Source organism: Ambystoma mexicanum, chromosome 2p, assembly GCF_040938575.1.
Source record: "Ambystoma mexicanum isolate Mex_15411 chromosome 2p, UKY_AmexF1_1, whole genome shotgun sequence".
Lineage (NCBI taxonomy): Eukaryota > Metazoa > Chordata > Amphibia > Caudata > Ambystomatidae > Ambystoma > Ambystoma mexicanum.
In genome coordinates this window covers 194,588,071-194,660,159 of record NC_090923.1, presented here as the reverse complement: position 1 = coordinate 194,660,159, position 72,089 = coordinate 194,588,071, and positions in this window count along the sequence as shown.

Genomic DNA, 72,089 nt, shown 5'->3' with positions numbered 1-72,089 from the left:
GAGGCCCTGTAAGAGGCCGGGACTACCGCACCCTTGGAGATGAGATCCCTTACTTTCACATCTATGAGGGATTGTTTGACCCTGTCGAACACCAAAGGAAGGGGATAAGACAACTGGCAAAGAGGGGTGTAAAATTCTATCTGATGACCTTGAACAGTTTGTAACACCCAAGGATCCGAAGTGAGGGCTTCCCACTGCCGAAGAAACCTGGCTAGTCTGCCCCCTAGACTTTTGTGGGAAAAAACTTTTAACACCTGAGAAAGTACCTGATGCCCCTCTTGATCTTCCGGCGCCTTTTCCGGCACGTCCTCTCCAACTCAACCTTTGTTGAGGGTAAAACTGGTTGTGTGCTCCTCGAGCAGAGGAGGGATTATATGCGCTACGAGGCGCAAACTGGCAGGGATGGGAGGAGCCCTGGGCAAACCGGCCAGAGGAGCGGGCCCTACCTCATCCAGCCTTGTTAAAAATCTTCTGGGCAAATACCTTTTTTACATTAGTTTGCGCTTTGCCCAGCGCCGTAAAAGTATGGACATATGCTGATAGATTCTTGAGGAAAGTATCCCCAAACAAATGACCTTGAGCCGAAGGGCCCCCTTCTCTTTCTGACATGTCCGCCAGTTTTGAATCCAACCTCATTAATAATGATTTTTTCCTTTCCTTAGATATGGAGGCATTAGCGTTGCCAAGCAAGCAAACCGTGCATTGGATCCACCCCCTTAATGCGTTAACATCCACCGGGGTATTAGCGGACGCCGCCTCTTCTGCCATTTCAAAACTCTGTGTGACTGGACCTAGGATGTCCAGCAGTCTAGCTTGATAACTACGCCACGCTTTGTCAACCCCCTTCTTGGGGTCTTTCCCCTTCTGGGAAAGAAAAGCTGCCATTGACTCGTCTATTTCTGGCGTTAAAGCCACCTTGTCGTTGAGCATCGGCCTGGGACATTCCGACCTTAACTTATTACGCTCCTCTCTGGGCATAGGGCACCTGATCCAGAACTTGAGGAAAGAGGAAACCTCTTCAGAGGGCTGCCACTCAGCTGACCTGGGGTGTTGTATCAGGGCAGGATCAAAGAATGGAACCCCACTAACATCAAGAAGGGGACCCTCCTGAGGGGCAACTGGGGTCACCTTCCTTTTCCGCCTCTTAGGGGGAGAATCAGAATCATCTGAACTCTCAGAGGATGTGACAGCAATAGGGGGCTCCACCGCAGAGAAAGGCACGGGGGCTGGCCACGGGGTGGAAGAGATAGGTTGACGGTGCTCTTCCCACCCGCGCTTTAGGTTTCTCCTATGGGAAGACACATGTGATATGGCAAGGGGAGGACTGAGTTGTCCCTGGATATGTTTAGTTTTGGTCGTGCACTTTTTTAGGGGCCTGGACTGAAACAGATGGGCCAGCATCTTGGGAGGGATGAAAGTCTGCAATGCGAGTGATTAATCTGTCAAACGCTGAAGCCAAGGTGTTATTTAAACATGTTAAGGCTGTGTCCAAAGAGGACTGAATAGCTTGCGCCACTGAAGGCTGGGAATGACAGGATTGATCCCCCATATTGTCTCCCAACTTATCACTTTTTTTGGCAGTGCGTACTTGAGTGCTGGCATCTGCAGAGGAGGGAAGCACCCCCTTATCCATGACAGCACTTAAACAATATTCCAATACTTGTTAAAATGTATATATTTTTAATATATTAATAATCAGCAGGTTCAGTTGCTGTACCTACTCAAAGCCGAGTAGGCTGAAACCCTTCAATACAAACAGGGTGTAAAAGCTTCAGGGAAGGGCCACCTAGGCAATACACAGGCAATGCCTGTAGTCTAGCAGACAAAATCATGCGAGCAGCGTGTGAGGACATAAAATATCAAAACATTCTTAGAAACATATAATACGAATGTAATTATTTTTTCACATTTGAATTGACAAGGAGGATAGCAAGCTCGAACCGCTAACCTTGTACAGAGAAAGCAGCACACCTACTGCGTGTGCCAGAGAGGCTCTGTATCAACACGTGCGCAGCCAGTCAGAAGGTAAACTTCCTGACACAGGCCAGCGCGCACAACAACAAAGGTGAACACTGCAGTCCTGATCAGGGACGCAAGTCTGAGAGGAACGCTCAAAGCGTTCGCAACAATATAACAAAGAAAACTTCAATGGAAACAAAAACACAACGCCCTCAGGCGGCACGCTCAACAAATCACAGAAGCAAATCGGGCCTAAATTAACCAACGCCACGCTCACTTGAGGTAATAAATTATGCAAAACCAAAGCAAAACATGAGGAAAACACGCTCTCAAGCGAACGCTGCTACCATTATAATAAAATATATCACCAAATGATCCAATGTAACAGTGTACACAATACAAGCTAAGTAAACCTGGAGGTGTGACTTAGCTGTGTGACAGCAGCAAAGAAAGAGGAGGTGGTACTAGAGGGATGGACCTATATGGGGCTGGCTCGCAGCCCATTGGCTACCTCCAGGGCATGACCTGCCCACCATGTTGGACTGGGATGTTTCCCTTTGCATTGTTTCAGATAACGTTTGTGTTTATTTTACAAAAAAATTCGTTTTACAAAGTTTAGACTTCTTTGCTGCTGTGGTTCAGAGTAAAGATTGTGAATGCATAGTATGAGCCTCCTGTCTTGCCATAGAATCACAGTTAGCGCACGCAGCCCACCCAGCCAGAACCATTCACAGCACAGATTATACAGAGCTCATCAGTCCTGCGCTGCGACAGGCAGGTGTTTGTTGGCTCCAACAATCAGCCCTTTGCCACTCCGACATTGGTGCCACTGCCCTGACTCTTGATTCAGAATCTGGTAGGGACCGAGCCTCACCTCTCTGCGGTGTCATTTGTTACTACTGCCACTGCTCTATTCCGGTATCCTTGTGCGTTTCCCCAATAGCTGGAGCTTCCTCTCTGCCTCTCTCCCTCGCTGTTTCATCTTTTTTCCTCTCTCGTCTCTCCTGATTGCTTCATTAACATTGTTGTCCCGTCTTGTGCAGGTAGTATCATCACTCCTGGGAGACGGGTCCATCACAATCAACGAGTCATACTTTCAACCCCTCCCTATTCCCTACCTGTAATCCTTGCACGGTTGCTTTACTCCTTCTCATTCACTGGAATACTTTTACCCCTCCTCTGGCCCCCAGATGCGGCCAGCTCTCTCTATTTTCATGTCTGTTTGGTCTTTAATAGTTGGTGTGTATTTATTACCATCTGGACATTTAGTAAAGTGCTTTATAACTGTATACGTAACCTTAGTTAAAGTGAGTATCACAAAGCACCCATTTGAAGACTATATGAAAAAATAAAGTCGCTTTAAGTCAATAATGAAATGTTTTCAACATCATGATTAATAACCAGCCACAGGTGTGTTGCAAAGAATCTGCATATTGATGTGTGTTTGTTAAACAACTTCTTCTATTACATGTCTACTGAAAGTACAGTGGGCGTAAATAGATTTTTCAGGTTGACAGTATCTTGCATTCTAGTATCGATAGTTTACCATTCGGGATGTACAAAGTACAGCCACAATGATATTCTTTTGGCTTAACATGTTTCTATAAGGATTTACATGTTGTCATGAGGCTTTAATGCCCCCCAGAGTAGGTGGCAGTCATTTGTTATCTCAAAATTACGGGAGAGAGAAAAAACGCTTGCCCATCTTCTTGTAATGGCCCTGAAGCCAGAAAAGTATGACGAGGAAGAGGTGTGCATCCCCTCATTATACTTTTTTGACTACTGGCCATCAGAGGGGTGACTGGGGCAAGTGGTTCTCCATCCCATAATTTAAGTTAGCAAATGGCATTAACTACACTGTGTGTCCCAGCATAGGTTATGTGGGGTTAGGGGTTACCAGCAGGGCTGTGCAGAGGCCTGGATTGTCTGTGCAGCAGGAACCAGCTCCAGCATATGAAATCATATTGTTTTCAATGGGGACTGTGCAACATCCATGTATTAGGCTCTTTTCTCTTTTGCTTGTCCTAGTGTGGGCAATGTGTCACCTCCCAATCTCCTGAGAAGTTCTAGAGACATATTACCCCCCTCCAGCAGTTGAATTTAATATTAAGCATAAGCGGTATCATGCCAATGGGTTGCACTTTTCATTGTCTTAGTTCCTTTGCCCCCCTTTAGGTTTGCAGTGAGGGATTTCACCAGAGGTCATGGTGGTGGCAGTCAGATTCTGAGAGTCTCAGGCTGCTGTGTGGTACGCACCCTCATCCACGAGAACAAGATAAGACATTATCAAGCATAAGTGGAGTGTAACTGCTTTACTTACTCAAGGAAAGTGGGTGTTTTTTTTAAAATATAGACGAGCATGGAAATAACTTTAGACTGAGAATCCTTCTGCCGGTCCCAAACCTCACCTGGGTGCAGGGTGAGCCTAGGTAACTACTTTTAACATTGTCCACTTCTGGTTAACTACAATGTTAAAAGCAGTTAACACTCTTCCCCCACGTCTGAATCCACACGTGATTATACTTCATCTAGAACATCTGATGTCTGTGTCAATGGAGAGGTTCACAGAAAGTGTTTCCTCACTTTCCCCCAGAAGCTCAATGTCACTAGAATTCTGCTTCTCTCTAGGCTAGACTACTGCAATAGCCCTTTCCTTAATCTACCCTCTTCTTCTCTACATCCCTTCCAGCTAATCCAGAATAGGGCTGCACGACTTATCCTTGGCCTCAAGCCCAGGGACTGCATCTTTCCAGCCCTGAAATCTCTCTACTAGCTTCCGGCTGCTGCAAGGATCAAATCCAAATCCCTCTGCATCATCGATAAGGTTGTCTGCATTCGGGAACAATGATATCCACAATGTGTTCTCACTAAATACTCTCCCTCCAGATCATTACCTTCGTCTGACACCAATTCTTTGTGTCTCAAGCGTTTTACTAAACAGCAATCGCCTTCAGCCTCCGCCGCTCCCAGCACTTGCCTTGGCACCCACTGGTCTATGCCACCACAGGCCTTCCCTTCCTCCCTCCTCTGCTTAACCCCACAGTTGTTGAGATTGGTGTCCAGGGTCCTTATTTGTCCTCCTGGTTCCTTGCCTCCCACACCCAATCGCCATTCAGCCTCTGCCCTCTCCATGCAATTGCCTTGGAACCCACTGGCCTATGGCACTTACTTATTTATTGACAGATGACCACTCTCACCTAGTCACTTAACATCTGCTCGCTCCCTAGCACTTCTCTCTTTTGTACACCTAGCCCTTACCCCCCAATCCCTCATCCCTTCTCTCTCTCTGCACTTGCACGTTCTGAATACTCACAAGGCCTAGTATGGCCACCTCTAGCTTTCATTGTTATATTTGATTTTCATTCCTAAATTCCCTCCCTGTTGCCCTGTGGGCACTTGGAAAAACAATTTACTTGTTGTATAAGCGCCTTAAAATTGCACAACAACCAAATAAATTAAATCAATAAAATTACATCCCTACCTATTTGTGTACCTGGTGACCTAGAGGTAACATCTTAGCAAATGTCATTTGCACAATGCTATAAATGGATTGAGGATAAACTAAACTAATGCAACGTAAAGTCAAGAACCTCAAAGAGATATATAAGAAAATGTCTTGCTTTTCGAGATTCTTTTTTCATGAATTACAGCATCCAATTTTCTTTCTTGCAGTTATATGCCAGTCAAACGTTTTCTGAGACAGTATACCTAGCAGCGACCTCTTCGCCCATGTCCCCTGGAGAATACGCATCTGAAACCTCAAAGCCATGATGGAGAGGTTTATTACAATAACCCCTGCTAAACAAAATCAGATGTCCCATGTGTCTGATAAAGCAGTTGCAGTGATTTGGAGCTCCACAGTTGCATCAAACTGGCAGTCACAATGTGTGCAAAATATACCAGATGCACCTACAGCACGTATTCATGGAATCGAATAGGGAGAAACAGCGCACGGGCAAAGACGTGCACAGGCCTAAACACGTCCGCCACACAAAGGCAGGCGGTAGCGTCCCTGCGCATGAAAAAACTGCGCACCAAAATGTGCGCTAACACAAAGCACGTATATACAGCTCTGATGAATGTCCCATATTGTGGGCCTCTAGGACAAATGACGTGCAAAGGGGTATGCGACAAACACCGACACCCGCTGTGTCAAAAATAGCGTGTGCATGTATTTTGGGGTGCGCGGGAAGTTTCACACGCGATTGGCCTTGGGCGAGTTGGGTACGTGTAAATCTGGGGTTCGCAGGAAGTTTCACACGCGATAGGCCCTGTGCGAGTGGGGTGCGTGTATTTCTGGGGTTCGCGTGAAGTTTCACACGCATTGGCCTGGGTACGTGTAAATCTGGGGTTCGCGGGAAGTTTCACACGCGATAGGCCCTGTGCAAGTGGGGTGCGTGTATTCCTGGGGTTTGCGTGAAGTTTCACACGCGATTGGCCTGGGTAAGTGTAAATCTGGGGTTCGCGGGAAGTCTCACACGTGATTTCAGCAGGGTACGTGTATTTCGGGGGTGCCGTGGAGTCCTACACGTCAATTGGCAGTGTGGCTCCTCGCAGGTGTTCGCTCTACACCCTCAATGGCCCCTGCAGGCAGCCCACACCACAGGGGACTACCCTGCACCCCTGGTCATATACCGCAGGCAGCCCATCCACCATGGGCATGCCCCCCAGGAAAGCCACATGTCAGCTTGCACTACTGATCACCAACGAATGACCCCCTCCACCCCCACCCCCCAGCAGTGATGGGCACCTGCCAGCAGGCCCCCACTAATGTTCCCCAGCATCCCCACCCCCCAGCAGTGCAGGGCACCTGCCAGCAGGCCCCCACTCATGTCCCACTCATGTCCCCTTGCACCTGCCAGCAGGCCCCCACTCATGTCCCACTCATGTCCCCCAGCACCCCCACCCCCCCAGCAGTGCAGGGCACCTGCCAGCAGGCCCCCGCTCATGTCCCCCAGCACCCCCACCCCCAGCACTGAGGGGCACCTGCCAACAGGCCCCCACTCATGTCCCCCAGCACCCCCACCCCCCAGCAGTGCAGGGCACCTGCCAGCAGGCCCCCACCCATGTCCCACTCATGTCCCCTTGCACCCCCACCCCCCAGCACTGAGGGGCACCTGCCAGCAGGACCCCACTCATGTCCCCCAGCACCCCCACCCCGCAGCAGTGCAGGGCACCTGCCAGCAGGCCCCCACTCATGTCCCCCAGCACCCCCACCCCCAGCAGTGAGGGGCACCTGCCAGCAGGTCCAAACTCATGTCCCCCAGCACCCCCAGCCCCCAGCAGTGCAGGGACCCGCCAGCAGGCCCCCACACATGTCCCCCACCACCCCCACCCCCCAGCACTGAGGGACAACTGCCAGCAGGCCCCCACTCATGTCCCACTCATGTCCCCCAGCACCCCAATCCCCCAGCAGTGCAGGGTACCTGCCAGCAGGCCCCCACGCATGTCCCCCAGCACCCCCACCCCCCAGCACTGAGGGGCACCTGCCAGCAGGCCCCCACTCATGTCCCCAGGCACCCCAACCCCCCAGCAGTGCAGGGCACCTGCCAGCAGGCCCCCACTTATGTCCCCCAGCACCCCCACCCCCCAGCAGTGCAGGGCACCTGCCAGCAGACCCCCACTCATGTCCCCCAGCACCCCCACCCGCCAGCACTGAGGGGCACCTGCCAGCAGGCCCCTACTCATGTCCCACTCATGTCCCCCAGCACCCCCACCCCCCAGAAGTGCAGGGCACCTGCCAGCAGGCCCCCACTCATATCCCCCAGCACCCCCACCCCCCAGCACTGAGGTGCACCTGCCAGCAGGCCCCCACTCATGTCCCCCAGCACGCCCACCCCCTAGCAGTGCAGGGCACATGCCAGCAGGCCCCCACTCATGTCCCCCAGCACCCCCACCCCCCAGCACTGAGAGGCACCTGCCAGCAGGTCCCCACTCATGTCCCCCAGCACCCCCACCCCCCAGCACTGAGGGGCACCTGCCAGCAGGCCCCCACTCATGTCCCCCAGCACCCCCACCCCCCAGCAGTGCAGGGCACCTGCCAGCAGGCCCCCACTCATGTCCCACTCATGTCCCCTTGCACCCCCACCCCCCAGCACTGAGGGGCACCTGCCAGCAGACCCCCACTCATGTCCCCCAGCACCCCCACCCCCCAGCAGTGCAGGGCACCTGCCAGCAGGCCCCCAATCATGTCCCACAAATGTCCCCTTGCACCCCCACCCCCAGCCCCCAGCACTGAGGGGCACCTGCCAGCAGGCCCCCACTCATGTCCCACTCATGTCCCCCAGCACCCCCACCCCCCAGCAGTGCAGGGCACCTGCCAACAGGCCCCCACTCATGTCCCCCAGCACCCCCAACCCCCAGCACTGAGGGGCACCTGCCAGCAGGCCCCCACTCATGTCCCACTCATGTCCCCCAGCACCCCCACCCCCAGCAGTGCAGAGCACCTGCCAGCAGGCCCCCACTCATGTCCCCCAGCACCCCCACCCCCCAGCAGAGCAGGGCACCTGCCAGCAGGCCCCCACTCCTGTCTCCCAGCACCCCCACTCCCCAGCACCCCCACCCCCCAGCAGTCAGGGGCACCTGCCTGCAGGCCCCCACTCATGTCCCACACATGTCCCCCAGCACCCCCACCCCCCAGCAGTGCAGGCACCTGCCAGTAGGCCCCCACTCATGTCCCCCAGCACCCCCACCCCCCAGCAGTCAGGGGCACCTGCCAGCAGGCCCCTACTCATGTCCCACACATGTCCCCCAGCACCCCCACCCCCCAGCAGTGCAGGGCACCTGCCAGCAGGCCCCCACTCATGTCCCACACATGTCCCCTAGCACCCCCACCCCCCAGCAATGCAGGGCACCTGCCAGCAGGCCCCCACTCATGTCCCCCAGCACCCCCACCCCCCAGCAGTCAGGGGCACCTGCCAGCAGGCCCCCACTCATGTCCCACACATGTCCCCCATCACCCCCACCCCCCAGCAGTGCAGGGCACCTGCCAGCAGGCCCCCACTCATGTCCCCCAGCACCCCCACCCCCCAGCAGTGCAGGGCACCTGCCAGCAGGCCCCCACTCATGTCCCCCAGCACCCCCACCCCCAGCAGTCAGGGGCACCTGCCAGCAGGGCCCCCACTCATGTTACACTCATGTCCCCTTGCACCCCCACCCCCCAGCAGTGAAATGGCGATCTCATGACACAAACCAAAAGTCAACTATGTACATCAACACATGTCTGCCACACAAAGGCAGACGGTAGCGTCCCTGCGCATTAAAAAAAATGTGCGCTAACAAAAAGCATGTATATACAGCTCTGATGAATGTCCCATACTGTGGCCCTCTAGGACAAATGACGTGCAAAGGGGTACGCGACAAACACGGACACCCGCTGTGTCAAAAATAGCTTGTATTTCAGGGTTGCGCAGGAAGTTTCACACGCGATTGGGCCTGGGCGAGCGAGGTACATGTATTTCAGGGGCTCGCGTGACGTTTTACACGCGATTGGGCCTGGGCGAGCGGTGTACGTGTATTTCAGGTGCTCGCGGGAAGTTTTACATGCGATTGTGCCTGGGCGAGCGGGGTACATGTATCTCAGAGGCTCGCGGGAAGTTTTTCATGCGATTGGACCTGGGCGAGCGGGGTACGTGTATTACTGGGGTGGGTGGGGAAGTACAGGAGGCAAATGCGCCGAACGCCCACACGCACGTGCCAAAAACGACGCGCTAATCCGGAAACACGTACGCCAGCAGGAAGCAGGCGTACGTGGACCCGCGCAGCATAAAAGTGCGCGCAAACAACAAGCAAGCTCAGACGCCAGGATGAACATACCGTTCCTAGAAGCAGTGGTAGTGGGATACCGCAGGAGGAGGAGGAGGATAGTCAGGCCCAGAATTTTCACACCCAGAACCAGCCTTTTTGGGATGCCTGATGACCAGGTGTATGGGAGGTACAGGTTTCCACCTCACATAATACTCAACCTTGTCAGTGAGTGGGAGGATGACCTCACATCACCCACCCTCTGCTCCCAAGCACTCAGCCCCCTGGAGAAGGTCCTCAATGTACTGCACTTTATTGGCTACCTGATCATTTCAGCGGACAAGTGCCATAGTGGGGGGGATGTCACAGGCCACGCAGTCACGCTGCCTACACCAGGTCTTGGCCATCATGACTGCACGCCCATCATTCCGCAGGCACATATACCTGCCCAGAACACCTGCAGAAAGGCAAGCTGCCGTCCAGGATTTCTATGGGGTGGCACAATTCCCCAAAGTCCTAGGTGCCATTGATTGCACCCATGTGGCTCTACGTCCCCCCAGGGCATCAGAGCACATCTATAGAAACCGCAAGCACTGGCATTCCATCAACGTGCAGGTAGTATGTGATGCCAAGGGAATCATCACCTCAGTATATGCCAACTATTCAGGGTCCACCCACGACAGTTTCATTTACAGAATGTCAACCCTAAACCGGGACCTAGAAGCTGGGCGGCATGGCAATACATGGCTGCTTGGTGAGTATAAATGCCACAGCACATGCATGCATGCCAGATACTGAGTACTATCACAACCCTACTAATGATACCCATCACCACCTCCCCAGGGGACAGTGCCTACCCTCTGAGCACCCACATGATGAAGCCAATTCGGAACCCCACCACGCCACCCGAGGTAAGATACAACACAGCCCATATTGCAACCCGGGGCATAGTGGAGCGCACATTCGGAGTGCTCAAGTAACGCTTTCGCTCCCTTGATCGTTCTGGCGGGCAGCTGTTATACGCTCCCCCAGTAGTGTGCAGGATCATAGTGGCAGCATGTGTCCTGCACAACGTTGCAACACACCGGGGCCTGCCGGTGGACATGGTGGTGCCCCCACATCCCCAACCACATGCACGCCCGCTGCGCATGGGAGGGGAAAGGGCACGGGGTGAGGAAGCCTGAACGCAGCTGGTGGCTAATTACTTCACTTAGAATCACACCCCTGTGGAGTGCACACAGTCCTGCCACATACCAGCTGACAATCGATGATGACACAAGGGACAGTCAACTGTCACAACCATACCAGCCTGAGATTGGTCACCTGGAAATGTCACAATGTGTGCATCCCTACCTACTGAAACACCACCAATGCCGTGTCATCAAAAGACACATATGCTGCTAAATGCATTACCCCTTTGCAAAATACAACATGAGAACAGTGCCATGTCACCCAACCCATCCCCAGCACCACCACCCAACACACCATGGCATGTGAGCGCAAACAAAGCAATCCCGAAAACCTGACACAAGTGTCACAAAGTACAGTGTCCTTAATGGAAACTGGCCACACACAATATGCTCCCAGTAATGTCGAACTAACAACACATGACCAAATACTTACCAACAATACAATGCAGCTACACAAGCTCAAACATAACTAAAACATGACAGTGCTAAGCTAAAGTAGTGGTTGTCTTACAACCTGAATATGCCACCACATTGCCCCCTTCCAACTGTAGTCTTGCAGGCTTCAAAACTTGTCTGTGTACTGCATACAGCATGAACTCCATCTCAAGAGTAGACAGCCTTGTGAAGACATGAGGAATGAACCTGCAAATTTAGAGGGAGACATGGAAGCAGAAGCATACATAATTACAACATGCAGTGTACAATACAACAACAATATACACAAGGAATGTCTACACAGTATTGACTACAGACGGCCCACACAGCTCATGGGAGTCCAACGTCACTGTGTAAGTCACTGTCACTTGGGCACACCCTTTGCAAGCCAATGGAAACGGGAAGCAGTAGGGGTGTGTGTCTCACGAACCCAAACATCTAACCCAAACTCAGGACAAGCCTGCATGTGCCCAGCCGGAATACAGTGGATGCCCACGGGAGCCACACAAGGCAACACACTGTAACAAAAAATCAAAAATCAAAAATGGCCCTGTGGGGGCCGGGGGGGGTGGGGGAGACAGGGTGCTCACCAACAGCCACCTGTGTGGATGTTGGGAAAGATAAAACACCTCCATGGGCTCATGGCCTGCACGGCTATGCTATTGTGAGAGAATCAGAATCGCTGTGGTCGCTCTCATCACCCTGTGCTGCTGCCGCCACAGGAGGTTGTGGTGCTATGGGAGGCAGCCCGCGCAAAGCCCTAGTCTGGTCCTCCATGGCAGCAAGCATGCGGGTGTGGAAGGTCTCGTTCTGGAGTATTATAGTGCGGAGATCCCCATGCACCACCTGTTGTGATGCCCGGACCTCCTCCCGAGTTGCCTGCATCTCAGCTGAGAGCGTACGTGTGACCCGCTCCAGCTGCTTTTCTGTCCTCAAGTTCGTGGAAGCCTCAAAGTCAACAAGAGTCTCCCTGAGGTGATGGAGTTCTACCCTCAGGGCTTCCCTGTGGCCCTGGGATTCTATAGAAATGGCTTCCCGCAGAGTCTCCAGTGCCGCCCGTCTGTCCCTGTTGGACGCCAACATGTCCTCCCTGAGTGATTGGCAAATGGAGTCTGTTGCCTGCTGTAGTTGCTCCATCTGCCTAACAGGGGGGACAATGGAAGTGGCCACCCTCTCCATTGCTTGAGCCATCATCTCAGATGATGCTGCCTGTTGTTTTGCCATACCGTATATGGATTGCTCCCATCCGGTATTGCCTGGTGGCGTACGGCCACCGAGTTGGCGGGCACCACACCTGTCTGCAGGACTGCATTCCCCCTCTGATCTGCTGGCCCAGGAACAGGATCAGATGTTGCAGAGTGTGACCCTGCATCCGTAACCACCAAAGGAGGACCTACCAACACTGACATCCCCATAGAGGGTTCTACCCCTGCTGCAGGTGGGTTGGACAGAACAGAATCCCTGCCAGAAACACTTACCTGCGACGCCACATAGGTCTCATCATCCGAATCAACACCTGAATAGAGGTCTGGGGAGGTGCACCCAGAGACACCCCTGGAGAGAATGGTCTGCAGCAAGAGTGGGTTCTCACCCACCACCACACCACGTCCCCCACTGGTGCCCGGTCGTGCCTGAGATCCCTCCTGGGTCTGCACCATCTCCTAAACCTCAACAGCATAAAGTGCGTCATCCCCTGCAAAAACATGAAAGACAAAAAATGGACACAGGCATTAGCACCATGGCACACAATTAGGCCTGACAAGCTACAGAACCAGTACTTGATTGACACATGTCCCACATGACTATAACCCTCCCATGCATGCACTGTCACTGACTTTGAAGGGGAGGCAAATGGCAGACACTGATGACACCAAGATGGAAGAGCAACACATTAGCTGCATGCTGGCTAGCAGTGCCATCACACATTGGCCTGTGAGTGGCATGTCCAATCCACAAACATGACACATGCCATCACACAGATGGCATGTACCATAGGCATGTCACATATTGTTTGACAATAGGGCTGAGAAATGCGCAGTAAAAGTGGGGGAATTGAAACAATCAGCCTGAATGAACACTGAAAAATACGGAACAATATTGTTGCAAGATGCCACTTCAAGGACAACTGGCGTGATGTTGCGCAAAATGTCTACTGTGGGCAGAAGGGATACTGTAATACCCAAATCCGGGGGCGCAGAATGTTTTGGATGAAGCACATGGGTGATCCAAACCACTCAGGCACACACACCCTCACCTGGCACTCAATCCGAACCCCTCACACACACAACATACACATGGATCACACACACATGCATGTGCACTCACCGGACAATGCCTCGTAATCTGGCAGTTCTCCCACACCTTGGATCTGTTCCTCTGTGACGTAGGTCCCAGCAACATACTCATGTACAGTGAGTTCAATGTCCTCTGGTGGAGACCCACCTCCAGTCACCAGAGTAGCGGCATGATTTGAGGCCAGCATTTTCTTTGCCCTGCGTTTAAGGTCATTCCAACGCTTGTAGCAATCACCAGCTGTGCGCCTCACAAATCCAAGGCCAATTATGATGTCTGCGACGGTCTGCCAGTGTGCCTGACGTTGAGCAGGTGTGGTCTTGCACCCTGCAGTTATCAACATTTCGCGGTCATGTGCGGACACATACTGCACAAGTGCATCACGTTCGGCATCATTGAAGCTAGGCTTCTTTGGCGTGCCGGACTGCGTAGCCGTGTCTGGGGTATCAGCCTCTAGTGGACGAGCACTCTTCCTCTTTCTTTTGAAAGGTGGTGGGGAACGTGAGTGGCTTACGCCGCTCCGGTCACTAGGGGCAGGAGCACCAGTGGACTGGGTAGTAGGAGTGTGCGAATGCACACTGACCATAGGACTTGGTGCAGGCATTGGCTGGAGTGTGATGTTGGCAGGGGGAACGTCAGTATGATGGACCGGGACTGACACTGTCCTGGCTGGGAGAGTCAGAGCTGGGGTGGATGGAGCTGCAGCTGCCCCTGCAGCCTCCCCACCCTGCCTACTCGGGGCAGCAGACGACATAGCTCCCCCAGATCCACGTGGCCTGGTGACACCAACTTGCACCGCCACATGTGGCCTAGACTTGCTGATCTGGAAGTCAGCCTGGGAGTCTTCCTGTGCCAGGTCAGGTGCCACAATGGCCAGACCAACAAGGGCTGAGCTGGGATGGTGTCAGCCACGTTTCCCTCAACCATGGGGGGGGCATGGGTGTCCCTGATTGGTCCTCCACACATGGGGGGATAGGGGCACTCTGCAAATCCCAACCACTTCCCCTACCGTGCCCACCACGCCCACCTGTTGAAGCTCGGCCACCTTTGCCTTCCTTACCGCTTGCTCGCCTCCCAGCCATGGCACTGATGTTGTTGTGCGTATGGGAGTTGCAGTAAACTATTGTCCTGGGCAATTGGGGGTCAAAGGGTTAGGGTACTAGATGGAATTCGTACCCTAGTGCACTAGCAAGGCTGTATGTGACCCCTGGGGGAAGATGACGGGTCACGCAATGCACAGGCACCCCAAAAACAGAAAATAACATGCACGCAACCCCTCGTAAACCACGTGCGTGGAAAAATGAACCCGCACTACGCTGTGGCACCCAGAAACACAAAAATAAGCATACGCGTGTTACACGTAGCCTACAATGACCTCTGAAGGGGTACGCGACACACGGGGCAAGCACAGTTGGTGAATACGTGTGTGACTCACCGTCTGCCTGGAAAAAGAGCGTGAAAAACACGTGCGCGTTGGCAACACCCCCGCCAAAAGAAGAAATGTACGCTGTCTGAGGAGACAGGACAAAAGAAGAAGTGAACACTGTTTGAGGAAACAGGCCCAACAGAAAATCAGAAAAAAGCTGTCAGAGGTAACAGGGAGTACGAACTAGAAACGCTGTGAAGTAAATCGCGTGTGAACCGACAAGAAGTACAGAATTCACCTACTCGCTCTCGACGAAAAGCACGGACAAGGAAATGACGTCCTACACGTACCTTTTAAACCGGCCCACACATCCAACGTCACTTCCGCGTATACGCGCTAAGGCCCTATCCTCAAATTACACGAGCTGACACTCGGACGTGCAGTTCTTGGACGTGTAACATGCACCCGTGTTCAAGGAAACACCCGTGCACGTACGTCACAGACGCGTTTACGCGCTAAGGGCCTTTGGTCCAATGAAATCGCGGACGTGTGCTGACGCGCTTATGCGCTAAGGGCCTTCCCTTGAATTACACGCTGACGTGCAAGATTTTCACGTGCCAAATCACTCCGTATCAAGCTGGCCATGCGTAAGCACATGGAAAACCACGCTCCTGCCCAGAAGGCTGAATTACTGCCCCCCAGAGCCCCGTGCACGCTCCCACCTGCCATCTGCTGCTGCCTGACTGCCTGCTGCCCACGTGCCCTGCTATTTGCTGCCTGCACATCAGCCAGGGGTGCTGTTGCTGTGACCACCCCTGCTGGAACCGAAGACTCCCGACTGGGATTCCATCGCTCCACAGCCCAGCCCCAGGACCCAGTTGCCCACCCACTCCTGCCTCTGGGGTTGCCATGTCCAGCACTACACCATCTGGCGGCACTGCCAACCCCCAGCCAGAGAGGCAGAGGGCCACCAGCTTCACTGCCACCGAAGTTGGTGTCCTGGTGGAGCAAGTCCTGGGGCAGTGTGATGCCCTCTTCGGAAGGTCGCGCGCCGACAAGGAAGGACGGACCAGGATCTGGACGGACATCGTGACTGCCATCAACGCGGAGGGGGTGGCACTCCATGAATTCCATCATGTAAAGAAGCGCTTGGAGGAATTCAGGTCCAGGACACTCAACAAGGCCCCGCACCTCTTGAAGGCAGCGGATGCTAAGGGGTGCCGGGGCCACCTGTCGGAAGACCAAATGAGGGTCCTGGAACGCGTATGCCCAGCGCTCCACACCCAGGTCCTTGAGAGGCACACCCGTCTGGAGTCGAGCGGTAAGTGTACATGCATACTGATTGGAAGCTGTGCGTGTGGTGGTGTGCCAGTAGTGTGCACGTTGCACATGTGGTTTTGTAGGGCCATGTATGGATGTGTATGTACAGGGCTGTGAGGCTGACACATGCGAGTCCTTTCATGTGTGAGACACATGGATGGTGTATTTGTGGGTAAGCATGCAGGCCAAATGCAGATGTGTGAGCACACATGTTTGAATGACTGTGTATGTCAGTTGTCAAGGTTGTGGTGTCAGACATGGATGTTGGTTCCAGCTGCATGTATCTGCACTGTTTACATGTGCATGTATGTGTATCTGACAAGTGTGCAACTGTCTTGCAACATGGATGCATGTGAGACTGATATGTAGAAGACTGATTGCCAGATGTGACATGGATGCCGATTTCATCACTGCGACACTTGGTGGAGGTGTACACATGCATGTAAGTGTGGTGGCATGTGTGCATGTCTAGTGCACTCTCTGTGACTCATGTGATGTCTGGCTCACCTTTGCCTGCTCATGCTGTTGTATGTGTATGCATGGTGCTGGCTGTTGCGATATGGCTGTGGAATAGCTCATGTGTGTGATTTGAAATGACATGTGTGTTGGGGATTGTGAAGCCATGTCTGAAGTTTGACAATGACACTTGTGTGCAACTGTGATGTGTGTATGAGTCCATTGTACATTGCCCTGATGCCTGTGTCCTATCTCTCCCTGTCTGCAGTGTCGACTGATGAAGAGGGCGGAGAGGGTGCTGTGGAGCACAGTGGCAGGGATCGCGCCGCTAGCCGGAGACGCAAGGCCCGGTTCCCCTCCCAGGTTGTCATCTCCTGGGGGAGTGAGGAGTCCGGTGCCGCGTCCCAAGTCACAGCTGCCGAGGGGAGGTCCAAGAGGCAGAGGTCGGAGTTGGACTCCTCGGCAGCAGAAGGGGCAGCTGAGACCCCACAGGGCCCGACAGAGGAAGATGGCACGAGTCATCCAGGTTGGTGGGGGGTTTGGTGGAGGAGGAGGCCGTGTAAGGGACAGAGATGGGGTCTGGAGGTAGAGATTCCACTGGTGCTAGTGGTGCAGTGCAGGGGCAGGGAAAGGAGGCAGCACAGACCGCCGCGGAGGTGCCTGTGTGCAATCCTGTCCCCGATCCTGTGACTGCATCATCCTGCACCAGGAGGGATACCTACGTCCAGACCCGTCTTCAGGCAGGGGATGAGCTTACAACAACTGGCCTTCCTCTGCCTGCGGACGTGGCTATCCGGGACCGGGTTGAGCCTGTCCTGGGTGGTGTGGCGTTGCATCAACGGGCCATGCGAGGCAAAATGCAGTCTTTTCATGGGGAGACTGCATGTCGTCTCGAATGGCTCGTTGACCACGTCGACCTACTGGGACAGGTCACCAGGGCCGATTCCTCCGTTTGCTGGGCCTTGTTCCGACCCCCTCCTCAACTGAACCCCCTATGCGTAGGTTGTACTCCGTGCCATCTTTCCACCCATGTGTCACCTGGGTGCCCTGTCGAGCTCTGATCCTGCAGCCAGGCTGGTGGAGGATACATCCCTGCCACAGTCGGGAGTCGGACGTCCAGCAGAGGTGGCCACCTCAACAACTGAACCCCAGCCGGAGGAGGATGTGCAGGCAGCAAGAGCCAGGGCACGGGCAGAGGCACAGCAGCAGCAGTAACAAGGTGGGAGCCATGATGGCTTGGGGCCTTCGTCTTCGGAGGGGCAGGCATCGGCCAGAGGGCAGGAGGACCTAGGACGGGAAGTGTCTTCTGTGTGGCAGCGATTAGGCCATGCCATAGATACGGAGCGGCAGCAGGCAGAAGAGGCACGGCTCACGATGGTCAGGGCGGAGAACTCTATGCGGAGGGCCCTGAGGCGGGCCGAGTGCCTAGAGGCAATTCGCAGGGAGTTGGAGGAGAACATGTGGTCGTGCCTGCGAACCCTCGGGACCATGGAAGAGGACCGCCTCCGGGACATTGAGCTGGAGTTCGATGATGCCCCGGCCCGGGACATCCAAAAGTGAGCCGTTGGACTAGCCCGTTGCCCTTGTAAATAGTTAGATAGTGTTAGGTTTCCTTTGGTTTTTTCTTTATTTTGGTTGCGCTTGGACAATGCACCACGTTTCTGTATATAGTTTTTCATTAGGTAGTATTTTTGATAGGTTTCATTTCTTCAGTTGGGATCATGGACCCTGGATTGTTCATCTGTATACAGTTCAGTATTGGATTCATCTGTTTTTTTTGTATTTCCCCATGGAGCAATGGTTTTCACTTTTGTTTTTCCCTTGGATTTGCTTTGTTGGACTGTGACTTTGGACACCTTTCCTTTGGATTATGATTGATTGTTTTTCATTATTTTACGGACATGCAGCTTTTCTTTTTTATTCCCATTGTTGTTTGTTTGATTTTAATTCCATTCATGTTGCGTTTAATACATTTTCTTCTTCATACTTCGATGTGTGGTATTATCTCATTGGTTTCATGCATGTCATGATATGGGTTTTCACATTCACTTGCAACCATTGTGTGTGTGTGACGGACATGTGTTCATTTACATACTTGCCATTGGGGTTGTATCATGTAATTGCCTTTTCTACGTGGGTGGATGCAATACTTGGTTGGGTCTTTGGGCTGGGGAGGCTGGCCATAAGGGCCATGATTGAGGAACGTCATAACCTGGGGGCAGGGGGACATGAGTGGGGGCCTGCTGGCAGGTGCCCTGCACTGCTGGGGGTTGGGGTGCAAGGGGACATGAGTGGGACATGAGTGGGGGCCTGCTGGCAGGTGCCCCTGACTGCTGGGGGGTGGGGGTGCTGGGGGACATGTGTGGGGGCCTGCTGGCAGGTGCCCCTGACTGCTGGGGGGGTGGGGGTGCTGGGGGACATGAGTGGGGGCCTGCTGGCAAGTGCCCTGCACTGCTGGGGGGTGGGGGTGCAAGGGGACATGAGTGATACATTAGTGGGGGCCTGCTGGCAGGTGCCCTGCACTGCCTGCTGGGGGGTGGGGGTGCTGGGGGACATGTGTGGGACATGAGTGGGGGCCTGCTGGCAGGTGCCCTGCACTGCTGGGGGGTGGGGGTGAAAGGGGACATGAGTGGGACATGAGTGGGAGCCTGCTGGCAGGTGCCCTGCACTGCTGGAGGGTGGGGGTGCAAGGGGACATGAGTGGGACATGGTTGGGGGCCTGCTGGCAGGTGCCCTGCACTGCTGGGGGGTGGGGGTGCAAGGGGACATGAGTGGGACATGAGTGGGGGCCTGCTGGCAGGTGCCCTGCACTGCTGGGGGGTGGGGGTGCAAGGGGACATGAGTGGGACATGAGTAGGGGCCTGCTGGCAGGTGCCCTGCACTGCTGGGGGTGCTGGGAGACATGAGTTGGTGATCATATTGCAACGTGACATGTGGCTTGGCTGGGGGGCATGCCCATGGTGGATGGGCTGCCTGCGGGACATGACCAGGGGTGCAGGGTAGTCCCCTGTGATGTGGGCTGCCTGCAGGGGCTGTGGAGGGGGTAGAGGGGACACCTGGGAGGACCCACACTGCCAATTCACGTGTAGGACTCCCCGCGCACCCCCGAAATACACGTACCCAGGGCAATCGCGTGTGAAAGTTCCCGCGCACCCCTGAAATACACGTACCGAGGCCAATCGTGTGTGAAACTTCCCGCGCACCCCCGAAATACACGTACGAAGCCCAATCGCATGTGAAACTTCCTGCGCACCCCTGAAATACACATACCCAGGCCAATCGCATGTGAAACTTCCTGCGCACCCCTGAAATACACGTACCCAGGCCAATCGCTTGTGAAACTTCCCGCACACCCCTGAAATACACGTACCCAGGCCAATCACGTGGGAAAGTTCCTGCGCACCCCTGAAATACACGTACCCATGCCAATCGCATGTGAAAGTTCCCGTGCACCCCTGAAATACATGTACGAAGCCCAATCGCGTGTGAAACTTCCTGCGCACCCATGGAATACACGTACCCAGGCCAATCGCGTGTGAAACTTCCCGCGCACCCCTGAAATACACGTACCCAGCCCAATCTCGTGTGAAACTTCCCACGCACCCCTGAAATACACATACCCAGGCCAATCGTGTGTGAAACTTCCCGCTCACCCCTGAAATACACATACCCAGGCCAATTGCGTGTGAAACTTCCCGCGCACCCCTGAAATACACGTACCCAGGCCAATCGCGTGTGAAACTTCCCGCGCACCCCTGAAATAAACGTACCCAGGCCAATCGCGTGTGAAACTTTTTGCGCACCCCTAAAATACACGTACCCAGGCCAATGACATGTGAAACTTTTCGCGCACGCCTGAAATACATGTACCCAGGCCAATCGCGTGTGAAACTTCCCGCAAACCCCGTAATACACGTACCCTGCTGAAATCACGTGTGAAACTTCCTGTGAACCCCATACACGTACACCCACTCGCACAGGCCCTTTCGCGTGTGAAACTTCATGCGCACCCCAGTAATACACGTTCCCCGCTTGGTGTTTGCTGTTTGGCAGCCCTGTAAACTGGTCCAGGGTTAGCGCAGCCCTTTGCGATGAATTGGGAATTCTGATGGCTTTTCCTTGCGCGAGGGCGTTTTTGGGGGCGTAACTGGCGCTGCTGCAGGGTCGCTGCGCCACTCTGCACCACGGCTGGTTTTGGAGGCTAAAATCCATGAATACGCTGTGCGCGGAAATCGATTTTAGCGCACATGGCTGGTGCAGACATTCTCACGCGCACACTGTGCGCCAGCCGCGTGCGCCACTTTTGTGCGAAATTCTATGAATTACCCTGGGCCTCATTAGGACCCAGGCGGTAAGGGGTTTACGCCGGCGTAAACTTCGCCGACCCTTACCGCCTGAGTACGAGTTCCCGTAGCGCCATGGTGATTTTAACGCCTGCTTTTTGCAGGCGTTAAAATCCATGGCGCTAAGGGACCTTGTTGTTAATTACGCCACTGTAATTTACGGTGGCGTAATTAACGCCTTCCCCACTCCCATTATGCCCTATGGGGCAAAAATGGGAATGGGGAAGGGTAAATGGGGATTGGGGACTTACCGCCCCGCCAAGGTCGGAATGGGGCGGTAAGTCCGCCAACCACCATGGCGGAGTTGGCAACTTAGCGCCATGGACCATGGTGCTAATAGCACCATGGTTCTCCGCCAAGGTCGTAATGAGGGCCCCTGTAAGTCTGATGGGTGCTTAGAATGCTAACATATTTATTTATTTTTGCATTTCTTGCAGCGCACTGAACCCTTGGGTATCTAGGGACTAGTTACATTAGGTGAAAGTATATACATGGAAAGTAAATCGGGGAAAGAAAGGGGAGACAGGTATGAGATGGTATCAACACACATGGGTAATAGTGGGTACTTGTAAAGGTGAAGGTATGTCCATGTGGAAGAGTTGCAGGAGCGAAATGTCTAAGATCAGCAAACTTTAGGCGAATAGCAAGGTTTGCAGGTTTTTTCTAAAGGTCCAGTAGGAAGGTTCCTTTCTCAAGGCAATGGGGACATTGTTCCAGAACTTTGCAGCAATGACAGGAAAGCTTGATCTTCCTGAGATCTTTCGACTGAATTTAGGCACTCTGCGGAAGTGATCGTTTGTGGATCATAGTGGGTGAGGTGGGATGTATTTTTCCACACGATGTGAGAGGTACACTGGGGCAGTGTTGGTGGTGGGTCTGTGTGCGATGAAGAGGGTCTTGAATTTTATCTGCTGTCAGATTGGGAGCCAGAGTGGCATTTTTCTGGCTTCTGAAACAGGGTCGTGCTTGGACACGCCTAGGGCGGCCCACAGGGAATTCTTTTGAATAGTTTTTGCTTGCACAAGTTACGCTCAAAAGTGTCTGCAAAGAGGGTGTTGCAGTTATCCTATTTGGCTCTGGTGATCGCTCTGGCAAGGTGGTTGGTTGTGGTGAGGAAAAGCTTGCTGGGATTAAAAAGTTTGGCCGTGTTGCCAGCCGATGAGGCAATGGCATTGATCTGACGTGAAAAGTCACGGGTGACTTCTAAGTAGATACCCAGGGTCTTGGCTGCAGGCAAGGTTTGGATCAAGTTACCGTCAATGTCAAAGGCTTTGTAAGCTGAATCAATGTTGCGGAGAGTGGTGCGTAATGAGGAGTTTTTTTGTATCATCATTTAGACATAAATGGTGGGTTACCATCCAGTTCCGGACAATGTCATAGACTGAGGTGATTGTACAATGTTTTCCCAGGTGGCTTTGATCAGGTTGTTCACCATATGGGTTTCATTTATGTAGTTTCCAGGAATATTTTACTCCGATCAAGGTATCTGAAGTTTTATTACACTTATCTAAAGAGTGATATAATATTGTTCTGATCCTGGAGATGTATCTCAAACGTACCATATCATATAAACTAAAGAGGATTTTGTTAGCACTGTTTGGCTGTGCTCCTGACGGCTACATGCTTTGTTGTTGGCTATGCTCCTATCCTGGATTAAGCGGCATGTCAGTACCCCTACAAAAATCAGCACACAAGTCAGCACAGTTTTGCTGCCTGACAGCTGTTCATTTTGTTATTGGTCATGCCCAGGGACACAACAACCATTGGGTAGATTGGGCTTTAATCCCTCACTGGAATAGTTGGTTATGTTGACTTAACATGTCTGACCTACAGAGCATGGCAGGACAGGCCAGGACTATAAACGGCGCAGGTGGAGGCACAGTTAACACAAATTTGGCAATTACTAATGTAAAGCATTTCATTGTTACCAGCTGCATTCGCGTACATTTTTAGACATTTGAATTCATGCTGTTCATGCTGGAGTAGTAGTACTTGCATGTCAGGGGAGTGATCGGAAAGGTGGGGGAGCAGGACACAGCCCATTCTCACAGCAGTCCTAAAGTGTGTGGTTTCAGATGTGAAGGAGAGAGTTAACTTCTCTTAAAATTCAAGCTACATCAGAATACTCTCAGAACATACAAGTGTGTTTGCCTATCCCCCATAGTCTCTGAAGTTAGCCACTTTCCCAACATTTGAAGGGTTAGCCCCCCATGAGATTTTGGTCTAGTTGCACTCCTGGTCATGCCCTTCCAGATTAAAGCTGACGGCGCACCAGCACCTGTGCTGAATTCAGCACACTATTCAGAGCTGTTTGGCAGGCTGTGTGCAATATGCAGTGCAATACATGTGGACAATATGCCACAACAAGGTCAAATAAACAAAACAGCATTATCATTAGCTACACCTGACAACATTTTCATTTATTGTACAACTGGTCTAATGATTTTCAATATGAGTAAGCACAGGGCAATTAACAAACCTTCCCCACAGCCATTGGCTAAACAATCAACACTCTGTTGCACTTGCAAATCAGAAGCAAACTTACTCATTTCAGAAATCAAAGTAATTCTGGGAGATTTCATGTCAGTTAATACCCAAAGTAGTGGGAATTGGAGCCAGTCCGAACCAGACTCAATGACAGAGTTGTAGAGAACGAGCCAAGTACCCCTACCTCAACCAGCTCGGCCATATTGCTTATATGTTGGGTACCAGAAAGTGAGACATGTGCAGTACCAGTGAAAATACAAATACAGAGGAGACTCCTGGAACTAAGGTTTCCATTCAGAAAGCCATACCTACATGCATGACAGTATGATGGCTATTTGAATGAAATCCCGGAAGAAGCAGGACCAATGAATGAAAGAGAAGAATGGTGACGTCACACGAAGACAGTCTGACGTACAATAGAAGAGATGCAGAGACAACAGAAGTGAAGATATTCTATAAGGCATCAAGAAAGTGTAAAAGATAAGCAACATCTTTGGCTCAAGATGAAGATACTTATGCTACAGAAACAATGAAAATACCAAGTCATTTTACACGTGCCTTCACTCCCTTGAATTCTCCAGAGCAAAGAACATTTCCAAGGAAAAGTTCAAAGCCTTAATTGACGTGCAGACCACTGAGGTGATGATAGATGATATGCTAATTGGTGGGAAGCAATGGTCATGACCAGCTCACCTGCATCTGCGTGCTGCTAACATAGGTGGAAAAGTACTGATGGATGTAAGAGTGCAAACCAATTATAGGGGGCTGCGTAATTAAGTGCCCTATAGTTAGTGTAACCAATGGGACGTTGTGTATTTAGTGATATTCATAGTGATCTGTTTGAGGGTAAGGCTTGGTTGCCACACCTGATGTTAAGGAGCCTGTCACTTTCTTAGACTAGTATGCAATGTATACTTAGATGTTCCTTAAGGCCCAATAACAATTGCCACTAGGTTTTTGAAGTTTGCCACGTAGAATGATGTTAGTAAATATGTAGGGACAACGCCATCAATGACAAGTTTTTACTATAAATGCAGTGTTTTGTTTGTGAAGCAAATTGAGAAACCATGCAGTGAGACTTCCGTAGATGTCCGTTGAACTGCCTGTTTTATATAATTGATATTAAAACAGTTAAGCTTTTTGCCCAACTACCTGAGTCGTTTTGATTATTGATGTTTGAGTGATTTCTGCATCCCATTCATCTCATAGTACTGCTACCGTGTCTTAAAGGCCTGGGGCGACTCCTCCAGTTCACTGGTAGCAGACTGATAAAGGTTAAAGACCCATTGAGATAGTAACCTTTGGGTTCCCAGCAATAACGAGTGTCCTCTGCCATTTAACTGAAAGGACGTGAAGCTCCCTGTAGATAGCAGAACCAGTTTTTTAAGACACAAGCCTTGCAAGCACAGGTTGGACGGGTCCCTTGTTTTCAGGCAAAATCCCTTCCCGACTTCTACAGGAAGCTGAACGAACAGAAGGTTGGAGCAGATGATAAAGAGGTGTCGATCCTGAGGGTCGGAAGTCGAAAAAGCGAATGGGGAGTAAAAACTGAGTGAGGTGGCAAAATTGTGAATGTGCAGTGAGTGGAGAAAGTGATAAGGCGTAAAACGAATAACAGAGGGAGGTTGGGGCAAAAGGAACTCGAGACGATGAGCGTCGGGTTATTTAGTAATTGACTTGAGAAAAGCCAAGCATTTAAGAAATTGTGAGACGAGGAGCGTCACGATAGAGGAAGCCCAGTGTCCTGCGTCGTAAAGACGTAACAGAAGGAACCGTATCTAGAGCCCCGTTTGCGGGTGACGTAGGGTACAGACTAGTTTAAAGACAGTCCAAAGAGAATGGTTCACATCCCAGTGGGGGTATTTATTAGGGGCGATGATAAACTCTCGAGGATCGTAGACTGAGATATATGTGGCCGATGGTGTATGTCTGTTGTCTGTTTGTTTTATGTGATTGAATATATATGTGGTAAAGAAATAATAGAGGAGTTAAAGATTCAAGAGTTAATTATTTATTTGTTGGATTCGAATTGACAGTGTTCAGTTAAATAAGAAGATTGAAGTAAAAAGTGATATAGAGGGTTTGGATCCTGTGACGTTGGTGCACGCATTGATTTAAAAAATTGCAAAGTGTGAATGTGAGTATTGACAGTCAAGTGTGATGAGTCAAAATGGAGGATATGGAGGATATTACTCTGCTTGCACATCTCTGCAAACAGTTGTCAAAACACACACCCAAACTTAAACAGTATATTGCGGAATGGGTTAAAGGCACGCCAGATAAGATGTTCATGCCGTGGCCACAAGGGGGAACACTATCAAGGGCAGTTTCACAGCATATGACGACATATTTGCATGCATCATACACAGGGAAAAAGTTAGACAAGAGGTTAGTGTGTTTAGAGCTCTGGAAAATGTTCCAAGAGGAAAGTTAATAGCCACCTCCTGAAGACAGGACACTTAATCTATGCCAAGAGGGGGTGAGGAGACTTCTGCTCCCCCCGCCACGCCTGAAGTAAACAACAATAATGGGAAAGATGGTGGATTGTACGCAATCCAGCGTATGCGTCGCCTGCGCAAAGCAGCAATGAGGGCATAGAGAACATTTCTGAAAAGGTTGTGATCTGTAAAGTCCCGAGGGACAAGAAGAGACGCCACAAGGAGAGAAGTGATTGCCAAGTACATCCTTAGATATAGGACAAGAAATAAAAAGATGGAAAGGAAAAAAGGTAAAGCTGATTAGGTAGCACTCATACAGATCGAATGGATGGGTGGTCAGATTTTGCTCAAACTCGATGGTAAGAGCAGTGAGGATGTAAGGCATAGGGAAGAACGAGATAAAAAAAGACAAAAAAGATAGGGAAAGGAAAGATAGACAAAGATAGGAACAGTTGTATCAGGATGAACAACTGAAAAAGCAGGAAAGAGCAGAGGAGCAAAGAAAGTATGACAACAGACACAGGGCAATTGAAGAACGGGAAAGACTAGAAAGAAAGAGAGAGGAAGAGGCGGGACAGAAATTAAGGGATAAAAGGATACAAAGATGTAGAGACGAAGGAATACGAAGGGCAAATGAGAGGAGAGATATGAAAAGAAAAGAAGAAGACAGTGTGAGAGAAGAAGCAAGGAAACAAAGAAAGAGTTTGATGATGAAATAGAACAAAAGAGAAGGTAGAGAACACGCAATCTTGAGTGTGTAGAAAAGGAATTAATGGATCCTAATCCAATAGTGGCATGGGAGGACATAGAAGAATTCTTCCTAGCACATGAACCAGTAGCAGGACCGTCTAGAGCAGGGGTGCACAACTGATTTTGACAGAGGGCCGAAAGTACCTTACATGAGGGCTATAGTGGGCCGAAAAGTAAATGTGGGCGGGGCGGTAGGCGGGGCGTGGCAGGAGGCTTTTTAAACCCCCAATTTGTACTAAACACATGGAAAAAGAATGTTTTTGAGGGGTAACGATTTTTATTTGCATTTCAAACTTACATTTTGTACTACACATTTTCCATTGTTATAATTTATTTCTATTTAGTTATTGTATCTCGCCTGTTTAATTAACTTATATATATTTTATTGACCCTAGATACACTATGCCCCATGGCCCCCTCACCCCAACCAAACGCTATGCCCCATGTCCCTCACCCCCAACCAAACACTATGCCCCATGTCCCTCACCCCCAACCAAACACTATGGCCCATGGCCCCCTCACCCCAACCAAACACTATGCCCCCTCACCCCCAACCAAACACTATGCCCCATGGCCCCCTCACCCCCAACCAAACACTATGCCCCATGGCCCCCTCACACCCAACCAAACACTATGCCCCATGTCCCTCACCCCCAACCAAACACTATGCCCCATGTCCCTCACCCCCAACCAAACACTATGCCCCATGGCCCCCTCACCCCAAACCAAACACTATGCCCCATGGCCCCCTCACCCCAACCAAACACTATGCCCCATGGCCCCCTCACCCCAACCAAACACTATGCCCCATGGCCCCCTCACCCCCAACCAAACACTATGCCCCATGGCCCCCTCACCCCCAACCAAACACTATGCCCCATGTCCCTCACCCCCAACCAAACATTATGCCCCATGGCCCCCTCACACCCAACCAAACACTATGCCCCATGGCCCCCTCACCCCCAACCAAACACTATGGCCCTCATTACGACCCTGGCGGAGGACCATGGTGCAATTTGCACCATGGTCCATGGCGCTAAGCTGCCAACTCCGCCATGGTGGTTGGCGGACTTACCGCCCCATTCCGACCTTGGCGGGGCGGTAAGTCCCCAATCCCCATTTACCCTTCCCCATTCCCATTTTTGCCCCATAGGGTATAATGGGAGTGGGGAAGGCGTTAATTACGCCACCGTAAATTACGGTGGCGTAATTAACAACAAGTCCCGTAGCGCCATGGATTTTTCCGCCTGCAAAAAGCAGGCGTAAAAATCACCATGGCGCTACGGGAACTCGTAGTCAGGCGGAAAGGTACGCCATGCTTTACGCCGGCGTAAACCCCTTTCCGCCAGGGTCGTAATGAGGGCCTATGCCCCATGGCCCCCTCACCCCAACCAAACACTATGCCCCATGGCCCCCTCACCCCCAACCAAACACTATGCCCCATGGCCCCCTCACCCCCAAACCAAACCCCCCAACTCAGCACACACACAAACATGCACCAATACAGACCCGAACCCCCACCCCCCAACTCAGCACACACACAAACATGCACCCATACAGACCCGAACCCCCCACCCCAGCACACAAACATGCACCCATACAGACCCGAACACCCCACCCCCCAACTCAGCACACACACAAACATGCACCCATAAAGACCAGAACCCCCCACCCCCAACTCAGCACACACACAAACATGCACCCATACAGACCCGAACCCCCCACCCCTAACTCAGCACACACACAAACATGCACCCATACAGACCCGAACCCCCCACCCCCCAATCAGCACACACACAAACATGCACCCATACAGACCCAAACCCCCACCCTCCAACTCAGCACACACACAAACATGCACCCATACAGACCCGAACCCCCACCCCCCAACTCAGCACACACACAAACATGCACCCATACAGACCCGAACCCCCCACCCCCCAATTCAGCACACACACAAACATGCACCCATACAGACCCGAACCCCCACCCTCCCACTCAGCACACACACAAACATGCACCCATACAGACCCGAACCCCCCACCCCAGCACACAAACATGCACCCATACAGACCCGAACCCCCCCACCCCCTAACTCAGCACACACACAAACATGCACCCATAGAGACCCGAACTCCCCACCCCGCAACTCAGCACACACACAAACATGCACCCATACAGACCCGAACCCCCACCCCCAAATCAGCACACACACAAACATGCACCCATACAGACCCGAACCCCCACCCTCCAACTCAGCACACACACAAACATGCACCCATACAGACCCGAACCCCCCACCCCAGCACACAAACATGCACCCATACAGACCCGAACACCCCACCCCCCAACTCAGCACACACACAAACGTGCACCCATACAGACCCGAACCCCCCACCCCCAACTCAGCACACACACAAACATGCACCCATACAGACCCGAACCCCCACCCCCCAACTCAGCACACACACAAACATGCACCCATACAGACCCGAATCCCCCACCCCCCAAATCAGCACACACACAAACATGCACCCATACAGACCCGAACCCCCCACCCCCCCAACTCCAAACCCCCACCCCCAACTCAGCACACATACACTCAAGCATGCACCCATACAGACCCGAACCCCCCACCCCCCCAACTCAGCACACACACAAACATGCACCCATACAGACCCGAAACCCCCATCCCCCAAATCAGCAAACTCTCAAACAAGCACCCATACAGACCCGAACCCCCACCCCCCAACTCAGCACACAAAAAACATTCAAATCAAAACATTCATACACATCCGACACACATCCGACACCACCCCACCCCCGCATCTCAACATACACACAAAATACATTCAAATACAAACATTCACACACCCCCCCACATCTCAACATACACACAAAATACATTCAAATACATTCATACACATCCGACACACCCCCCCACCCCCGCATCTCAACATACACACAAAATACATTCAAATACAAACATTCATACACATCCGACACCCCCCCCCCACCCCCGCATCTCAACATACACACAAAATACATTCAAATACAAACATTCATACACATCCGACACCCCCCCACCCCCGCATCTCAACATACACACAAAAAACATTAAAATCCAAACATTCATACACATCCGACACACATCCGACACCCCCCACCCCCACATCTCAACATACACACAAAATACATTCAAACACAAACATTCATACACATCCGACACAGCCCCCCACCCCCGCATCTCAACATACACACAAAATACATTCAAATACAAACATTCATACACATCCAACACACCCCCCCACCCCCGCATCTCAACATACACACAAAATATATTCAAACACAAACATTCATACACATCCGACACCCCCCCCACCCCCGCATCTCAACATACACACAAAATACATTCAAACACAAACATTCATACACATCCGACACCCCCCCCACCCCCGCATCTCAACATACACACAAAATACATTCAAATACAAACATTCATACACATCCGACACCCCCCCCACCCCCGCATCTCAACATATACACAAAATACATTCAAACACAAACATTCATACACATCCGACACACCCCCCCACCCCCGCATCTCAACATACACACAAAATACATTCAAATACAAACATTCATACACATCCGACACCCCCCCCCCACCCCCGCATCTCAACATACACACAAAATACATTCAAATACAAACATTCATACACATCCGACACCCCCCCACCCCCGCATCTCAACATACACACAAAAAACATTAAAATCCAAACATTCATACACATCCGACACACATCCGACACCCCCCACCCCCACATCTCAACATACACACAAAATACATTCAAACACAAACATTCATACACATCCGACACAGCCCCCCACCCCCGCATCTCAACATACACACAAAATACATTCAAATACAAACATTCATACACATCCAACACACCCCCCCACCCCCGCATCTCAACATACACACAAAATATATTCAAACACAAACATTCATACACATCCGACACCCCCCCCACCCCCGCATCTCAACATACACACAAAATACATTCAAACACAAACATTCATACACATCCGACACCCCCCCACCCCCGCATCTCAACATACACACAAAATACATTCAAATACAAACATTCATACACATCCGACACCCCCCCCACCCCCGCATCTCAACATATACACAAAATACATTCAAACACAAACATTCATACACATCCGACAACCCCCCCACCCCCGCATCTCAACATACACACAAAATACATTCAAACACAAACATTCATACACATCCGACACACCCCCCACCCCGCATCTCAACATACACACAAAATACATTCAAATACAAACATTCATACACATCCGACACCCCCCCCACCCCCGCATCTCAACATACACACGAAATACATTCAAATACAAACATTCATACACATCCGACACACCCCCCCACCCCCGCATCTCAACATACACACAAAATACATTCAAACACAAACATTCATACACATCCGACACCCCCCCCACCCCCGCATCTCAACATACACACAAAATACATTCAAACACAAACATTCATACACATCCGACACCCCCCCCCACCCCCGCATCTCAACATACACACAAAATACATTCAAATACAAACATTCATACACATCCGACACCCCCCCCACCCCCGCATCTCAACATATACACAAAATACATTCAAACACAAACATTCATACACATCCGACAACCCCCCCACCCCCGCATCTCAACATACACACAAAATACATTCAAACACAAACATTCATACACATCCGACACACCCCCCACCCCGCATCTCAACATACACACAAAATACATTCAAACACAAACATTCATACACATCCGACACACCCCCCACCCCGCATCTCAACATACACACAAAATACATTCAAATACAAACATTCATACACATCCGACACCCCCCCCACCCCCGCATCTCAACATACACACGAAATACATTCAAATACAAACATTCATACACATCCGACACACCCCCCCACCCCCGCATCTCAACATACACACAAAATACATTCAAACACAAACATTCATACACATCCGACACACCCCCCCACCCCCGCATCTCAACATACACACAAAATAAATTCAAACACAAACATTCATACACATCCGACACCCCCCCCCGCAACATACACACACAAACATAAAGCAAAACAAACCCGGCACACAAACACAAACAGACCACTTACCGGAGACGTGCTGGAAGGCAGGTAAGCGGCAGGTAAGCTGGAACGCTGGAATCGCACTACGACTGGCGTGGTCCAAGGCTGAAATGCCTTCCGACATCAATCCTTATGGACCACGCCAGCCGTAGTGCTGGCCCTCCATTGGTGCAGCACACACGCATTACGTGGATCGTAGGAGCGACGTGATGCGTGTGTGGGCTGAGCCAATGAGGGCCAGTGTTTTCACCGGCCCGGAAGACAACAAAGACTTTCCTAATGGAGGGCGGCCGCGGGCCTCCCTCCATTAGGATAGTCTTTGTGCCTCGCGGGCCGGTCAAAAGGGCATGGCGGGCCGCAACTGGCCCACGGGCCGTATGTTGTGCACCCATGGTCTAGAGTAAATCTAGAGGATGAGTTTGACTCTAGAATCATTGGGGATGCATTCAATCAAGTCTATCATTATATGAGGACTAAGAAAGAACTGAAGGGAAAGGGTAAAAACAATTGACTCCAGAGTACACAATTGTACGACAGAGAGGGAGGCTTGTGTAGTTTTGTGCCTAAGGAGCTATCTTATGATAGACTGACTCAGAAAAGAGATGAAGAAGAGAGAAGCCACACAAGTTGGGGACAGGATATGTCAGACGAGGACAGAGAAACCTTCCGTTGGGAGGAGGGAGAAATGCATGATGGTCAGATTTAGATCTACCCAAATCGAGGGTGTCAGAGTCTCTGGGCGACTAGCTCAACCTAATGGGCGATCCTATGGTGAGAGGGGGGACTCACCACAGTCCCCCCTCTCACCATAGCAGGTTAAGGTTGCTGCCAGGAAGAAGGCAGTGCAAAACATTGTCCCTGCTATGGACGGACAGACGATGGGGGATGGGGATGAATGTGAGTTTGGGCTTTCACAGTTTCCTTTGTTAATATACCTTGGACGCAGATGGATAAGGATAATTTAAGGTGTATACTCCCGTGTTTAACTTTTGGCACTGGGAAATGGATATATGAGTTAGAAAAATGGCGGGAGAAAAACACGTTAGCTCTAGGGGACATTAAAGGTCTCCTAGTCGCTATCCTTGGGGAGAGAGCTGATGATGTTTGGTCAAGAGCAGGGTATTCGAGTGTTACCACTTTGAGCACCACTCATGATGGAGTGCCCTTTAATAACTGTAGAGCGGCAGCCTGGAAAGCGCTTAGAGTGCTGTATCCGGACACCTCAGATATGGGGGCTGTAATGAAAAAAAAAGATGCAGGAAGGGGATGATCCTCTTGTTTACATTAAGAATTTTCAGGTAGAATGGAGTTTGGAGACTCGCGAGCCGTGGGGGAAATCTAGAGCTATATTTTATCACATATTATGCCAAGGGCTGCCAGAGCCAGTGCAGAAGCAACTCAGGAAGTTAGTGGGCATGGACACAAAAGCCATGATTAGAAATTCAGTTGACCATTGCGCATTATTGCAGACTTTTGCAAGAGAAGAATCGAAAGAAAGATGATTCTAGGAAAGGCGAAGAGGGGAAATTGGTGCAGAACAAATGATCAAAGTATACCCTTGAAGGGGCGATGTCGACTATCAGAGAAGGAGCAGGGTCACAGCAAGCAGCAGGCATACCACATGTAAATAACCAAAGGCAGTTTGATCAAGGTAATAGTGGATTCATACCACAAGGTAGGGGAAACTTCAGAGGAAGAGGCTTCCAGAATAATCTGGGAAATTTCCAGAATAACCATGGTGGGTTTCAAAACACACAGAATGATGGTCAAGGCATGAAGGATGGGCAGATTAGGAGGCCTCCTCCTTTATGTTGGACATGCAGTATGTCAGGACACCTTGCACGCATTTGTAGAAGCCAAAGATTTGTGCAAAATTGGCAATTCTAAAGAGGGGGGACCGCATACCCGCCTGCATACACGCAACAGAGTGGAGATGGATTTGCTCAAAATCAGACAGTGCAGTAAACACAAGCTCTGAGAGCACAGCAAGATTTACAAACTCAGCAGATAATGAATCCGCCACAAAGGCAGTCACAGCATTCACCCATGCAGACACAGAACGGCACAAGTACAGGACAATTGATGACTCCTAGCATAGGGGGTGTCACTGTTGATGGAGGGAATTCTTTCACAGGTACAGGGATGCAAATGTACCCACATAGGACAGCTCACTGAGAGACTTGATTTGCTCAACACAATCTGTAACGCCTAATCCTCAAGAGGAACCGAGGGTTGATGTTACAATAGGGGCAAATCCTTTTCTTTTTTAGTAAACACGGGAGCAACACGCTCATGTATATCAGAGGGAAACTTTCCAATGTCTGGAAATGCCATGAATACTCTATGGCTTCACAGTGGATACAAGTAGAGTTCCTTTTACGGAATAGGAGAATATGACATATCTGGGCCATTATTATATTCAAGATAGACACATGTCAATATACTAGGTCGAGATTTAATGACAAAATTGAACATGATGATTTTGTTCAATGATGAAGGGATAGGAATGCATTTTTTAAATGTGAGTGAGTTTATTATGGCATTTGCAGGACAAGTTGCCATAAGAGGAGTACCATTCAAACCATACGTTTTTTACTATGGGGTACGCATTTTGTTGACATGGCTACCAGGCTTGGTGCAAAGAACGATGAGGATACCTGATGAGTTTTTATTCAGCCCAAGGATACATATGGGTAAAGAGGAAGGTTGAGTCTTTCCTTCAGGATTGCAAGCAGCCATAGTGCGAGGGGAAATGGCTTTGCTTGATGGAACTGACTATGAAGGCAGACGAGGGTGCACAGTGATTACCATTGGGGAAGATTATAGATTGACTGACGTCGCTGATGAGGATATGTTTAGAGACCATATGTCAGATGATGAACTAGTATTGTAAATGGGCATTACTTATTGGGTACGAGCCATTAAATGTGAGGTTCCTCAGAAAATGATGCTAGCTCAGAAGCGTCCCGGGTATTTCGATGAAGACATGGAGAAAGCGCCAGTTGCCTTATGGACAACAGGCCCCTATGACGTAGGCCTATTGAAAGGGGCTGGAGAAGTAAAGATTAAATTGAAACCAGGAGCAATTTTAAGTTGAGCACAGCAGTATCCCATGTCTCGAGAGGCAGATGAAGGTATTTTGAAGATGATATCCACCTTGATTGAGCAGGGTATCTTAGTGACGTCAGAGTCACTGTGTAATACATCAGTGTATCCAATAAAAAAAGGTAAAGAGGGGTAGTGGCGCTTAACTCAAGACCTTCATCTGATTAACCAGATTGTAGAGGCCGAATTCCCTCTAGTTCCTAATTTTGCAACAATCTTATGTAATATCCCTGTTGAAGCACAATATTTCACTGTGATTGATTTGAAAAATTAATTTTTCTTAGTCCCATTGCATAAAGACTCACAGGGTCTAACGTCATTTACTTTTCGCCAAACTCGACTGAAAAGTACTCTCCTGCCTCAGGGGTACTGTGAGTCTCCATCGATTTTTAATACAGTCCTGCAGATGGACTTAAGCAATGTTGATTTGGAAAGTGTTGTGTTGCAATACATACATGACATATTGGTCTATAGCACCTCAGAAGAAGAGTGCAGACGCGATTCAGTTCAATTGATGATTATCCTAGCAGAAAAAGGATATAAAGATGACAAAGAGAAGTTGCAATATTGTCAAGAAGAGGTGTTATACATAGGCCAGCTAATTTCACATGAGGGAAAAAAGGTTACTCCTGAGAGAGCTGAGGCATTCTGAAAACAGCAAAGCCACATATGATAAAGCAAATGGAAATATTCTTGGGATCATGTAATTATGTGAGGCTATGGGTATTTGACTACATTACTTACATAAGGCCCTTGTTGCAAGCTCTGAAGAAAGTACAGGCAACTCAGGAAAAATGGTCCGGACTGAGGAGATGGAAGAAGGGTTTGATGAGTTGATAAAGGAAATTTGCACAGCTCCAGTTTTAGGGTTTCCCAATCATGCTGAGGAATTATTTTTGTTTTTCACACAAATGGCACTGTTATGACAGCAGTACTCATGCAGAGAACTACGTTGGGATACAAGCGCCTTGCATATTAAAGTGGGATTCTAGACCCAGTAATGAGGGGTCACGCCTTGCGAACAATCTTTGACAGCTGCCGTGTTCGCCATTGAGAAGGCAGCAAGCATAGTAATGGGGTGTTCCAGGACGTTGTTTGTTGAACATGCTTTGCTTGCCATTTTGGTACGTTGTATTCCCAAAGGGCATCTGCCTATGAGGTAGTAATATCGAATCCAGCGATTAAGATTCATTGCAGAATAGTAAACCATGCCATGTTTGTAGCAGAACCATTGGCAGAAGGGGAACATGCACACGATTGCTCGAACAATGAGGAATTCTATGATGAACTCCTGAGAGTGAAGGAAAATACGTTGGCAGCTAGAGAGATTCTCATTATTGATGGTTCTTCTGGAATTGATCAAAATGATAGACAAAGATATACGGGTGCCGCTGTGGTGAAGCATAGGACCAATAGAGAGTTTGAAGTAATAATAAGTGCATGACTACCGTCTCACTTTTCAGCACAGGCTGCAAAATTATTGGCGCTGATTGTCATGCTCGAGAATCATGCAGACCAGGAAGTAACAGTGTAGAGTGATCGACAGTGCTCGCAGGGCTAGCACGTTGGAAAAGGAGGGGCTACCTCTGAGCGGACGGCACTCCAGTGCAACACGCAGCCTTGTTGGACAGCCATATTAAGGCACTATAACTCCCAGTAGCCATCCCAGTCATTAAATGCACAGCTCACACTAAAAGGACAGATTTTATCTCACATGGAAATCAGGAATCAGACGAGGAAGCAAAATGAGTTGCATGCTCAGAGAACATAATGAAGTTTCACACGCCTGATGGGAATGAAAGCATGGTGGTGATGATGAGTGTGTCTGAGTGTTATAACGATTTGTCTAAAACTCAGATAGTAGAATTTCAAGGGGATGAGAAAGACCTGTAGATACAGAGGAGATGTTCTTTCCAAAGCACTGTGGTGACAAGACAGCACTGGTAAACCGCTGATGTCTGTAGCCTTATTAATGGTGGCGTTAGAACCGCTACACTACCCTGCGCATGTCACTAGAGAGAGCCTAGCTGCAATAATAGTGGAGGATTGGTTCATGCAAAATTTAGTAGAACACGTTGAATTTTATGTAGTGAACTGCATCATATGTCAAAGGTTTACTGCTGGGCACGCACTGTGTACAGTTAGAGGAGTTATTCCTAGACCTAATGGTCCTTTCCAGCATTTGCATGCCGACTATGTCGACACATTGCAAGTCTGTAATGTATACAGATTTATGATTGTAATGGTATGGTGGCTTGAGGCTGGTCCATGCACACATCCAGATACCACCTGTGCAGCGAAATCTTTAGTATGAGAAGTGTTTCCTAGATGGGGAATATGTGAAGTATTGAGATCAGATGATGGCCCTCATTTTGTTAATGAAGTCTTAAACAGATACGTTTGTTGCTTAGTATAAAGCACAAATTTTCATCAGCTTATCACCCGCATGTGAATGGAGTCTGTGAGAGACTCAACTGCCCGCTTAAAGAAAATATAGCCAAATTGAAGCTTACCTGAAGAAAGGATGATTGCATTGCCTACCACTGGCATTGTATGCGTTGAGAAATCAGCCAGGTTCCGACCACCATCTTACCCCCCATGAAATAGTGACAGGGAGTTTGATGAGGACACCCCTCACACCTTCATCTAGAATTAGAAGTGATGCCCAGACGACAGCAGAATTGTTAGGTAAGGAGTTACATGATTACTTAACATGTATGACTTCAAGTATTTCTGTCATTTCAGATCAGCTCAAGCAGAAGGGGTATGGGGCATAGAACACAGAAGGAGATGTTACATCAACCGTAATTGAAGAACTACGTCTTCCTAAACCTTTTCCTATTGATCTAATCTTGATTAGGAATTTCATGGCACGAGCCATGCTTTAACGGCCCATTTATTGTAGAAGATGTCACACTGTCCGCATTGAAAGTGCAAGGCAGACGTGCATGGATATTTCTTGGAGACATAAAGATCTATGCTGGAGAATCCCCTTCACCCCCACCCCTGTTGGAAGCAAGCATCAGGGAGGAACCTCAGCATGTGCAGACTAGTTCCATGATGAGGAAGAATGACGCAGTAGCTGGAGTAGACAAATAAGGAATACATTGGATTGTGGCTTGTTTCAGGACACTCTTTTAAGTCACTAAAAACAGAGTTAAGGGAAGCTATTTGGTCTTGAGCCATAGGAGTTTTGTTGACATTCGACTGAGACACGTTTACATCTTGATCGAAAAGGGAAGCATGCCAGATTGAAGTTCCTTTTTCATGACTGGAAAAGGCAGCAGTTCCCTGATTCTTTTCGCACTGAGTTTCTTTCCAGAGGTGCCCATGGTGGTGCCCAATGACAATGTTCATCAGATCATCCCTGCGCTGGTGGGGGGAACTTTCGACGTATGTCATTTCTTGCAAGATCCTAAGTCTGGTACAATCATGAGGAGATTGCTTACAGCTATAATAGAGCCTGTTCTTCATCTTCCTGAGTGCAGTGGGGAAAACACAAATGCCCCTATCGGTGGTTAATGCGCACAGACTGGTTGGCATGGTCTTTTATTACCAAATCGAGGAATGCCCACATCTTTTTCGAAGACAAACTGATGTCCGCACGTTTTTGAGAGACCTGAGGAATAACGTGGCACTTAATGAATTGTTATGAGACATCATTGAACATGTCAATTTGTATTCTGAGAGAACATTGAGGACATGTTGAATGAGACTTTTGAAGGAAGAGATCCAGAGTCTAATAGCTGTAGTCGTTCACTTCTTGCTGAAGGAGAATTTTCATTTCATCTGGTGAAAGGACGATTCCTTTGTATTCATTGGGAACTTTGTTAATCATCCAGTAGCAACCAGCTGATTAAGGTACTCATGGATAAAATTCAGCAGCTTCCAGAGTATTGCATGATGTTGCCTGATTAAAAATTGATTTTTCCTTCCTTAAAAAAGATTAAGAATGGACAGCGTCAAAAGCAATAACGTAATGCTAACAACGAGAGACCTCCACGATGTGCAAGAAGTTATTATTGTAAGAAAAGGGCTTACCTGTACATTATTTACACATGCATTTTGTTTATAGTGATACTTCTTTCACTTACAGTGCGCACTGCTTACTATGTGAATCCAAACAGAGAAAGAATTCCTGTGTATCTTCCTATGCAGAAGGAGGTTACAGATGTGGTAACTACTAGGCAGCTGAGACCTTATGTGATTGTCCCTACTGTGGAGGTACCTTTAAAGTGATTGATGAATTGCCCAGAGGGGGGAGTGGTCGATGAATTGCCAGGAGGGAGGAGTGTAGACAAGGAGCCAAGTACCCCTACCTCAATCAGCTCGCCCATATTGCCCATATGTTGGGAACCAGAAAGTGAGACACGTGCAGTACCAGTAAAAATACCAATAGCAATACCGAGGAGACTCCTGGAAGTAAGGTTGCCATTGAGAAACCCAAACCTACATACATGACAGTATGATGGCCATTTGAATGAAATCCAGAAAGAAGCAGGACCAATGAATGAAAGAAAAGAACGGTGACATCACACGAAGACAGTCTGACGTGCAATAGAATAGATGAAGAGACAAAATTGACACATTTGGGTTACCCTTTGGAGGGAGATCATGCACGGAGGTTATAGTGGACTCTCTATGGCCTCATTCTCTGCTGCTAAGAAAAGTATATAATGACTGTACATAATGTACGAGTCCTATGTGTAACTTGAAAAGCAGAAATCTACTTGTAACGTGCCCAGATACCTCCGGGTTTGGTGCGCTATTTAAATCAATAAACAAACAAACAAACAAACAAACAAACAAACAAACAAACAATAGGAATCAGGATAGGAGGAGGCTTTTGGAACTTTCACCTACACAGGTAGCACATGTAAAAACACCAAGTCCACTGCCAAATGTTTCTATGATTGGTCCAATAAGAAGGAACTATGCTGACATACTTCATGAGATGATTATAGAAGCTCAGAAGAAAAGAATGAGACCTAGGAGAAGTGCTAGGAAGGATGAGCACAAGCTAAATGATTACCTGGACAGTACAGCACATTTGGGGAATAACATACGGTATCAGCGTATGAAAGCAGTGGGAAGAAGGACCTCGAATGAGGAATACTTTGAATGTGCACTCCTGCCTTATAGCATGGGGAAGTCTAAAATCTTCATAGCTTTTGAAATAGATGTCTGGACAGCACGTTGGTCCTCATTACTACCCTGGCGGTGATGGTACGAATGGTGCCGGTAAGGCACCGGAACCGTTCATACCATCCTGTTGAATTACGAGTTATGCTCACGGATGCGTGACAGCAGCAATTTCTTACCTGGCGGGGGGTGTGCGGCACCTGCAAGTATAACTCGTAATGGCGCTGGTGTTAGGCAGAAACCTGTGCAGTTCCCTCTGGGACCACTGCAAAAGATGTAGGACTACAGGTGTTTGGCAGTAAACCCACTTGGTAGCAGTCTGTACCACACAGATTCACTTGGTAGCTGTGGCTGAGCAGTCAGACTTCCCTCAAGAAGAGTTAAGCAGTATGTGAAGTATACAAAATAGGACAATTCTTCACAGTAAGACAAGCAAACACGGAACAAGGCTTCAGTGTAAAGATATAAAGGTATTTATTTATAACGGCACATCTATAGAAACACTTTGGCACTATCACGGCAAATACTTCAATTACAATTACTCTACGAAGAAAACAGATCAATCCCCCTAACAATAGTTCGACAAGTCTAGGTTCTACCAGCATCACTTATTTGCAGACAGAGGTGTATGCTTCAACCTAGATGGCACACTAGTATTTGTTAGGACGGGAGAGAAAATAAGCAGGTTACGAAATCAACACGGTCCCAATACTGAACGGACAAATGCAAGGCAAGAAGACAAGAACCACGATAGATTATAAAGTTCAGAGGCCAGGCCCACTCGGAGAGAGGCGAGGCGATATGTCACAAAAGTATCTTAGTGGAAATGCGTTCGAGTCTTTGAAGCAAATTGTTATCGGCAGATTGGACCAGTTCAGAACAACACGCTAGAGAAAGCTTGGAGGCGACCCTATGGAGAGGCGAGGATTAAGACACCTCACTCTATCCGGCAACAAGGGAAGCCAGGCGGACACAGTACCTTGATTGTAGAGAGACAGCTCCGGCAGGGGCAGTTGTTCCTGGTGGTGGGTGCACGTCCGGTCTTTGCCAAGAGTAGAGATGATCTCGTTGTCGAAGGAAAGTGAAGATCGTTGCACCACCAGGGAAGAGACCAGCCGCGGAGTGCTCCGTCACAAGGCACCACCTTTTGGTCGCGGTACAGGGGTAGTGGCTATCCAGTTGCCGAGGTGCTCTGCACGGGCAATTCGACCACCGCGTCCTGAGGCGAAGAAAAAGCAAAAGGAGACTGGTTGTTCCCACCAGTCAGGGGAAGAGACTCTCCGGCAGGGAGATCTCCTCTGTCGTTGGGAAGTGGTGAGTCGGTTCAGCAGGGCTCCACCGGAGGTGTCGTCGTTGAAGGTCGGCTCAGCTTTACCCTCATCGGATTCTTAGGTCCTGTGGCGACTTCTAAAGATCCAGTCCCAAAAGCCCTGCTTTTATGCAGAAAACCCCCATTCATTCAGCCTAGCTGTCAATCAACACATGCTAAGTGGTGAACGGGGAGGCTCACCACTTGGGCCAATCACACCAGAGTGCGACCGGAGTTGGCAAGGCAACTCGGTCTAGAGTGCCTAAACCCCCTCCCACACCCATGTGGTAACCCAGACAGAATGGCACCACTTTGGAGGGTCTCTGTACAGAAGCTCGCCAAAAGTGGAACAAAGGGCTCGACCTTTGGTTTAGGAGTCACAGAGACGAACACAGACGCCATTTTAAAAACCGAGTTCTGGCAGAAAATGCCATCCGATAGACTTATTTAAGATAAGTAGACCGGTGGTATGTTAGAGACTAACGAGAAAAAGTATCAATCTCCAACAATGGGAAGAATCCCATAGGGTTATATTCGGGGTCGAACATAACAAGTAGTTTCCACTGCCACCAGCCAAAACTCTACGAGGGGGGACGGGACAGTGCCCCCTCGAATAATAGACCCAGGAGTAATCGAATTACCCCTACTAGTACGTCCACAATAGGATGGTTTGTACTAGTAATTACTGTATCCTATGTAACCAAGACATTGTCTGTAACAAGCGCCACGATGCCCCCGGGCTGCCGTGCGCTCTACAAATCTGAATAAATAATAATAATAGTTCTGTTAGTAAATTTAGGTCTAGTAAAGCCAATGGTGACTTTACATGCCCAGGGAGACAGTAGTCAGTCCCCGGGTATGGAGTCTAGGACGGAGGTCCGCTAGGACGCTCCAGTGTTACAGCACGTAGGGTGCGGTGTAACACACCTAGAAAAACATATGAGACCCTATGGAGTAAAAGACCCCATAGCCCATAGAACACATTGACATTCAAAGGAATCACACACATTCATGTCCAAGAGTGGGAGAAAAAGAGTCTCACTCTTGGCAGGATGGAAAAAACAAACTCCAGAAATCCAGCAAAGCTGCTGGGGGACACACTAGGTTAGGAAATTCAGCCTAAACAGAGAATTCTCCCTAACACTCGCACCCCCCCCCAGACTAAGGGACAGGAGGATTTAATCCACTCCTGGATGAATCTCATACCTCCAGTCGATGACATACATCCTAGAGAGACCATCAGCATTTTGGTGGTGACACCCTGACCTGTGCTCAATGGTGAAATCAAACCCTTGCAGGCAGATCGACCATCTCAATAGTTTTGGGTTTTCCCCTTTCATTTGCATTAACCATCTCAAGGGTTGGTGGTCAGTCTGAATGACAAAAGTAGAACCATACAAGTATGGCCTAAACTTCTTCAGAGCCCACACGATAGCAAAGCACTCTCTTCTTCTTCCTCGGATGATGCTAGAAGCAACGCTCCTACATCGGGTCTTCAGACATACGCTTTGATTCGGTTGGTGTGAAAGACTGTCGGAGCCTCCTTGGGATTGCCCAAGTCCACCAGATAGTTGACCTCTCCGAGTTTACCCACAACTCTCAAGGGTCCCATCCACTTGTCTTGCAAGGCCCTCTGCCTTGTTGGGATCATAACGAGAACGAGCTAGTCTTGAGCAAACTCAACCATGTTAGCCTTTTGATCGTGCCAGTGCTTGACCAATGCTTGTCCAGCTTTCAAGTTATCGCTTGCTTCCGTCATCATGTGCGACATTCTCCTCTGGAGACCTATCACATAGTCAGCCACTCTGACTGGCTTGGGGGAAGGAGCAATCTCCAACCCCTCCTTAATCAGGGCCAATGGACCTCTGACGGGATGACCATAGAGAAGCTCGAAGGGAGAGTAACCTACTCCCTCCTGAGGGACTTCCCTATAAGCAAAGAGAAGGCATGGCAGTAGAAGGTCCCACTTACGCTTAAGGGGTCTTCTAAAGCACCTATCATGCTCTTCATGGTTCGGTTGAACCATTCTACCAACCCATTGGTTTGTGGGTGGTAAGCTGTTGAGAACTTGTAAGTAACTCCACAGGTTTTCTACATGGCTTTCATGTAGTGGGACATAAAGTTTGATCCCCTGTCAGAGATTACTTCCTTAGGAAACCCGACCCTAGTAAAAATACCAAGGAGGGCCTTAGCCACAGCCGGAGCTGTAACAGTCCTCATAGGAATTGCCTCAGGACACCTAGTAGCATGGTCTACTACAACAAGTATAAACCTGTTGCCTGAGGAGGTTGGAGGATCAAGGGGACCAACAATGTCAATCCCTACTCTCTCAAATGGGACTCCCACAACTGGGAGAGGCACTAAAGGTGCCACATTCTTGGAGCCAACCTTACCAGAGGTCTGGCAGGTGTGGCAGCTCCTGCAGTGTTTTTCCACTTCGGCCCCCATCTTCGGCCAAAAGAAGTAGAGAGAGAGCCTTTCCTTAGTCTTCTTGAAACTCAAGTGACCAGCCAAAGGAATCTCGTGGGCTAACTGCAGGAACTGTGGTCTGTTCTCTTGGGGTACTACAAGTCGTTTGTAGTCTCCAGGTGCAGACTCGGTCGGTTCACTGTAGAAGAGGCCATCTTCCCAGTACAACCTGTATTTCCCAGGCTCTTGCCCTTCAGCCTGAGCTTCTGCCTGGTGGCGAAGACCTTCCAGAGTTGGACATTCTCTCTGTCCCTTACTGAAGTCTGCCCTGCTGGGTCCACCTTCTGCCAGTAAAGACTGCAGCTTAGGATGGTCAACAGGATCCAGATCTCCAATGAGTTCCTGGCCTTCGATTAGCTCTTCCTCTGAGTCTAATTCTACCACACAGGGTTGTACCTCCCTCTCAGCCTCAGCCGGAGGTGGAGTTACGGGTGTAACTTTGGACAACCGCGGGGAAGTCCGTGTTGGCTGCACTGTAATGCCGGCTGCTGGTTTTGGGGCAGAAGTCTTAGGTTTCCCTTTCGCTTCTGTTTTCTTCGAGACAGCGACCGATAATTCCAGTGGAGCAGGAGTGATTTCTTTCTTCATCATCTCCTGGAGAGTACTGCGCATAGTCCTCTCTCTTGTGGGTCTGGTTAGCTCCTGTAACCGTTTACTAGGAGGTCTGGGAGTATGCGATACAACTCCGAGAGTTTTCAAATCGTTCCCCAACAGTACGCGTCCTGGTACCTCACTCTGTATGCTGACAGGTATCTTCACAGTCATGTAGTTACACTGGATGAGAACTGGTAATTGGGGAAGCATCTGCACAGGCCCTCCAGCTAACTTGGTGAGGCGTTTGGGTGCCGTAGCAACATCCTCAGCCTGAAAAAACGATTTATCCACCACAGTTATGCTGGCCCCAGTGTCCCTAATGGCAGGAGTCTCCTGACCATTCACCTGGACACTGTCCTTATAATACTCTTTAGTATTATCAGGGATAGAATTATAGACATCTAAATTCTGCTGTTCCCACAACCCCATAGATACTAAAGAAACGCTGGCTGAGGCTCCAATGGGCTCATCTGCCAGCAGTAGAAAGTTTCCACTTGCCATTTGGACTTCCTCCTTTGGAGCGAAGGCTAAGGAGACAAGCTGGACCCCTGAAGGTTTACCCTTACATCTGGGATCTCCTTTCACGTGGTCAGTCGAGCCACAAACAAAGCATTTACCAAATGCTTTCTGGAATGGTGGCTTGTTCTGGCCTCCTTCCGGTTTGGCACCAGAAGACACACTATTCTGCTGTGGTTTTCCTTGTGGCTTACCCTTCTGGTTTTGTTTGGGGCCCTATTTGGAATTTGAGTTATTAGAATTCTCTTTTGAGTCTTTTTTAGGCTGTTTTCCCTCATCCTTTTTCTGAGTTGCCCCAGAATCCTTATGAGTAGCCCTGTTGGCAACCCATAAGTCAGCAGCCTTAGCTAGCGTCCGGGAATCCAATTCCTTCGAATCAGCCAAGTGCTGTCTGAGCTCAGGAGAACAGGCATCATAAATCGACTCCAACATAAAAAGATTCTTCATACCCTCATAAGTGTTCACTTTGTAACCCTTAATCCATCCCTCTAAGTTTTTCAACCCTTCACTCACCCAGGTAGCCCAAGGGGTACCATCATGCTTTTTGAGGGTTCTAAACCTCTTAAGATACTGGGAAGGGGTCTTCCCAAATCTAGCTATCAAACTAGTGTCACACTTTCGTAATCCGTCTTATCCGCCTCCCCCAATTCCATTACCACATCAGTCGCAACAGGAGGGAGCCTAGAGAACAACCAGGGAAGTAAATCGTTCCCGGTGATGTCCTGGAGCCCATGATTGTATTCAAACAGTTTTAACGAATCCAACACATCCAATCTCGGTTCATACATACCCACTAATTCCTTCGGCATCCGGGGTCTTTTGGGACTGGAGCTCCTAGAGGAACCAGAGGAGAGAGAAGCATTTTCCATAGACAACTTTTTCATCTCTAACTCGTGATTAAGTTCTATTTCCCTGAGTCTTAACTCAGCTTGCTTCTGCTCAGCCTGGGCATTCATCCGTCTGAACTCGAGCTCTTGGTTTCGTTCAGATTGAGCCAAGAACCGTTTGTATTCTAATTCGAGCTTCATTTTTTCGAGTTCAAAATAAGCGGGGTTACATGTGGGACCTGGTATGGGCCCGTAGGTACAGCTGGTAAGGCAGGTAGAGGAGCAGGGGAGACAGTTTCGTTAGCCTCTTCTTCCTCTTCAGCCTCTTCATTACTATCATCAGAATTACGATTCAGATCAACACCATCACTGTTATCTACATTTGCTGGCGAAATTGGTTACTCTGAACCAGTACCCAGACTTTGGTTCGCCAGCAATCTCTCTATTAGTTCTAACTTCTTGCCCCTTACAGAAAGATTCTCTTGCCTACAGAGAGCTTGTAAACTCTCAGTATTTTCACCTGACAAGGATTCTTGACTGTAAGCTTCCATAGTAGACATGTTTTTGAAAGTTGCTTTTTAGTGCTAAGCTTTGTGGTTAGTTATCCTAAAGTGTCGAAAAGCACTCTAAACTGTATACTCGATACATATCCCACCGCTGGCACCAGTGTTAGGCGGAAACCTGTGCAGTTCCCTTTGGGACCACTGCAAAAGATTTAGGACTACAGGTGTTTGGCAGTAAACCCACTTGGTAGCAGTCTGTACCACACAGATTCACTTGGTAGATGTGGCTGAGCAGTCAGACTTCCCTCAAGAAGAGTTAAGCAGTATGTGGAGTATACAAAATAGGACAATTCTTCACAGTAAGACAAGCAAACATGGAACAAGGCTTCAGTGTAAAGATATAAAGGTATTTATTTATAACGGCACATCTATAGAAACACTTTGGCACTATCACGGCAAATACTTCAATTACAATTACTCTACGAAGAAAACAGATCAATCCCCCTAACAATAGTTCGACAAGTCTAGGTTCTACCAGCATCACTTATTTGCAGACAGAGGTGTATGCCTCAACCTAGATGGCACACTAGTATTTGTTAGGATGGAGAGAAAATAAGCAGGTTACGAAATCAACACGGTCCCAATACTGAACGGACAAATGCAAGGCAAGAAGACAAGAACCACGATAGATTATAAAGTTCAGAGGCCAGGCCCACTCGGAGAGAGGCGAGGCGATATGTCCCAAAAGTATCTTAGTGGAAATGCGTTGGAGTCTTTGAAGCAAATTGTTATCGGCAGATTGGACCAGTTCAGAACAACACGCTAGAGAAAGCTTGGAGGCGACCCTATGGAGAGGCGAGGATTAAGACACCTCACTCTATCTGGCAACAAGGGAAGCCAGGCGGACACAGTACCTTGATTGTGGAGAGACAGCTCCGGCGGGGGCTGTTGTTCCTGGTGGTGGGTGCACGTCCGGTCTTTTCCAAGAGTAGAGATGATCTCGTCGTCGAAGGAAAGTGAAGATCGTTGCACCACCAGGGAAGAGACCAGCCGCGGAGTGCTCCGTCACAAGGCACCACCTTTTGGTCACGGTACAGGGGTAGTGGCTATCCAGTTGCCGAGGTGCTCTGCACGGGCAATTCGACCACTGCGTCCTGAGGCGAAGAAAAAGCAAAAGGAGACTGGTTGTTCCCACCAGTCAGGGGAAGAGACTCTCCGGCAGGGAGATCTCCTCTGTCGTCGGGAAGTGGTGAGTCGGTTCAGCAGGGCTCCACCGGAGGTGTCGTCGTTGCAGGTCGGCTCAGCTTTACTCTCTTCGGATTCTTAGGTCCTGTGGCGACTTCTAAAGATCCAGTCCCAAAAGCCCTGCTTTTATGCAGAAAACCCCCATTCATTCAGCCTAGCTGTCAATCAACACATGCTAAGTGGTGAGCGGGGAGGCTCACCACTTGGGCCAATCACACCAGAGTGCGACCGGTGTTGGCAAGGCAACTCGGCCCAGGGTGCCTAAACCCCCTCCCACACCCCTGTGGTAACCCAGACAGAATGGCACCACTTTGGAGGGTCTCTGTACAGAAGCTCGCCAAAAGTGGAACAAAGGGCTCGACCTTTGGTTTAGGAGTCACAGAGACGAACACAGACGCCATTTTAAAAACCGAGTTCTGGCAGAAAGTACCATCCGATAGACTTATTTAAGATAAGTAGACCAGTGGTATGTTAGAGACTAACGAGAAAAAGTATCAATCTCCAGCAATGGGAAGAATCCCATAGGGTTATATTCGGGGTCGAACATAACAAGTAGTTTCCACTGCCACCAGCCAAAACTCGACGAGGGGGGACGGGACAGTGCCCCCTCGAATAACAGACCCAGGAGTAATCGAATTACCCCTACTAGTACGTCCACAATAGGATGGTTTGTACTAGTTCTGTTAGTAAATTTAGGTCTAGTAAAGCCAATGGTGACTTTACATGCCCGGGGAGACAGTAGTCAGTCCCTGGGTATGGAGTCTAGGACGGAGGTCCGCTAGGATGCCCCAGTGTTACGGCACGTAGTGTGCGGTGTAACACACCTAGAAAAACATATGAGACCCTATGGAGTAAAAGACCCCATAGCCCATAGAACACATTGACATTCAAAGGAATCACACACATTCATGTCCAAGAGTGGGAGAAAAAGAGTCTCACTCTTGGCAGGATGGAAAAAACAAACTCCAGAAATCCAGCAAAGCTGCTGGGGGACTCACTGGGTTAGGAAATTCAGCCTAAACAGAGAATTCTCCCTAACAACTTGCACCGTTATCAACGGTGCCGGTGCATCCATGCTCCCCACCCCCATTCTGCCCTATGGACAGAATGGGGATCGGGAGCCCGGCATTACGACCACCCTCGAAAGGCAATTACCGACGCATTCAACTCGTAATGGGCCGGTTATTGCCCAATCGTGGGAGGCAGTGCCAGTAGCGAGCATGGCGGTAGCCGTGCCAGCTATACAGGCACGGCTACTGCCATGCTCGTAATGGTTAGCTTTTGTGTGTTTTTGATTTTTTTGTGTGATTGGTTTATTTTTGCTTCCATTAAATTCTTCACAGGTAACTGTTGGTTCACCATGCTTGAGTGATCTCCTTCACTCACTTGGGGTTTCAGCCATTGTACCCGTGAATTAGCAAATTGGATCAATTAGTTGGTTTTCCAGTCTTGCTTTTTCTCTAAACAAGCACCTTATGATTATGCACTTTATTTTTGCTATAATAAGTTTATATTTAATATGAGCTCATGACTGTTTAATATGTATTTTAATATTGATGAAAAATGTAATAAATACAGCTTTTTACGAATGAATTTTTGTCTTATGTAGGGTTGATCTGCAGTGTGGACCTGGGGGTCCTTCTTACCATCTTTTGTCGGTAATGTCCTGATTGATTGAGCATTGTTGTATTCCGCTGACACGATTCCTATTTACATATTGTTCGCTGTTCCCCCCTGTCAGCGAGGAATGGGTAACCCATCCGTTGTGTTAATGCTCGTAATGAGGCCCATTGTCCATCACACATAGCACTCTGCCTTACAAGAGGCCAGTTCATGGAATGAGATGCCTACCTCAAATGGGCAACTGAATGGACAGATCCAGATGAAGATGATTATATCCAAGATATGAAGACAAGACTCATGTGATCAGATACGAAAAACCTGTAGTAAAAGGAGCTGAAATCAAATGGGAAGTAAACGGAAGACTTGAAAGTCCAGGACAATCTGAAGAAGAAGTTCATAGATGGAAGAATAGAGGACAGATGCAGATCTAGGGATCAGTGCTTTCACCAGATGGCTGGGAAGGAGGGGTCATCTGCAGAGCCTGGGTGTTCATTGGTTGTTATCAGCCAGTCATTGACATTGTACAGAATGGACGCAAGCCTCTATGGCCAATACTTGCTAAGCTACTGACCTGGGTCAAAGATAGAGGAGGACCATTGAAGATAGTGCCCTGGGAAAGTGCAAAGCTGTGCTTCAGAAAAAATGGCACAAGAAATGTCGTAGACAGCCAGAACTGTGGTTGAATCTTTGATGTGCCAGGAATGAAACTTGGAACAGAGGTAATAATGGATCATTACTGGGCTTGTGAATCCAGAGTATGTATGAAGCTACCCAAGGATTGGATAGGAAAATACTCACTAGTGAATATCCATGTTCCAGCTTTGGTGTATCCTAAAAGTGACTTAAGCCTTGACAGTTTTCCCAAAGTAGATGCTCACTTAAGGAAGAAGAGATCTGTGGAATGGATAAATCGAATGAAGAGAGAGATCTGTTTCTCAGCCAAGTCAATAGAAGCTTTTGACTCCATCCCGTATGAACACAGACTGTTCAGTCAGACCTAGTCAGTATTTATGTTGGTCTTTATGCTGAGTTTTAAGGTTGGAGCAAATACTAAATGGTTGCAAATTACCAGATGGGAACTGTTGCAGACAATCAACATGTTACGCTCACCTGGCTCCCACAGAGGCGTCGATCTGAACTGGACAGCTGCGGTCTCCACCAGTGTGACGCGTAAGGCCGAGATGACGGACTGGACTGGCCCACCTAGCTTTGTTTTCTTGACCCGTAGGAATATTCTTCTGATGGTTTGAAAAGATGAGCTCTCCATCCTGCATTGAGGGCAGGGGCGCATTGATAACTAGTTGCTTCACTGGCTCGAAGGAATTGGTGAGTTTCGGAACAATATTGACTCCGAAAAGTATGTAGTTCATAAGAGTTCACATGTCTGACTTTCACTCTTGTCCGATTCCTTGCAGTTTGCAGCTTGACCCCAGCGAAGAGTTCCTCGTGGTAGCTGACGAAGTTCAGGTAAGAATTTGGCTTATCCTACACAGTTCAATAAAATAAGGGCAGAATGTAACCTGTGGCTTGCTCCCTTATTCAGGTGTGGAGAGAAAATATGAAGTTTGGGGAATAATGCCTCCGGCGGTAAAATTAGGTAAGTCTATTGTGGTGAGAAGAGTTCCCCGTGTTTGTCCCTTCGTCTCACCTTCTTGTCCTTTTGTTCCCCTTAGGGGCCAGGGTACGGCGAGGATGCAATGGAGACTGCGCCGACCCGTGAAGAGGAATTGTACCCCCGGCGGTAATCAGGTAAGTCTATGGGGGTAGTTACTATTGCCTCTATTTATTCCCTTGGCTCACCTTTGCTGTTCTTGTGTTCCCCTTAGGTGCCAGAGTGCGGCGGGAACGTGCAGAAGGATGCGGAGGATCGTGAGGATACTGCGAAGGCCGGTGAGATCAGCGCGGCGCTGCAGCAGGCGAGGCGGCTCGCGTAAAATGCTTCTTTCTTCCAGCTCGAAGGCGCGGTGGATTCGGAATTCAGGTAAGGATTGAAGGTTTCGCTCTTATTCTAACCTCTTCTCCTTCTGTTCCTCCCTTTTTCTAGGAGCTGCAGACTCGAGGCGGGCATGGCAGAAGACTGGATGCAGGCTTGCAGACACGGTGAGCGTTACGCTGCTGGATGCAGAATAACACAAATCGTGTGCTGCTCTTCTGGTGTGGTTTAAATAGCCTCCAAAGTAGTCCCAGATGTTTATTCCTCCCCAGCCCCACCCGAGTAAAAAATAGTCCATATGTAAAATAGTCCCTTCCAAGCCTCATTTGGCTTGGAGCTCTGCAGCATGGTCTGCATCAGGTAAGCTTGCAGCATGGTCTGCATCAGATAAGTTCTACTCTATGAGCCTGGTACCTATGGCACCAAGACTGACTCTCCATATGAGCCTGGCACCATAGGCGCCAGTACTGCACCCAAACAGCCCCTAGCAGGGGTTTTTGGGCTTGCTCAAAATAACTTGATGCCTGCTTCCGGGGTTGCTGGACCTGGTCTGGTTCCCCGGGTGTAGGCATCATGACACAACACTAGCACAAAGGGATTCAATGCTATTAGAGAAGAAATGAGAGCCATACAACTGATGACTCTTCAGAATAGATACGTCCTGGACATGATCACAGCTATGGATGGAGCTGTTTGTGCAAAAAGCAGAGTATCATGTTGCACCTTTATACCTTCTCACGACAATGAGAATGGGACCTTAACAGATGCCATAGAGAAGCTGACAAAGCTACACATCCAGATGATAGATGAAGTGTAAGACATTGCTAATGATGTTGCATGTTTATACCTTCTCACGACAACGAGAATGGGACCTTAACAGATGCCATAGAGAAGCTGACAAAGCTACACATCCAGATGATAGACAAAGTGGAAGACATTGCTAATGGTAGCTGGTTTGGAGTGCTCTTTTCTTGGGTTCCACAATGGATGGCAGACATGTTCAAGTTCCTTGGAGCCCTGATCGTGTTGGTGTTACTTGGTTTCTGTGTGAGTAGGATAATAATGTCGAATCAGGATGGAATGCCAGAGATCTGACAGATAAAGAAATCAGAGACTTTGTGAAAGCCAGTATCCATGCACCTGAGGGAACGAGGTTCTTGTATCCAAAGAACCATAAGAAATATCTAGGAAAATTGATCTATTGCAGTCCAAGTGGACATTGCATGCCTATGACATGGAACAAGGATGCCTGAAAGGAGTAATAAAGATATGGATACCAAAAAAGCATTTCTTCAGACAAGGATGTCTAGATGTGAAGGATGATGGGAGAGTAGTCGATGAATTGCCCAGAGGGGAGAGTGTAGAGATGGAGCCAAGTACCCCTACCTCAATCAGATCGCCCATATTGCCCATATGTTGTGAACCAGAAAGTGAGACACGCGCAGTATCAGTGAAAATACCAATAGCAATACCGAAGAGACTTCTGGAAGTAAGGTTGCCATTGAGAAACCAAACCTACATACATGACAGTATGATGGCCATTTGAATGAAATCTAGGAAGAAGCAAGACCAATGAATGAAAGAAAAGAATGGTGACATCACACAAAGACAGTCTGACGTGCAATAGAATAGATGAAGAGACAAGAGAAGTGAAGATATTCTATAAGGCATCAAGAAAGTATCAAAGATAAGTGACATCTTGGGCTCAAGATGAAGATACTCATGCTATAGAAAAGATGAAGATATCAAATCATTTTACACGTGTACTTGATATGATATGATATGATAGGTTATTTATAACGCGCTTAATACCCGGAGGTTTCTAAGTGCAGACTCAGGGATCGACCTTTATTGCTCCATGTTGTCTTACTTCCAAGGTGAGCATGTTGCCCCTGTGCTATCCTCCCGAGACTTACTTATGCAAAGTAATGCAAGCAGACAAAGTATTCCTGAGGCTAGCCAAGTAGTGAATAGATTGCGACAAGCGCCACCATATACATAGAGGAATAAGCAAAGAATGAATGTTTCTACTACATATTATAGCAGAGCTGGACAAGAAAAAGAAGGCCTTAACAGTGTGTCACAGTTGAAAAAGCAATTGAATTACAGAAGCAGATCTCAGAAAGGCAAGGCTGGATGAGCCCCAAGAAGCCAAGGTCTTATCAGACTTGGATGAACAGAAAGTAGTTACAAATCGTGTGAAAAAACAAAACTCCTGTTCAGAAGGCATGGACAAAAACAAAGAAGACATCAGAGGTCTATTAAAAATGGTATTGTAAATGCACCAGAGCTCAAATTTGTAGTCTTCAGTCATGTGAAAGGATGAAATTGGACAAATATGACAAACCACACCTACGCATGAAGGCAGACTGTGCCTTCACTCCCTCAAATTCTCCAGAGCAAAGAACATTTCCAAGGTTAAAAGCCTTAATTGATGTGCAGACCACAGAGGTGATGATAGATGATATGCTAATTGGTGGAAAGCAAAGGTTATGACGAGCCCACCAGCACCTGGAAGTCCAACCTGCGTGCTGCTAATGTAGGTGGAAAAGTACGGATGCAAAAGTATAACCCAATTTTAGGGGGCTACGTAATAAGGGCCCTATAGTTACTGTAACCAATGGGACGTTGTGTATTTAATGACATTCATATTGATCTGTTTGAGGGAAGGGCTTAGTTGCCCCACCTGATGTTAAGGAGCCTATCACTTTCTTAGACTAGTATGGAACGTATACTTAGATGTTCCTTTAGACCCAATCACAAATTCCACTAGGTTTTTGTAGTCTGCCACGTATGATGACGTTAGTAAATAAGTAAGGTTAATGTCATCAGTGACAAGTTTTTACTATAAATGCAGTGTTTTTTATGAAGCAAATTGAGAAACCATGCAGTGAGACGTCCGTAGATGTCCATTGTACTGCCTGTTTTAGATAATTGACATTAAACCAGTTAGGGCCTGATTCATGAAACGTTTTCCTATGGGATTGCGCCATTATAAAACACTTCCATGAATCAGGAACTTAACCTTTTTTCCAAAGTCGTTTCGATTATTGATGTTTAAGTAATTTCTGCATCGCCATTTATCTCAAAGTACTACTACCTTGTTTTAAAGGGCTGTGGCGACTCCGCCAGTTCACAGTATACAAAGTGCAAGGCAAAATCCAGCTTTATTATCACATAGCCGGGACAGCATACGAGCATTCCAATCTCGTTGCTCACAAAACGTTACTAAAAACAACAGCTTAAATACTACGAACGTGTCATCAATGATGTCATACCATAATCTCAGTTTGCAAAACCTAAGGGGATAAGGGATAGGTTAGTGGATTTGGATACATAAAGGTTGCATAGGGGTTAAACAATTCATTGGTTACAAATATCTGATGGCTCCACCTAGGACCACCCCTATTTTGATAAAGGTAAAAATACATCAGCTGTACAATAAGTGATTGGTTGGCATACTACTTACTGGGTGGCATGACACTAGGGGTTCTGAGTGGTTGGCTCTCTACTATGCAACCTTGGACACTTGACAGGTCATCAAGATATTAGTCAGACAGGAGTACGGGGAGAGAGGCCCATGGAAAGTTCCTTCTTCAATTAAAAGTTACCATCCCACATTCTCACGCCATGAGACCTGGCAATCCTTTTGTTCTTGGCCTTTTGTGGCACCTCACATCTATGTCTGCATTTAGGGAGTACTGCAGGTGTCCTATAAATGTTGGCTTCTAATGAATAGTCAGTGTTCGCCAATTATAGGTCAATTATGGAAAGACTGTATGAAATTGAATTACTTTCATTTATTGAGGTTTTAGCTAATGTTAACGTGTGTGTCGTGTTTTCTGTTGCCACCAAGGACACTCCTGAGTTATTCTTCATGGAGTCTTTTGGCTTACTGCTTCACTGCCCCAGGCTAACAAAGACTGGTTATATTCTTACAACATCTTAATTAATCCTGGAGTATTTTGCTTGCATGTTGAGAATTGCCATCTTGTACCTTTGTTCCGCCTTTCCCCCCCTCCCTTATTTCACTCTAACCTTGGCACTAGTTGCCAGCTACTGTCTGGGCCCTGCACAGATATGCATTTCTGTGTATTCAGCCTTTCAAATTATCTACGTGTTCTTGTGGAGTGCATATTTGCTTCGTGCCTAATGCATGTGCTGTTGTTACAAATTTAGTGTGAATGCTTTTGTAATCATCGGCTCAAATTGTCTCCACGTCCTTCTGTACCTGCAGGGCACAAGGGTGGTATGGTTGAGTAACACATCTCATCTTTGCGATATTGGTGCGGGAGAGGGCAGAAGTTATGGATGATGTTTTTGTCTACCTCTCAACAGAACTACACAAAGTCATAGTAATAGATGCTTGCCCACATTTGGAAAAGGCACAGGAATATGCAAGAGTGAGGGCTATGCATTCTGCAGGATTCCCTGAGGATATGACATTGCTTATCTCCCAAATGAGGAGGGAGTACACGTTTACTCTTTTCCTGCAGAAATACACACTGAGAAATCAAATGTCCAACCGTTTGCAGAAGAGACAAAACGGTTGTCTGCAATTCCCACCCTTGCAGTGTGTAATTGCAGAAGAGATAGTTACGTCTAACCGTTTTGAACCATTAAGGTCTTTAAATGATGAGATGACTGGACTTGAAATATGAACTGTGGATATTAATGCTTTCACTCACACCCCATCCAGCCATTGTGGTGGGTATCTAAAACTGGCTCCGCTGGTGAAAGAAGTACATGATTTATTGATAATGTTTGGACCTGTTTGTCAAGAATGTGGAGTTGTGAAGACAAATACGGATAATTTAGGCCCGATTTGTTGAAGATCCAATCCTCAGATCAGCAAGGCCAGCGAAAGAAGGCCTCCAAATCAATTTAGAGTCCCTTAAGAAGGATCATACGTGTGTTTGCACTCACCCTGGCAATAAGCCGAAGCAGGGCAATTTATTAAACCCAATATGGCGAAAGAGCGCTGGGTTTAACAATAAAATGGTTATCCATGCGATCTCTGGCGATCCAACAGATAATCAAGGCGTCAAGATGAGAGTCTGCATTTTGCAGTCTATTTGAGTATTACATATTTTAAAGGTCCTAACCCAAATATATTTAGGCAATATGACCCGAGAAGGGGGGTCATTGCCAGTCTGGTAATTTGCTCGGGCTTTAACAGAGTCCCAGGGGCATTTCCAGACCAGTAATGGCCCCCTACTAGTGTCATATTGCCATTAGTGCCCCAGCATATTGTACCGGGGTACTAATTACTAATTGCAATTTTTCTCGAGTCGAGAAATGGCGCTGCAACCGTTTCTTGACTCAAGAAAAAAAAAGGTAAAACAATGGCCACCGTGGATCGGGAGAAAGGACTACAAGTAGTCCCTTCTCCCTTTCCATGGAAACGATGTTCTGGACCGCACGAAATACACGCCGCTATGTCGTTGAGATTACCATCAGGTAAGGCTCCTAAACATACCAATCAGTGCGTTTATTTTATTGACATTTTGCTGCGCTGGGTACTAATGTGGTTTCAAATCCTTCAGGGACATAATATAGCAATCACTCCCCTAGCCAGGGGCGTACAGGGACACTAACAGCCTGCCAGGCAGAGCCAAAGCAGGCCTGTGTGAAGCAACTGTGATTTAGTGATGGTCACATCATATGTGTGTTCCGGTTGTTAAGTGTTGCTCTTTGAATGAATCTGTTTTTCCGCATTTAATGTTTTTATTTTATTTGCAATTTAATTTTTCTATATTAACGAAAGATGAATTGTTAATTCATGGAAATGGGTGCATTCCAAAAATTGATTTTAATAAATGATAAAAGAATTGTGAAATTCTGCCATGGCTCCAGAGCGGAAGTGTGAGATTATTAGTTCATAAAGCACATTAACCATGTTTTGGATCCAGTAGGTAATTAGGACACATCTAAACAATGGCTCAGCTCTCCTGGTGTCTATTGTCAATGTGAATGCCCGCAAAGTGGATGTGCTGTAATTCTTGAAGAAGTGGAGCAAGGGGCTCTTGGAATATTTGGACGAAACTATTATTCTTTATGGTGACTTAATATCCTGATCGACCCGCATTTGGAACGCAAGTCCACCTCTTGACTCACAAAACCCTGCAGCAACAAGGTACTTAAAGCAATACAAGTAACTTAGAAACTTAAAGACATATAAAGGCTTGTTGCCCCCAGGATCTATATTGTACTTACTTTCTAACCTGCACCTCACGTTCTACAGAACTTACCGTGTACGTGCAATAATGCAATAATGCCGAACGAGGATAGCTGTAGCAGGTTAGATGTAGCACAAGGCTGTGTCAGAGTAGAGTCTGTATTCATGGGTGTTAACTTTGTTATGTCATGTCTAACTCTCAATTTCCGCTACTGTCTATCACATATATTTTATTCTCCATTTTGTTTATGTATACTGTGCATACATTCAATAATGAACAGATGCATTGTCCATGGGTCTGCATAGAATTAAGTAAATGGGTTTATTTACACCATTCCAGTCACACACACTTCCTTTTTTTTACTCCCTCTATACTGCGAAACTTCCGTTTACCATTATTCCCATCATCGCTCTACTAGACCGGCACATATACATTTTTGAACATTCTATTTACATCTTTTAGAAAGTTCTGGATAATACAGATACGTTTATGCTAATTGTTGTTCACGTTGCTTTACCCATTTTCTATTCATCATTTGTATTGATGAAAGATCAAAAACTCTCAAGATGTAGACATCTTCGCTACATCCACTGAATAATAGCAGTTCACATCTATTTGTAAGTATACCCTCGGGCTGAAACTACATTGCAAGATGTCCGCCTTGTAATAGTTACAGACAGTGTGAGGGCCTCATTACCCGGTAGGCGGTGAGCCATGGCGCTATTAGCGCCATGGCTCATGCCGGTAAAATACAGGCACCGCCTTGGCGGAAAGGGGATTTACCGCCCCATTCCAAGGTTGGAGGGGCGGTAAATCCCCCTTCCGCCATTGCCCTTCCCCATTCCCATTTCTGCCCCATAGGGCTCTATGGGAATGGGGAAGGCGCTAATTACGGTACCGCAATTTTGCGGTGCCGTAATTAGCTCCGAGGTCCCTTAGCGGGTTGGATTTTAACACCTGCAAAAAGCAGGCGTTAAATCCCCCAACCCGCAAAGGGACCTCGTAGTAAGGCGGTAGGGATTTACCGGTACCGGTATTTTACCGGTACCGGTAAATCCCTACCGCCATCCGTGTAATGAGGCCCTTAGTCTTTTTTTATATTCAACACATCGACCGCACGCGGGTCTTTACACGCACACTGGTATGGTCCTTTAACTACTGTAACCAAGGATGCCAGTCGTGCTCGGTTTGCCTGCTGCTCGCCGACCAACCTCGCGCTCCTGCTCCTTGTCCTCTCGTGTTCAGACGGAATAGCTAAGCACGATCGCTGGGCAATCATATGCTAGTCTGCTTGTGTAACACAAACAAACCTTTTATTCACTCGGCACGCATTGTGCATTCTCTCCCTTTTGATAGTGACCCTTCGGGGATTGGAATCAAGCTGGTATATATATTGTGAAGCCGCATTCAACAACGGGATTCTATCCATGCTGAAATCTTTACTGTTTAACACCTGGAAATTGGATTTAAATTCAGGATCTTAATCTGCTTTACTGTAAGCGCACGTTCATTGTTGTGTGGAATTTTCCTCCTTTTACTTTAACTATAACTGATCCTTGAGATTCTCAATTGGTTTTTTAAAAAGTTTTTTTTTTATACTTTTCACTCTTTACAGAGTTAAAGTACGTTTGAAGTGATTAGCAGAGTTTCAGCCCCTAACGGTTGGGCTACACCATCCCAAGGAGGATGGGAAAATGACTTTTACGCATTCCCGCTAAGTAGCTTCAGGAATTATAAATTAAGGTATGCAATCTGTATACGCAGCCTGTTAAGCTAATTACATTACTCCCCATTTTAACAAAACCTTAAGGCTATCTGAAGTGTGTTTTTATCTATGCTTAGTTTCTAATTGTTTAACATCATATACTTGTATTGTCACAATCTCTAAATAGTGACTGGAATTCATATATCTGAACTCATATATCTGTAAGCATTGCCAGTAGCGTCCCTCTGTTGAATAGGTTTAGATGTATTCTACTGTTCTTCTTGAACCACTGGTGGCCATTGCTGTTTCTTCCTTTTATAAGACACCCCCACAATAATAGGTGAGTATTTTCTGCCTTTACATACTCCATTAGAGGCATATTGAATTTAAACAAGCCCGGACACTGGGTATCTCTGCTATTTTATCTAAGATGCCCTGAAATATTTGAGTAAATTGATTACAATGGTACTGGTAACAGGATCTTGCAAATACCCATGGACATTGACATCCTTGAACATGTGTAGAGTTGGATGACTTAAACTTTGCAGATTATTGAATGTATGCGCAGTATACATTAACAAAATGGAGAATAAAATATATGTGATAGACAGTAGCGGAAATTGAAGAGTTAGAGATGACATAATTAAGTGACTATTAATTGCTTTATCTATCATTTGATTACATCTACTAATGTTTGGTTATTCTATTTTTTTATTTTTCCTTTCTGGTGATTATGCACTTTTGGAACATGAATCACTAAATATCATCAGTCCAAGCAAGGCTTCTGAAGAAGAGGGGATGTCCTCGAAACGCGTAAAGCCATACTGTTATGTGTCTTGGATTTTTGAAGAATACACTTACTTGATCTATTAAAAAACACTTTGTGTATTTTAAGATATTCGCTTTTCTCTGAAATCTTTTTTCTGTTGTTATTTTGAAACTACTATGAATCATTTATCCTTATATTGATTGATGTCTATTAACTATTATTTAACACCATTCTGGTGGATTGTCGATAGTGTGCGAGGGACGGGAGGATCCCTATTGTTGGATCTTTTTTCTGTTCTATGTGTATAACGGGGCCTTTATACCAAGGCCTTATTTCCTCCCTTGCACCTCAAAATGTCTAAATCCCAGCTAGTCTGATATGATAACTCTGATTTAAATATAACAAATGCATTTAGGTGTGCACCTATACCCCAATTGACCTCCACAACATCACAGAAAAAGGATACACAGCACTACACCTACTCCTTGACCTCCTTGCAGCCTTCAAAACCCTCCAAAACACCATTCTACTCAACATCATATCCCTCAGGATGAAACTCTGACAGCGTCCTCAAATGGTTCACCTTTTTCCTCACTGACAGACCACACATTGGGCCTCATTACGAGTTTGGAGGCAGCCATGGAGCTTTTTTCCACACCAATATGCATGCGACACACACATATACTTTCAAATGCCATCCCCGGCCTCCTTTACCGGGTTCCTGCAATGGGGACTTACCGGGTTACTCCGACATAGGAGGACCTGGTAAGTTCTCCTTGCAGGAACCATTCCCCATTCCCATTTGAGCCCCCATAGGGCTCAATGGGAATGGGGAGGGAGGTAACAACAGGCACATTATGAGTGTCCCATTGTTACCTCCCTCTTCCCCTCACGGGACCCGGAAAAGACGCCTGGTTTTACCAGGCGTCTAAACCGGATCCCGCAAAGGGTACCTCGTAATCGACCCTGAAAGAATGAAGGGGGGCGGTCCCGTACCAGCCCCCTTCATTGCGTCAGCACCAGGGTCGTAAAGAGGCCCATGTCTCCTTGCTCCCTTATCACCCAGTCAAGTATGGGGTCCCACAAGGTTTTTCCTGTTAAACTTCAACCTATATGTAGAATCACATCAATATGCATGCGACACACACATATACTTTCAAATGCCATCCCCTTCATAATTTCACACTCTCTAGAACTGTCCTTCCTCCATCACCACTTGTTTGGCCACCCACTTCCTCATGGTCAACTCCAAAACGGAAAACAGCCACCTCTGCGTCCCAGCACAAACTCGACCTCACCCCCTTGATCAAATAATTTGCCACAGGCAACCCATACATTTCCCTCTCCTCACCTGTCAAATACCTTGGCTTCACAATGAACTCCCAACATTCCTGTCACTCACTACCTAGCTGCTGTTACCAAAACATTAAATCAAAAACTACACCGCTTACACAAGATCAGACACATCCTTTTCCCTGATGACTTCCACACCTCTGTCCAAGTTGTGGTTCTGTACAAGCTCAACTATGGGAATGCTCTACTCATTGGACTCTCTAACAGCACCCTTGCACCCCTTCCCCCTGCAAGCCAAGCAAAATGCAGCAGCCAGTCTCTTCCTCCACCTACACAAACATTCCAACATCACCCCTGCTCTTGCCCAGCTCCTCTGCCTCTTTGTACCCAGAGAATTGTGTTTGAAGGTCTCTGCATTGTATTCAAGGCCATCACCCAAACAGTCAAGCCAGCCAGCATCTAATTGGACTCCTCCACCCCACTCTATGGTGCTCCCTGTCTCACCTATCTTCTCTAACTGCTATTCTATCGACTATTCTATCCCCCTCACTAAGTCTGGCAGGAAGAAACTCAAACAGAACATCCTGGTCTCCAACCCAGGCCAACCCTACATCAGTGCTTCCTCCAGACAGACCCCCCCTCAATATGGTCTCTGTTTTCTCTCTTTTTTCCTCTTCTCCCATTAGTGGTGGCAACCGGTGGGAGTCCCTCCTGGCCCCCATTCACTCCTCTAAGACCATCATTAATGTCTACTTAAATGGCACCGTCTTGGTCCAGGGCCCTCAAGCCAATCTCTTCCTTTTTGATAGATGGTTCTTGTGCCTTATTAACCTCCTTTCTTCTCCTGCTATCCCTACTTACCCCTCTCTCGCTCCTCGGCTGCTTCCTTCCTCCGCCATCTCTCCAGCACCCTCTGCTTCATCTTTCACCACCATATAGCCTCCTTCCTCTGCCACCTTTCTGGCACTCTCTTCATCCTCTCTGACTACCCTACCATCTCTTCCTTCATGCTCTGCCCCTCCTCGGGTGCCTCCAGCACTTCCGCAGGGTGTACCTCTGGCCTGTATAGCTCCACAGAAGTCCTTCAAAGGTGGCCACCTGTTCCACATCGTTACTCTGAACTCTCCCTCCACTGTCAAACATTCCTCTGATATCTGTTGTCTCCTGGAAGAGCTTGATTTAGATGTTCTCAGTGTCACCGTGACTTGGTTCATGGCAAGCTCTGTCACAAGTTTTGACACTCTCCTTCCTGATGGCTACAAGATCCTCTCTGAACCTAGAACCAACTGTCCCGGCGAGGGTGGTGCCTTGATTTTCACAGAGTGCATCCCTGCTTCTGTCATTCCAATGCAAGACTATCTCTCCTTTGAATGCCAGGTCTGCAGGCTCTCTATCTCTCCTGGCCTCTCTCTCACTGTGGTCACTATCTACAGTCAACCTGGCCAGGCCACCCTCTTCCTCTCTGAGTGGGCTGACCTCTCCTCCTCCCTCCTTCCCTCTACCTCTCCACTACTCCTCAGAGACCTGAACATCCACCTGATACTACTAGTCTTTCTTCTGAGCTCTTTAGCAACCTTTGCCATTCTCTCTCTCTTTTCTTCCCTCTGGCCCGGCTCACTCTGCAGGGCACACCCTGGATGTTCTGATCTCCTCAGACCTCCCCCTCTCTAACCCTCTCCCTTGGAGCGACCAATTTCTCCTTTCCTCCCACCTATCTCTCTCTACCCCTCAGGTCAAGCCGACCCCAGCACTGCCATCCACCATCTAGGTCATTTCGGCCCATGATGCGTGTGTCAGTCGAGGCTTTCACTGCTACTTTCTCTCCTCCTCCTACACCTTTGGCTGACTCACACTCTGACAAAGCCCTCTCTAATGTTCATCTCTCTGTCTCTAACACTCTTGACGTCCTTAACCTTGTCATGAGGATTGGTCTGAAGCTGACAGCTAGTTGCAACTTCTGGTACAATTCCGACCTCACCACCTTTAAACGGAGGTGTAGGGCAGCTGAAAGGAAGTGGAGGGCATCCAGCACACCCTCTGACAAACTGGCCTGCTGCCTGCTCCAAAGGCAGTACAGACTCTCTGTCCTTTCTAAGAAGAGAGCCTACATCCAAACATGCATATCTGCGGCATCTAACAACTCAGGCACACTTTTCAAAATCTGCAAGGAGCTGGCCAATCCTGTTGCAGTCTCTACCTCTCCTGTTCCTTCCAAGGTCTTCTGCACAGCCCTGGTGTTCTCATTTCACCACTAAAACTCAGGACATCCCCAGTTTAACCTGCATACTGATCTGTTGGTTGTCTCCACGACCACCAGTCTGGCTTCAGAGCTGCCAGAAGCATGGAATCTGCTCTTCTGAACACCTGTGAAGACTTACTCTCTAATCCCAACTCAAATCTTCATTCTGTCCTCATTCTCCTTGATCTATCCTCTGCTTTTGACACGGTCAACCATGCCATCACTCATTTCCTGGCCAAACGCCTGGAAAAGCTGGCCATCTCCCAGCTTATTCTGCATACTGAATATGTTGGTTGTGTCCATGACCACCAGTCTGGCTTAAGAGCTGTCAGAAGCATGGAAACTGCTCTTATGAAAACTTGTGAAGACTTGCTCTCTAATCTCCACTAATCTCTTCATTCTGTCCTCATTCTCCTTGATCTATCCTCTGCTTTTGACACGGTTAACCATGCCATCCTGCTCAATCATCTCTGTGAAAATCTGGGTATCACTGGTCAGACCCTGGACTGGTTGACCTCCTTTCTCACTGAGAACCCTCCCATGTCGAATGGGGGTTTTTCCTCTCTTCTATATCTGTCTCTACTTATGGTGTTCCCCAGGGGTCTAACCCTTCTGCCTGGCTTTTCAACCACTATGGCACCTCTTGCCCACTGCAGCACACTTCTGCTCCTTCTCTCATACCATACTATCTGGGCACAATTCAGGAGTGGTGTGCCACCAATGATCTCTACCTTAATGCCAGTAAGACTGACATCCTCTTCATTGGAACACCTGCTCCCTACTTTCCTCTCTCTCTTTGACTGCCCACCCTCAGAGGTATTCTGCCTTTTCTCACTTTCCACCTAGAAGCTCACTGTCTCCAGAGCCCTCGTCCTGTCTAGACTGGACTATTGAAACAGCCTCTTTCTAGATCTGCCTGTCTCTACACTTTGACTTTTACAACTTATCCAGAACAGGACTGTGAGAATTGCCCTTGGCCTCAAGCCCACGGATCATATTTCTCCAGCTCTGAAATCTCTCCAATGACTCCCCTGTGACTGCAATGATTAGGTACACAACCCTTTGCATCGTCTACAAGGCTTTCTGGGGTGTGGGGCTGCATTACCTCCAACTTTCTCTTCCTAAACTTTTTCCTTCTCAAGTTGTCCACTCATACACCTCCAACTCTCTGGGGGTCAGATGCTTCTCCAAGCAGATAGTGGGAGGCAGATCTCTTTCCTCAGCTTGGGCCTCACACTGGAACAGCCTCCCTGCCTCTCTCAAACCTGAGCAGAACCACCTCTGGTTCTGGAAGCAACTGAAGACCTTCCACTTTGCTTCCTCTTTCTCTCTTCCTCTACCCTGCTGATGCACCTGACTGCTCCGCACACTGGTTACCTGGTCACCCTCTGAACTGGAGCCCAGGCTCCTGCATGGCAATTGCCCTCGCACTGCCTGCGGGCTCCCCCAGCACTTAAGGGTCTGTATCTGCAACCCTAAAGTCCCTTCCCTCTGCACTTATGAGCCACTCTCCAGCAGAACCTATCAATTTACCTGCACTTCTCCCTCCCCCCTGGCACTTCTCCTCTCCCTCTTCCCTACACTTGCCTGAGCTGAATGACACAAGGCCTATTAAGATTGTTGTTTTGTCCTCCCTGTGTTTCTACCTCCTTGTCGTGTTGCGCCTAGAAACACTTGTACACTGGCACATTATAAATGACTTATCATATCATATTCTACACGTTTCACTCTGCAAACTAACATGCACACAAAAACAAGCATTTACTCATTTGGCATCCAGAGCTTGGAACAACCTATTGCTTCACACCCTCACTGCACCTTCCATCACCACTGTTCAAAAGTGCCTCAAAACATACGTGTTTCCCCACAAGTAATCCTGCTCCTCCGCCACTCCTGCTACCAATTGTGTATCCTAATTATCCTACCCTGTCAACATTTTTGATCTTCTGTATCACCAACCTCCTTTTGAATCTTTCACCCTTGTAAGGCGCTCATAGACCCTCTGGTGGGCCAGAGCTGAACTAAAATTTGAATAAAACAAAAATAAAATGTCCCCTCCGCCTCATTTTTCCAGGACTGTTTCTAGACAAATAGTGCCATGGTCGAAACCTTAGAATGCAAATCATATTACAAACACCACCCAGGAATTATAAAATCATTGCAATGTAAACAAAAGCTGGATTTATTTACCTGTATTCAGGCCAGTTCTGGCTAAAGGGGATACCGGAAGCTTTCCTGATAGGCCTGTGTGCAATGGATCTCTTTCATCTTACAGTGTGAGAAAAGGCGGTGGCAGGTAATGACCCAATATTTTTTGTGGACCATATAATATGTCGTTGCATTAGGTGAAAAAACAAACTCTAGTACCCAAACTGTGTAGGGTATGCACATTTTTTTTCCACACAGATACATTGATTGATGAGTCAGCACTGCACCTGCCTGTAGAAGAAGCAGGCATGGGCCCAGCCCTGTCTGATTTTCACAAGCTGACAACCAGATTGTCTCGTTGCAGAGGGTGTTCAGCCCCTGTATCCACTCCTGTGCAGTGTGGGGCCGGACTCCACACTGGCGGTCTTAGCTATGCGGATTTCGGTATGCTGTCTTTTTGCCCATGATCAATACATTGGGCCTCATCACGAGTTGGGCGGTAACGCCAGCGGTATTACCACCAGCGGTATTAGCCCTACCGCCAAACCCCCCGGCGCTATTAGCGCCGAATCACGGGTTTGGCGGTAATGGAATTCCCCATTCCCCACTGAGCCCATTCGGGAATGCCCCATTCCCCATTGGGCTCAATGGGGAATTTTCGCACTCTTACCGCCGGCGGGAAATCCGCCGGCGGTAATAGCGCAAATTTTTGGCAGATTTCCCCCCAGTTCAGAGCTGGGGAGAAATCCGCCTAAGCCCTGATTTGGCGGACCCTTAAATCCGGCGGTAATAGCACGACCGCCGGATTTAAGGGTTACCGCCAAACTCGTGATGAGGCCCATTGTGTGTAAAAATAATATCCTAAATTTTCATTTGAGAAATATGATTAGCAATCTTCACATTTCTGTAATGATTTAAAAACCGGCAAATACATGCATTGTAAAAAGATAATTGGCAATGAGATTGTACACTCACAAACAGTGTGCAAAGAGTATTCCACTTATTAGGTATATTAACAAATCTGATGAGCAGGTAGGGCAGGTGACTCTGCAAATTCTTCAAAGATGGGATTTTTTAAAGTGCTGCATCGCATCAAAATAGCTGCATCAAAACTCTGCCAGGACTGTAAGAAATACAAAATTTAAGAAAGATAATAGCCCTTTTTTAGGCTACGAATACCTTGACGGAAAAAATACAAAACTTCCATTTAATTCGAGTTTGTCAATGATCATAAACACTTGGGGACTCTTTTCTGGACTTTTCATGAAAGACACCTGTTTGCATTGATGTTCTCTGTGGCGCCTCAATATATCAGCCTTTGGGAACTGTATGCTCCCATTCGGTCTCCTATTCTCTAAGTTCTGTGTCTATGCTCGGGTATGTGTGCTTTCCTTGTTGCTACCATTCGGTCTCCTATATGCTTGTACACTTGCACAATGCTTGAGGCTGCTAATCTAAGGTCTCTGTCTATGCTCGGCTATGCGTACCTTCCTTGTTGGTTCCATTTGGTCTCCTATGCTCTAAATTCTGTGCTTGGTTATGGGTAACTTTCTTATTGCTTCCTTCTGTCTCCTATGTTCTGAGTTCTGTGTCTATGCTTGTGTATGTGTACATTTCTTGTTGCTTCCATTCAGTCTGCAGTATGCTAGAGCACTTGCACAATGCTTGAGTCTGCTAATCTGAGGTCTCTGTCTATGCTCGGGTATATGTACCTTTCTTGTTGCCTCCATTCGGTCTCCTATGCTCTGAGTTCTGTGTCTATGCCGGGTACGTGTGCCTTCCTTGTTGTCTCCATTCAGTCTCCTATGCTCTGAGTTCTGTGTCTATGCTCGGGTATGTGTACCTTTCTTGTTGCTTCCATTCGGTCTCCTGTGCTCTGAGTTCTGTGTCTATGCTCGGGTATGTGTACCTTTCTTGTTGCTTCCATTCGGTCTCCTGTGCTCTGAGTTCTGTGTCTGTGCTCGGGTATGTGTACTTTTCTTGTTGCTTCCATTCAGTCTCCTGTATATTTGAGCACTTATACAATGCTAATATGAGTTCTGTGTCTATGCCAGGTATGTGTATCTTCCTTGTTGCTTCCATTCAGTATCCTATGCTCTGAGTTAAGTGTCTATGCTTGGGTATGTGCACCTTCCTTGCTGCTTCCATTCGGTCACCTCTATGCTTGAGCACTTGCACAATGCTTGAGGCTGCTAATCTGAGTTCTCTGTCTATTCTCAGGTATGTGTACCTTCCTTGTTGCTTCCATTCAGTCTCCTGTATGCTTGAGCACTTGCATAATGCTTGAGGCTGCTAATCTGAGTTTAGTGTCTAATTCTGGGTATATGTAACTTCTTTGCTGCGTCCATTTGATCACCTCTATGCTTCAGCACGAGCACAATGCAAGAGGCTGCTAATCTGAGCTATGTATCTATTTCCGGGTATGTTTACCTTCCTTGTTGCTTCCATTCCATCTCATGTGCTCTGAGTTCTGTGTCTATGCTCGGGTACGTGTACCTTTCTTGTTACTTCCATTCGGTCTCCTGTGCTCTGAGCTCTGTGTCTATTCCCGGGTATGTGTACCTTCCTTGTTGCTTCCATTCGGTCTCCTGTGCTCTGTGTCTATTCATGGGTATGTGTACCTTCTTTGTTGCTTCCATTCTGTCTCCTGTGCTCTGAGTTATGTGTGTATGCTCGGGTATGTGTACCACCCTTGTTGCTTCAATTCGATCTCGTGTGCTCTGAACTCTGTGTCTATTCCCGAGTTTGTGTACCTTCCTTTTAGCTTTCATTATGTCTCCAGTGCTGAGTTCTGTGTCAATGCTCGGGTATGTGTAGCTTCCTTGTTACTTCCATTTGGTCTCCTGTATGCTTGAGCATTTACACAATGCAAGAGGCTGCTAATCTGAGTTCTGTGTCTATGCTCGAGTATATGTACCTTCCTTGTTGCTTCCATTCAGTCCTTGTATGCTTCAGCACTTACACAATGCAAGGGGCTGCTAATCTGAGATCTATTATCCAAATTTGGGTAGGTGCAGCTTTTTTATACAACTGCAGATCTGTGTCCTACATTTATACTTCAACCCTTATACAGTCACAGTGGCTGCTAGTATTAAAATGGGCTGTTTTCGTTTGCTAGAACACAATTAACTAATTTTGGATTGCTAATGTTTTGATTGAAATCCCACGTGTTCATTATTCTGTTCCCACCAGGGATGAAGAAAGCCGGGGCGGGGGGGGGGGATGTTCAGAGGTGTTCCCATGCTTATTTTGATTGCTGCTAGGTCAGCATATCAGGCTGTGGGTTGTGACTGGGATGAAGCATTTGGAACTGGGATTGGAGGGTGAAATAGAGATTTTTGGATCACTTGATTTCTTTGGATTGGACAGAGAGAAAAATGTGACGCTACCCTAGGTCCCTAAAAAGTTGAAAAAATGACTTTTTGAAAATCTTAACCAATTGATATGCATCAAAGGTGCTTTGAAATACACCCTTCTGTCCCCCAAATCCCTCTCATTGGAATTTGTATTGCTCGTTACTTGCTAAAATAATATTTAAATACAGTAAAGTAGACAATATTGCAAAAAATAAATCACAATTATGTCATGTGTATGGGCATTGACCAAATCCCATTTTATCATATTGTGCAGCTGCAAACTTATTTACTGCTTCTATCTTATCTATTTTATATATAACTAGCAAAAAGTACCCATTCTCCCAATGGGTTCTCTATACAGACATGATAACACTTTCATCATATGTTGAACATCAATGATCCTGTATGTTGCTGTTTCAATTTGCTTATCGTTTGATGTGCTTTACACACTGAAGTAAACTGCACTGAGAATGGGCATGTGTGGCTGGCTGACATACCCCAGAGCAGACATCGGGGGGAGGCGAGAGTTTTTGTGCCGCTGTATACTGGGATCTTCTGTGCTGTCTCCCCACCTACCCTCTCACCCTGGCATGGAGCAGTTTGTTGTGGTTAATTGCAGTGCAAAGGTCCCGGAAACCATGCATTCTACGCTTGAGAACCGGTCCATCTACGACCACTTTGATGTTTCGCTGATTTCAGGCAACCGACTGTGTGAAGGGGCTGAAATCTGGGGAAAGGGATGGGGTGTCCAAATGTAATGTAGCCATTAATATCCAGAGGGTCTTAACAGGTAACTATGTAACATTTGGTGAAACGGTGTGGAATTGTATGAGGACCAATGCTTCGCCAAGCTACAAACCAACACATTTTGAGTTTTGCTGAAATCCGGGGAAAGGGGTTGGGTGCCCAAATGTCATGTAGCCAATAATATCCGGAAGGTCCTAACAGGTAACTATGCAACATTTGCTGCAGATTGGTGAAACGGTGTGGAATTTTATAAAGAACAACGCTTCACCAAGCCACAAACCCACACAGTTTGACTTTTATTAATGTAGACTTTGCATTCTATTGAATGTATAACTAGAGCCAGCAGCTTTATCTGTTATTTACCGAAACTCCTTGCAACTGACAGCAACAACATTTATAACCAAGAACCTTAGGGTCACTCACACCTTTGGAGACACTGTTGCCTTGTATGGTGGATATGTACCAACAAAGAACATATTTCTAGTGTTCTCTAACCATAACGTTTGGCTTTTGTAATGGTATACTAAAGGCTAGTAAACTAGCATACTCTTCTAACAACTTCCAATTTTCTCAGATAAGGGACAGTGAGATTGCCCAGGATCATACACTTTGGTTAAGTGGTGAAGTGGTGAATCTGGGATTTATCAAAGGCTGCAATTTTGGCATTTGACCACATATCAAACCATCTCTAGTTGTACTGATGTGTGTTACTGTCTGAATCCCTGGGACTGAACTAATGTTTTGTTTTTCAGAGGGGAATTTAAAAGCACACATCACATAATAAAGCAACCTGACAACGTATACATTGTCATAGGAACACTTTGAGCAAGAGGATTAAGATTGCAGCTTTATTTTCTTCATCCGTAAATGAAAGGCAATAGGCAGGCCAGGTATTTGTGCATCGAGGCCTGGTAAAGACTGAGCTTGGGGGTGGAGTAGGTAAGTAGATGCTCTCTAGTACTCACACTTTTCTCAGCTAAATTCTTTCAACATAGACATCTTATTATCCCTTCTTCCTGTTTCTAGTTCTTAGTTCTTTTACTGCTTCTATCACTTTGTCACCTTCCACTATCCCAATCAGGGCTTCCACCAAGAAGGACCATGCCTTTTATATGTCCAGTTTATGTCGCTTTCCTCCTGAAAACACTCGTAAATCGTGTCCCCTTCTCTCCTTTCAAGCTACTAAATGCGTAATCACTTTTCCGGTCCTATCACGGCTGACTACTCCTCTGTATTACTCATTGGTCTCCCTCACCATAGGCCCACTCCTCTCAAATCTATTTGCAGTTCTGCTTCTTCATACTGTTCTTTTATGTATAGTCATTCATCTATCTTCTCCTGACTTAAATCTATTTCCTGGCTTGCCTTTGAGTCATGCTTGCATTATCATTTCCTGTGCATCGTTTTCAAATGTATTCATGGCCTGACCCACCTTCCCTTCCTTCCCTTACTTCTATTCTATGTTCCAGCCAATTCTCTTCACTCCGAATCTGTTCATCTTCTCTCTGTCCCTAAACCTCCCTATGCCTCTTCTTGCTTTCATGCCTTCTCCTTATTGGCCCCCGAGCATTGGAATTATCTAACCCTGTCTATAAAGCCTTTTAACCAGTTCTTCTTCCTTCCGTACTTCTCTTAAAACATATCTGCTTTCCTTCAATCAATAATCATTGCTGTAGTCCAATTGTATGTTATACCTTTGTTTGCATGTAAAGCGCTTTAGCGTAAAGCTCTATGTTAGTTAATGAATACAACTACAAAATAATCTCAATCTACTATCATTGTGGCCCCTTAGTGAACGTTCTTGGGACTCGACGGAAAACACACATCGCAAAAGAGATTTAATCTACAATGCTACATTAGTTTTGACCCTTCAAAGCACAAGTACATCAAGGTGTAAACCGTTAATAATAGATTTATATAGATTAAAACAAAGTAACATTACTGGTTATAAACATTATAATCCAGAACAGTTTTGACTGAAACCCATCTCGTAGTTAAAATGGACACAAATATCGAAAGCCACACCAAAGATTTTAGTTTTTTTCCTAAACAGGAGGCAGTTGGGAATTGCCTCTGAGGGGCAGGGCATGTGTGCCCAAGGAGGCTTTCAGATTGTTCCACATATTTAAAGAGAGAAAAGCTTACTTTGTGGTATGGAGGTTTCCGCATCTGGGTGCCTACACATATAGTAGCAAGCCCTAGCTTGCACATGTGCAAGTCCCAATCCAGAAGGCCAAAATTCCACACAATATATGATATGATATGATGTGGCATTTATAACGCGCCTGTACACAAGTGTATAACACAATACTTGTCCGCCACACTTCTTGGCGTCCCGAAGCTAATTTGAAAGTTGCAGGGTTGAGTGGAAGCCCCTCACCTCCCTGTTAATGTACACGAA